Source organism: Triticum aestivum, chromosome 4A (assembly GCF_018294505.1).
Source record: "Triticum aestivum cultivar Chinese Spring chromosome 4A, IWGSC CS RefSeq v2.1, whole genome shotgun sequence".
In the NCBI taxonomy this organism is placed as follows: Eukaryota; Viridiplantae; Streptophyta; class Magnoliopsida; order Poales; family Poaceae; genus Triticum; species Triticum aestivum.
The window spans coordinates 190,487,985-190,560,073 of record NC_057803.1 but is presented as its reverse complement, the minus strand read 5'-3'; the positions used below and the strand labels follow the sequence as shown (position 1 = coordinate 190,560,073).

The following is a 72,089-nucleotide window of genomic DNA, read 5'->3' as shown; positions in this document are numbered from 1 at the left end:
GTTTTGTCAGAGCCAGATTATCCCAAAATTTTGTTTGGGTTTTCCAGGCGCTTTCCATCGCACAGTACTTCCGTACTATGGCCGCCAAGTCAGCGAAGTGTGCTATGTCACGGAGACTTATGGCGTTGAGGATTCCCTTGTCTGTGCAATTGTTGCAAAAGAATGAAATTGCGTCTTCCTCGCGACAGTCCTTGACCTTGTTCATTACAAGGAGGAATCTGGCCCAATAGTGATGTACTGTCTCTTGGGGCTCTTGCCTAATGTGGGAAAGATCGTTTGTATCTGGGTGGGTGGGTGGATTTAAGTCCGGACCTTGACCCAATCTGAGACCCCAGGGAGGGGGAGTTTCCGATCTTGGAAGTTCGGGCTCCGGGATGTTGCCCCGCAGGTTCGGTATGCAGCCTGATTCTAGGTTTAGGGTTAGGGCAATGTCCTCCCGTGAGCGGGTATCCGGCTTGGAGAGCTCGGGAATCCGGACATAGTTCGTCCTCAGGATAGAGGGAGAATCGCCGCATTGCTCCTCCACCACCACTATCTGATGGGTGACCGGTGGAGAGTTAATTTCCCTTTGGTCGGGTTTAAGCCCAATCCGATCGTAGTCCGTAGCGACTCCCAGAGCGGCGATGCGATCCAAGAGCTCGTTCAAAGAGGAGAGCTCCATTGGATCCATCTTCTCAGTGAATTTCGAGCCGATGTGGAGGCTATTTTCGATGACCCAAGAAGTCATCGTCGGCGCAGCCGCCGAGCGGGCGGTCATGATGAAGCCGCCTAGTCGGAGAGTTTGGCCTACAGCCAGGGCTCCCCCAGAGGTGATGTTGTCCTTGACAACAAGATGAGCCATCCTTCCCTATGATGACGACATAGTGGAACTCTCAATGAAAGCACCAATGTCGGTGTCAAAACCGGCGGATCTCGGGTAGGGGGTCCTGAACTGTGCGTCTAAGGCGGATGGTAACAGGAGGCAGGGGACACGATGTTTACCCAGGTTCGGGCCCTCTTGATGGAGGTAATACCCTACGTCCTACTTGATTGATATTGATGATATGAGTATTACAAGAGTTGATCTACCATGAGATCGTAGAGGCTAAACCCTAGAAGCTAGCCTATGCTATGATTGTATATTGTCCTAGGGACTAAACCCTCCGGTTTATATAGACACCGGAGGGGGCTAGGGTTACACAAAGTCGGTTACAAGGGAGGAGATCTACATATCCGTATTGCCAAGCTTGCCTTCCACGCTAAGGAGAGTCCCATCCAGACACGGGACGAAGTCTTCAATCTTGTATCTTCATAGTCCAACAGTCCGGCCAAAGGATATAGTCCGGCTGTCCGGAGACCCCCTAATCCAGGACTCCCTCACCGGGCCTTGGTGTTTTTGTTTGACTGGCGACGGGGTGCGGGCTGGACTTTGGGCTGATACGCCGCTTTGTCTCGGCCACGAGGTGGCCGGTCAGCCGCATCATACACTGGTAGTGTAGGCTTTAATGCTTCCTCCTCAAGTTGGCGTAGCAACCTGCGCTTTCGGTAACTTTTGGTTGGGCGCTCGAGTTCGTATTCCTCGGCTGCCAGTACTTCGGTCCATCTATCCGCTAGCAGATCTTGATCAGCTTGAAGCTGATGTTGCTTTTTCTTCAGGCTTTTTGCTGTGGCTATAAGCCGGCGCTTGAAGCGCTCCTGCTCGACGGGATCCTCAGGCATGATAAATTCTTCGTCGCCGAGGCTCACCTCGTTATCGGAGAGAGGCATGTAATTGTCATCCTCTGATTCTCCGTCTGCCGCCTGTTCCTTAGGGCTAGCTTGCCCATCCTCCCGCTCGAAGCTTGGCTGGAGGGGATTGTCTTCGGCACTGTCTGCAGCGTTATTGTCTCTTGTGCCGGTATCACTGCTTTTGCTATGGCGGGGCTTAGGGCGGCGCCGATGACGCCGATGCTTAGATTGCTTCTCGAGGGGATTATCCTTCGTTGCCTTATTGCCATCGCTTTCTTTGGGGGTGTCCACCATGTATATATCATATGATGAGGTGGTTGTCCAGCGCCCTGTGGGTGGTGGTTCCTGTTCTTCTCCTGCATTGTCGTCCATACCGTCGATGTCTTCGGAGCCGAAATCAAGCATGTCAGTTAAGTCGTCGACAGTGGCTATTAAGTGGGTGGTGGGTGGGGGACGAATTTCTTTGTCATCCGCTTCCCGCTCGAGCCGGACACAGTTCGGCCAAGGGACTCCTAACAAGGAGAGAGACCTTAATGAATTTAGCACATCGCCCAAGGTATCTGCGGAGGTGAACTCCATGATCGGTGCCCAATCTGATTCGATAGGCACGGACGCAGGCGGCTCGGAGCCTGTGGTCGGGGACGAATCCAAGGGTCTGAAAACACAGGTCTCATAGGAGGTGAAGTTAGTATTCGGCTCTATCGCCGCTGGGTGTGCGGCCTCCGTGGTGGGGTCCATCCACCCGTCCTCGGACGGCACGATCTGTTCCGGTTTGAGGGCCAGAGTAGCCACAGGTGTGATCTCCCGAACACCGTCCGGCGGCAGAGCTAAGTCATGCTCGTTGCGACTGTGCGGCGCACCTGACATGGGTTCGAATCCGTCGAAGATCAAGTCTCCGCGGATGTCGGCGGTATAGTTCAAGCTTCCAAACCTGGCCTGATGGCTAGGGGCGTAGGTATCGATCTGCTCTAGATGGCCAAGCGAGTTGGCCCGCAGTACGAAGCCACCGAATACGAAGATTTGTCCGGAGAGAAAAACCTCACCCTGGACCGCATCGTTGTCGATGATCGAAGGAGCCATCAAGCCTTATGGTAACGATGCAGTGGAACTCTCAATGAAAGCACCAATGTCGGTGTCAAAACCAGCAGATCTCGGGTAGGGGGTCCCGAACTGTGCGTCTAAGGCGGATGGTAACAGGAGGCAGGGGACACAATGTTTACCCAGGTTCGGGCCCTCTCGATGGAGGTAATACCCTACGTCCTGCTTGATTGATCTTGATGATATGAGTATTACAATAGTTGATCTACCACGAGATCATAGAGGCTAAATCCTAGAAGCTAGCCTATGATTATGATTGTTCTTGCCCTATGTACTAAACCCTCTGGTTTATATAGACACCGGAGGGGGCTAGGGTTACACCGAGTCGGTTACAAGGGAGGAGATCTACATATCCGAACTGCCAAGCTTGCCTTCCACGCAAAGGAGAGGCCCACCCGGACACGGGAAGAAGTCTTCAATCTTGTATCTTCATAGTCCAACAGTCCGGCCAAAGTATATAGTCCGGCTGCCCGAGGACCCCCTAATCCAGGACTCCCTCAGCGATTGCATTTCATACAATAAAGTGACAACCATATGGCTCCTGCCAGTTACCGATAACTTTGTTACAAAACATGATCATCTCATACAATAAAATTTAGAATCATGTTTTGACCATATCACATCACAACATGCCCTGGAAAAACAAGTTAGACGTCCTCTATTTTGTTGTTGCAAGTTTTACGTGGCTGCTATGGGTTGAGCAAGAACTGTTCTTACCTACGCATCAAAAACCACAACGTGGTATAGTGATTGCTTTTTGATCTTCAGAAAGAACCTTGTTCATTGAATCCGATTCAACTAAAGTTGGAGAAACTGACACCCACTAGCCACCTATGTGCGAAGCACGTTGGTAGAACCAGTCTCGCGTAAGCGTATGCGTAATGTCGGTCTGAGCCGCTTCATCCAACAATACAGCTGAATCAAGAATCAACTAGTGATGGCAAGCAATATGTATATACCCACGCCCAAAACTCCTTTGTGTTCTACTCGTGCATATAATATCTACGCATAGACCTGGCTCGGATGCCACTGTTGGGGAACGCAGTAATTTCAAAAAAATTCCTACGCACACGCAAGATCCATCTAGGAGATGCACAACAACGAGAGGGGAGAGTGTTATCTACATACCCTCGTAGACCGTAAGCGGAAGCGTTATGACAACGCGGTTGATGTAGTCGTACGTCTTCACGATCCAAACGATCCTAGCACCGAAGGTATGTCACCTCCACGATCTGCAGACGTTCAGCTCGGTGACGTCGCACGAACTCTAGATCCAGCTGAGTGTCGGGGAAGAGCTTCGTTAGCACGACGGTGTGATGACGGTGATGATGAAGTTACCGACGCAGGGCTTCGCCTAAGCACTACAACGATATGACCGAGGTAGAAATCTGTGGAGGGGGGCACCGCACACGGCTAAGAGATCAACTTGTGTGTCTATGGCGTGAGCCCCTCCCCCGTATATAAAGGAGTGGAGGAGGGGAGGGCTGACCCTCTCTATGGCGCGCCCTAGGGGGAGTCCTACTCCCACCGGGAGTAGGATTCCCCCCTTTCCCTAGTTGGAGTAGGAGAGAAGGAAGGGGGGAGAGAAGGAAGGAAGGGGGGGCGGCCCCCACCCAATTCAGATTGGGCTAGGGGGCGCCCTCCACCTTTCCCTTCCTCTCCTCTATTCCACTAAGGCCCAATAAGGCCCATATACTCCCCGAGGGGTTCCGGTAACCCCCTGGTACTCCGGTAAATGCCCGAACTCACTCGGAACCATTCTGATGTCCAAACATAGGCTTCTGATATATCGATCTTTATGTCTCGGCCATTTCGAGACTCCTCGTCATGCCCGTGATCACATGCGGGACTCCGAACAACCTTCGGTACATCAAAACACATAAACTTATAATACCGATCATCACCGAATGTTAAGCGTGCGGACCCTGCGGGTTCGAGAACTATGTAGACATGACTGAGACTCATCTCCGTTCAATAACCAATAGTGGAACCTAGATGCTCATATTGGTTCCTACATATTCTACGAAGATCTTTATCAGTCAAACCGCATAACAACATACGTTGTTCCCTTTGTCATTGGTATGTTACTTGCCCGAGATTTGATTGTCGGTATCTCAATACCTAGTTCAATCTCGTTATCGGCAAGTCTCTTTACTCGTTCCGTGATGCAACATCCCGTAACTAACTCATTAGTCACATTGCTTGCAAGGCTTATAGTGATGTGCATTACCGAGAGGACCCAGAGATACCTCTCCGATACACAGAGTGACAAATCCTAATCTCGATCAATGCCAACTCAACAAACACCATCGGAGACACCTGTAGAGCATGTTTATAGTCACCCAGTTACATTGTGATGTTTGATAGCACACTAAGTGTTCCTCCGGTATTCGGGAGTTGCATAATCTCATAGTCATAGGAACATGTATAAGTTATGGAGAAAGCAATAGTAGTAAACTAAACGATCATCGTGCTAAGCTAACGGATGGGTCAAGTTAATCACATCATTCTTTAATGTGTGATCTCGTTTATCAAATGACAACTCTTTGTCCATGGCTAGGAAACTTAACCATTTTAGATTAACAAGCTAGTCAAGTAGAGGCATACTAGTGACACTCTGTTTGTCTATGTATTCACACATGTACTAAGTTTCCGGTTAATACAATTCTAGCATGAATAATAAACATGTATCATGATATAAGGAAATATAAATAACAACTTTATTATTGCCTCTAGGGCATATTTCCTTCAGTTAGCATTATTGAGAGGTTGCACTAGCGAAAGTACGGACGCTAGGCCTTGTTTTCAAGCATTGCAATACCATTTTTGTGCCCGTTTACTATTTGCTACCTTGCTGTTTTTATTTATTCAGATTATAAAAATATATTTATATCATCCATATTACACTTTTATCACTATCTCTTCGCCGAACTAGTGCACCTATACAATTTGCCATTGTATTAGGTGTGTTGGGGACACAAGAGATTTCTTGTATTTGGCTGCTTGGTCGTTTGAGACAGACCATCTTCATCCTACACCTCTCTCGAATTGATAAACCTTAGGTCATCCACTTGAGGGAAAATTGCTACTTTCCTACAAAACTCTGCGCTTCAAGGCCCAACACGTGTCTACAAGAATAAAGTTGCGTAGTAGACATCAAGTGTTCTCCCTGAGTATGCACCGTTGCGACAGTTCGTCGTGCTGAGACACCACATGATGATCGGGTCTGATAGGTTCTACGTTCACATACAATGGGTGCAAAATAGTTTTGCAAATGCGGAATACTCGGGTTAAACTTGATGAGCCTGGCATGTACAGACATGGCCTCGAAACACTAGAGACCGAAAGGTCGAACGTGAATCATATAGTAGGTATGATCAACATAGAGATGTTCACCATTGATGACGACATGGTTTAGTTGATTTGGATCACGTATCACTTAGATGACTTGAGGGATGTCTATTTAAGTGGGAGTTCTTGAGTAATTTGATTAATTTATCTTTAATTTATCATGAACTTAGTCCTGATAGCATTTGCAAATTATGTTGTAGATCAATAGCTCGCGTTGTAGCTCCCCTATTTTTGATATATTGCTAGAGAAAATTAAGTTGAAAGATGACAGCAGCAATGATGCGGACTAGGTCCGTGATCTGAGGATTATCCTCATTGCTGCACAGAAGAATTATGTCCTTGATGCACCGCTATGTGACAGACCTATTGTAGGAGCATATGCATACGTTATGAACGTTTGGCTAGCTCGATATGATGACTACTTAATAGTTTAGTGTGTCATGCTTTACGACTTAGAACCGGGACTTCAAAAATGTTTTGAATGCCACAGAGCATATGAGATGTTCCAACAGCTGAAGATTGGTATTTCAGACTCATGCCCGTGTTGGGAGGTCTGAGACCTCTGACAAGTACTTTGCCTACAAGATGGAGGATAATAGCTCAGTAAGTGAGCATGTGCTCAGAATTCTTGGTACTACAATCACTTGAATCAAGTGGGAGTTAATTTTCCAGATAAGTTAGTGATTGACAGAGTTTTCTAGTCACTATCACCAAGCTATTAGAACTTCGTGATGAACTATAATATGCAAGGTATGACAAAAACGATTCCCAAGCTCTTCGCGATGCTGAAATCGGCGAAGGTAAAAATCAAGAAAGAGCATCAAGTGTTGATGGTTAACAAGACCACTAGTTTCAAGAAAAAGGCAAGGGAAAGAAAGAGAACTTCAAGAAGAATGGCAAGCAAGTTGCCACTCCCGTGAAGAAGCCCAAAACTGGACCCAAGCCTAAAACTAAGTGCTTCTACTGCAAAGGAAATGGTCACTGGAAGTGAAACTGTCCCAAATACTTGGCGGATAAGAAGGATGGCGAAGTGAACAAAGGTATATTTGATATACATGTCATTGATGTGTATTTTACTAGTGTTCATAGTAATCCCTAGGTATTTGATATATGTTCAATTGCTAAAATTAGTAACTCAAAATAGGAGTTGAAGAGGCTAGTTAAAAGCGAGGTGACTATGTGTGTTGAAAATGATTCCAAGGTTGATATGATCACCATCGCACACTCCCTATACTTTTGGGATTAGTGTTGAACCTAAATAAATGTTATTTGGTGTTTGTGTTGAGCATGAATATGATTAGATCATGTTTATTGCAATATGGTTATTCATTTAAGTTAGAGAATAATTGTTATTCTGTTTACATGAATAAAACCTTCTATGGTCATACACTCAATGTGAATGGTTTATTGAATCTCGGTCGTAGTGATACACATATTCATAATATTGATGCCAAAAGATGCAAAGTTGATAATGATAGTGCAACATACTTGTGGCACTGTCGTTTAGGTCATATTGGTGTAAAGAGCGTGAAGAAACTCCATGTAGATGGACTTTTGGAATCACTTGATTATGAATCATTTGATACTTGCGAACCATGACTCATGGGCAAGATGACTAAAACTCCGTTCTCCGAAACAATGGAGTGAGCTAATGACTTATCGGAAATAATACATACCGATGTATGTGGTCCGATGAGTATTGAGGCTCGCGGCGGATATCGTTATTTTCTGACCTTCACAGATGATTTGAGCATATATATGGGTATATCTACTTAATGAAACACAAGTCTGAAACATTTGAAAATTTCAAAGAATTTTGAAGTGAAGTGGAGAATCATCGTGACAAGAAAATAAAGTTTCTACGATCTGATCACTGAGGTGAATGTTTGAGTTACAAGTTTGGCCTTCATTTAAAAACAATGTGGAATAGTTTCACAACTCACGCCACCTGGAACACCACAGCGTATTGGTGTGTCCGAACACCATAACCATACTTTATTAGATATGGTGCGAGCTATGATGTCTCTTACCAATTTACCACTATCGTTTTGGGGTTATGCATTAGAGATAGCTGCATTCACTTTAAATAGGGCACCATCTAAATCTGTTGAGACGACACCGTATGAACTATGGTTTGGCAAGAAACCTAAGCTGTCGTTTCTTAAAGTTTGGGGTTGCGATGCTTATGTGAATTTTTTTTAGCTTGATAAGCTCAAACCCAAATCAGAGAAGTGTGTCTTCATAGGATACCCAAAAGAAACTATTGGGTACACCTTCTATCACAGATCCGGAGGCAAGATCGTTGTTGCTAAGAATGGATCTTTTCTAGAGAAGGAGTTTCTCTCAAAAGAAGTGAGTGGGGGAAAGTAGAACTTGATGAGGTAATTGTACCTTCTCTCAAATTTGGAAAGTAGCTCATCACAGAAAACCATTCCCATGATGCCTACACAAACTAGAGAGGAAGCTAATGATAATGATCATGAAACTTCAAATCAAGTTACTACTGAACCTCGTAGGTCAACCAGAGCACGCTCCGCATCAGAGTGGTACGGTAATCCTGTTCTAGAAGTCATGTTACTAGACCATGACGAACCTACGAACTATGAGGAAGCGATGATGAGCCCAGATTCCAATAAGTGGATTAAGGCCATGAAATCTGAGATAAGATCCATGTATGAGAACAAAGTGTGGACTTTGGTTGACTTGCCCGATGATCGGCAAGCCACAGAGAATAAGTGGATCTTCAAGAATAAGATTGACACTGATGGTAATGTTACTGTCTACAAAGCTTGACTTGTCGCAAAAGGTTTTCGACGAGTTCAAGGAGTTGACTACGATGAGACCTTCTCACCCGTAGCGATGCTCAAGTCTGTCTGAATCATGTTACCAATTGCTGCATTTTATGATTATGAAATCTGGCACATGGACATCAAAACTGCATTCCTTAATGGATTTCTCAAAGAAGAGTTGTATATGATGCAACCAGAAGGTTTTATCGATCCTAAAGGTGCTAACAAACTGTGCAAGCTCCAGTGATCCATTTATATACTGGTGCAAGCATCTCGGAGTTGGAATATAGGCTTTGATAATATGATCAAAGCATATGGTTTTATACATACTTTCGGAAAAGCCTGTATTTACAAGAAAGTGAGTGGGAGCTCTCTAGCATTTCTAATATTATATGTGGATGACATATTGTTGAGTGGAAATGATATAGAATTTCTAGATAGCATAAAAGGATACTTCAATAAGAGTTTTTCAATGAAAGACCTCGGTGAAGCTGCTTATATATTGGGCATCAAGATCTAGAGAGATAGATCAATACGCTTAATTGGACTTTCACAAAGCACATACCTTGATAAAGTTTTGAAGAAGTTCAAAATGGATCAGTCAAACAAAGGGTTCTTGCCTGTGTTGCAAGGTGTGAAGTTGAGTAAGACTCAAAGCCTGACCACGGCAGAAGATAGAGAGAGAATGAAAGTCATTCCCTATGCCCCATCCATAGGTTCTATAAAGTATGCCATGTTGTATACCAGACCTATTGTGTACCTTACCATGAGTTTGGCAAGGGGGTCAATAGTGATCCAGGAGTAGATCACTGGACAACGGTGAAAATTATCCTTAGTTACCTAAGAGGACTAAGGAAATGTTTCTCGATTATGGAGGTGATAAAGAGTTGCGTCAATGCAAGCTTTGACACTGATCTAGATGACTCTAAGTCTGAATCTTGATACGTATTGAACGTGGAAGCAATTAGCTAGAGTAGCTCCATGCAGAGCATTGTAGACATAATTTTTTTTGCAAAATACATACAGATCTGAATGTGGCAGACCCGTTGACTAAACTTCTCTCACAAGCAAAACATGATCTCACCTTAGTACTCTTTGGGTGTTAATCACATAGCAATGTGAACTAGATTATTGACTCTAGTAAACCCTTTGGGTGTTGGTCACATGGCGATGTGAACTAGGTTGTTAATCTCATAAAGATGTGAACTATTGGTGTTAAATCATGTGGCGATGTGAACTAGATTATTTACTCTAGTGCAAGTGGGAGACTGAAGGAAATATGCCCTAGAGGCAATAATAAAGTTGTTATTTTATATTTCCTTATATCATGATAAATGTTTATTATTCATTCTAGAATTGTATTAACCGGAAACTTCATACATGTGTGGATACATAGACAAAACACCATGTCCCTAGTGAGCCTCTACTTGACTAGCTCGTTGATCAAAGATGGTTAAGGTTTCATAACCATGGACATGAGTTGTCAGTTGATAAAGGGATCACATCATTAGGAGAATGATGTGATGGACATGACCCATCCATTAGCTTAGCATATTGACCGTTCATTTTTATTGCTATTGCTTTCTTCATGTCACATACATATTCCTATGACTATGAGATTATGCAACTTCCGGATACATGAGGAATACCTTGTGTGCTATCAAAAGTCACCACGTAACTGGGTGATTATAAAGATGCTCTACAGGTATCTCCGTAGGTGTTTGTTGGGTTGGCATAGATTGAGATTGGGATCTGTCACTCCAAGTATCGGAGAGGTATCTCTGGGCCCTCTCCGTAATGCACATCATAATAAGCCTTGCAAGCAATGTGACTAATGAGTTAGTTGTGGGATGATGTATTACAGAACGAGTAAATAGACTTGCCTGTAACGAGATTGAACTAGGTATATAGATATCGACGATCGAATCTCGGACAAGTAACATACCGATGACAAAGGAAATAATGTATGTTGTCATTACGGTATGACCGATAAAGATCTTCGTAGAATATGTAGGAACCAATATGAACATCTAGGTTCCTCTGTTGGTTATTTCCCGAAGAGGTGTCACGGTCATGTCTACATAGTTCTTGAACCCGTAGGGTCCGCACGCTTAAAGTTCGATGACGATTTTGTATTATATGAGTTATGTGATTTGGTGACCAAATGTTGTTCGGAGTCCCGGATGAGATCACGTACATGACGAGGAGTCTCGAAATGGTCGAGAGGTAAAGATTGATATATAGGACGATGTTATTCGGACACCGGAAGTGTTCTAGAGGGGCCGGGTACATATCGGGTCACCGGAAGGGGTTCCGGGCATCCCCCCGACAACTACATGGGCCTAATGGGCCAAGAGGGGGACAGACCAGCCCCTAAGGGGCTGGTGCGCCCCATGTAGGCCGAAATAGGAGGGGAAGGAAAGAGGAGAAGAGAGAAAGGAAGGGAAGGGATTCGGCCTCCCCCTTCCTTCCCTCCTCCCTCCTCTTTTCTTCCTCCTCCGGAAGTTATGGTAAGGGGGGATTGCACCAGGGCCCCAAGTAGGATTCCTCCTACTTGGGCGCCCCCTTGGCTGCTCCCTCTCCCTCCCACCTATATATATGAGGGGGAGGCGCCTAGAACACACAACAACATCTAATAGCCGTGTGCGGTGCATCCCTCCATAGTTTACGCCTCCGGTCATTTTCACGTAGTGCTTAGGCGAAGCCCTGCACGGATCACTTCACTGTCACCGTCATGCTGATAGAACTCTCCCTTGACACTTTGCTGGATCAAGAGTTCGAGGGACGTCATCGAGCTGAACGTGTGCAGAACTCGGAGGTGTCGTACGTTCGGTGCTTGATCGGTCGGAACAAGAAGAAGTTCGACTACATCAACCGCGTTATCAAACGCTTTCGCTTTCGGTCTACAAGGGTACATGGACACGCTCTCCCCTTCTTGTTGCTATGCATCTCCTAGATAGATCTTGCGTGAGCGTAGGAATTTTTTTGAGATTGCATGCTGCGTTTCCCAACAGTGTAGAGGTATAAAGGCAGTCTTTGTGGAAGTTAACTATGAGGCTCTGGCAAGCGCAAAGTCATCGAGAATGATCTTGAGTTGAATTTTCGCATGTAGGGATGCATGTGTGAGAATGATAGTGTCGTCGGCATATTGGAGAACCGAAGGGGGCGATCTTGAGTTGAATTTGTGTTTTCGCCCCCTTGATTTCCTTTACTTTGCGTCTTTATTTGCAATAAAAGACCTTTTCGGAGATCGTCCATTAAGGTTGGTGACGAAGGACCGATCTTAGTTGGGTCGGCTTTAGAGTTTTGGCCAAGCCTTAAGCCTATTCTCCTTGTTATTTTTTCAATATGGAGGAGGGCTGGGCTGCAGAATGCGGCCCGTAGGGATCGGTTGGGACACATAGTATTATAAAAACGTTGTGGAGGAATGAATGAATATAAGAGCCTATTTGGAATTGCTCTGCTCCATCAAAGTTAGCTTCACTCAATGAGATTCACTTTGGAGCTGTTTCAAGTAACCATCCATCCCTGAAGGCCATGGAGAAGTCAGTATACTCTATAATCCTTCATTACGGAAGCCGTAAGAAAGGACGAAATATAATTTATCCACAAACAACACTTCCTAGAGGAATGGCATTGCTTCGCGCAAAGATGCGCTAGTTCGTTTGCTTCTCTCGCCATAAACACTTGGAGGAATTCCTCAAATTTCCCGCAAAGCTCTTGAATTTCAATCAAGGTGGTAGCTCTCTCCGACGATTAAATCCATGAGAATTCCACTGGTTCACCACAACATATGCATCGGTTTCAATGATCACTTTCCTGAGTCCAAGTTAATAGGCAAATTGTACTCCATCCTTTAAAACTAGTGCCTCCATGATCAAAACGCTAGACCCCACTTCATACCACAGGCCTGAGCACGGATGAGAGCTTCCATAAAGTTAGTCGTGGAAGTATTAGTTCTGGCACAAAGAGAACTTGGATTGGTGAGCGCACTCCACATCATATCGAGAACACAATGTTAGAGTTGTGTCGAATATAGTGTACAAGGTAGGTTACAGTTGGACTAGGAGTTGTACTGTGTTTACATAGGATGTGAAGTCATGTCCTAATAGGACACTTGTATCCTATGCCTCTCATATATAGCGGGGGTAGACGCACGATGTAACCTATGCCAACATAATAGCACCGGGACGCAGGGGAAGCCGGCGGCATGTGCCGGTGTCCAGAACGAGCGGGTGTGGTATTATAACGGTGTCATGGGAAGGAGCGCCCATAGTCAGGCCCCGGGGATATAGTCATATCGGTGAACCTCGTTAACAAATCTCGGTGTCGTGCCTCGTGTGATTGCTTGATCCTCGAATGATCGACGGTGGCCTCGAAATTATTCTAACAAGTGGTACCATGAGCAAGGTTGAAAAGGTCTGTGAGGCGGTCGAGTTGATCGAAAAGAAGGCTTGATGTTAAGGTCGGTATCGTGTACACGGGAGCTTCCGCAATACGTGTTGCCACGGTTGAGATCGATCGGAAGAACTCAAGCGAACGGCAACGTCGGCGAGTTGTGGTCGTAATCGGATGATTGAGGCGTAGTTCTCGTCGAGATCGGACAAAGGCGGCGGCGATGTATAGCGCAAGCAGCAGGCTTATCAACTGACGCGGCGTCTGGAAGCGACTTGGTTAGGTGCGCGTTGGCGCAGTGATCGTAAAGCGTAGCTGAGCAGCGGCGCGACAGTTGGGGCGCACGGTGGCAAATTTTCGTGTTTTGACCTTTTTCTGAAACCTATTCGAGATTTGACCCTAGTTTGAAAAAATTTCGAGATCTGACCCTTTTGCTACCGCCAGAGTCCATGGTGGTAGGGTCTAACAGCCTACCGTCAGGGACTTTGGCGGTAGAAAACATCGCCACCGCCAATCAGGCTGGCGGTAGCCTGCAAAACCCTACCGCTAAGGTGCTTGGCGGTAGACACGAGTACGCACTGTGTTCAGTACTTAGGAGGTTTTTGGCGGTAGGGCATGCAACCCTACCGCCAGGGACCTTGGCGGTAGGCTGTTATACCCTACCGCCATGGTCCCTGATGGTAACAAAAGGGCCATATCTCGAAAAAAATTCAAACTAGGGTCAAATCTCGAATAGGTTTCAGAAAAGGATCAAAATACGAAATTTAGCCGTGCACGGCTGGACGATGTCCAAAGTCGTTGACAGCGACCTACACGCGCGTGATTTCTGCTTTCAGGAGCTTGGAGCTGTGCAGGCACGTGAGGTTTGTTTTGGACAAAAAAAGAGGACCGAGTCCTCATGTACGTCACAGCAACAGGTTGATTTGACCGGAAGGAAAATCCATCAGACGTGATACGGTGGTACATCGGAAAGCACACACAGGGCAAAGCAATAGCGGCATCCGGAGTTGAGCCAGGAGCCATCACGTGAAGACCAAAGCAATTTATTGGTTAAATTTGCTAGTACTAGTATACGTGCTTGAAGTACTTGGGCATTGCGTGTACAAGCTCGGTTATATTTCATGGTCAGCCATACGAAGAATCGTGACGCCATCAGGCATCGGGTTTGAGGTGGAGAATTTCAACGGAACTGGAACCTTGGGTTATGACAGATTCAGTTGAAAGATTGTGGGCACAACATAGATGCTTGAAGGCGTTGCGGGAAGTCATGTGAGCTAAGATGAAATTATCATGTGATGGATGGAAATTCATGGAAGATGATTTGGGAGCCTTGAAGTGTGTCGTTGTAGCCGGACAAGTTCGGCTGGGTCGGATTGGACAGTCTGACGGGATCGACACGAGTAGGTCGGTATAGAAGACGGTGGAGGGTTTGGCGACGACGACATAGCAGCGTGATGCTGATGATGACCGACTTCTGGGCATGGAAACACGTGGCGCGGGCCTCGAGGGCTTGTGCGGCTTCGACAAGGCTATGGCGTGGGATTGATTCAAGAGGGTGCACATAAGAGTTTGAAGTCGACGAGACGCGAGGGTGGACTGATCATCTACCATGAAGTCATGTTGAAGGTGGAGCTGGATTGAGGGGCTACGGCGTAAGAGCTTAGAAAGTCGAAGCCTATTTAGCGGGGAAAGCGAGGGACACGTAGTTCGGACTGGAGTCCAGTGGTCTGATGGAAGCGTGAAACTCGTCATCGGTCGGTGATGATCGGTGGTACTCTATTGTGGGGGTTGAGTGGTGTGGGTTCGCAGCCCTTAAGACTCGACCGGGACAGCAGAGGCTCGACGCGATAATAGCTGCGAGGCGTGCGGTATGCACGGGACATGGAGACGGGTCAGGGCTCTGGTGGTCATACATGTGATGAGACAACTGCGAATTTGACTCGGGATGGTTACAAGCAATGGTGAAATTTCTTCAAGTTTCAGACAAACGGTCAAGAAAGGAACGGTGATGTTGAGTTCAGATAACTCTTATGTGTGACACCCAATATGTGAGCTATTCATTTTCACGCAGGTCAGTGATCAGTGTGTGATTGCGTTGGACGAATACTCTGGAAGTTGGGAGCACAAACTAGAGTAATAAGGAACTTAATTTTGCTCGAGTGTTGACTGTGGTCAAGAAAAGAAGGGACTATAAGTTGCAGGTGGAGTCACATGGAGTCTTTGGAGTAGCAGCGGTACTCATGGGATAAATTCAAGTCCAGTGTACATGGAAGTTTGACACATCGACGAATTCAAGATGGTGGAGAATATTCACCAAGGTGGAGTTTGTTTTTTTAGAAAAGGAGGATGACCCCCGGCCTCTGCATCTGGGAGATGCATGCGGCCACTTTATTGATTATTCTCGGGGACCTGACAAAGTATTACAACAATATGCCTGAATCCGCCATCTTGGCAACATTTGCCGCTACTCCTATCCAAATGATGAAGGCTTGCTAGCTGGGCCACTACCCAGACCACTCATCTAAGCCTAACATCGAAATGATGAAGGGGTGCTAGCTGGGTCACTGCCCAGACCACTCACCTAAGCCTAACATCAAAAGCCGGAAACCCCAGCCGAGCCACATACCGGGTCTGGGGTACAAACCGGTCCGACGCACTCGTGTGTCGTCGCCGCCATCTTCCACAGGTCCGTCTTCAGAGCAAATATTGAGGCTTCTAACTTGTCTGGCCACTCAGCCATCGACGTCACCACGACACCAGACAGCTTCGTCGTCCTGCGCGAGTCCATCACCACACATCGGACGCCGAATCTCCACTGCGCCATGCCGCCGAGATATGTCGCCATCAATGAGTAGGATGAAGCACCGCTCCGTCGAGTCCGGCAGGGCTGCTGAAGACCAAGCACCATGGAAGAAGGACTCCGAGGCTGAGCACATAGGCGGCAGAGCGCCAACGCACCGCCACCAGACGAACTCCGACCATGCCACCAACCGCCGCCAAGCAACCAGAGCATCACATCCACCCCAAGCTCACCACGAACGACACCCCCAAGAGGGTGACGACGCCCAGAGTGCCGCTGTCGCTCGATCCCGCAAGGATTTGGGCTTTCGCCCGGCATACGAGCTGAGTGGAAGGAAGAGGGGAAGGAGGCAACCTGAACGGCGCCTACAAGAAGGGTACGGTGCCCTCGGGCGTCGCCGCCGTCGTGGCCAGCACCGCTGGCCTCGGATTTCTCCGGAGCGACCTCCCACCTCCAGCCGCCAAACTGGTACAACTCCGGCGACAAAGGTCGCCCAAAGCAGGACCATCAGAGGCAGCCCTGGTTGAAGTAGACGGAGGCCTTCAGATCTGGATCGGGCGCCGCCAAGACGCCCGTACCACAGTCGCCACCTGCCGCCGCCTCGCCGCCCCCGCGACCGAGGAAGAACGGCCAGCATCAACGAGCACCGGTCATCGCAGACCCGGCGTCGATCCATCAGTCGAGGCAGCTGCCACGGATCCAAAGCCCCCTGAGGAAGAACGGGGCGGCCAGATCCTCGCCGCCACCTTCACCGGCGGCCGAGCGGCGAGCCGGCGGCCACCTTCGGTGGCGACGAGGGAGAGGAGAGGTGGGGAAGAGGGCCGGCGGCGGGCTAGGGTTACGCCGCCCGAGTCGCCCCTGCGGGAGCGACCAAGGTGGAGTTTGTTAGAGTTGTGTCGAATATAGTGTACAAGATAGGTTACAGTTGAACTAGGAGTTGTATTGTGTTTACATAGAATATGAAGTCGTGTCCTAATAGGACACTTGTATCCTAGGCCTCTCATATATAGCGGGATAGACAACAATGTAACCTCAGCAGTGCTACACACACGACACACTGCGCACAATTCATGGACGATACTTAAATCCAGCCGCACATGCACATCATTGAGAAGGACACCAGCGGCTGGATTAGCACGTCGTGCATATATCGGGCAGCAGTGTCGTCTGGGTAGCAGTTTCGATGTAACCTACGCCAACATAATAGCACCAGAACGCAGGGGAAGCCGGCGGCATGTGCCGGTGTCCAGGGCGACCGGGTACGGTATTGTAACGGTGTCATTGGAAGGAGCGCCCATAGGCCCCAAAAATGTAGCCATATCGGTGAACCTGTTTAACAAATCTCGGTGTCGTGCCTCGTGTGATTGCTTGATTCTCGGATGATCGTCGGTGGCCTCGGATTTATTCTAACACACAATACAACATGGGTTTGTCTAATTCATATATAGATGTTTTTAAGGACATATAGATGTTTTTAAAAATGTCACATCTAAGCTCCCACAAATATATAATGCAGCAACAAGAAATAAAAAAAAATAGAACAAAAAATAGACCACAAACAGAGTGGACATCAGTTTAGATATGACATAATTATGTCACATCTAGATGTGTCTTAAACAGACACATGTCGTAGGGTCGTATGAACAGCAGGAGCAATAATCTGAAGTTGTAAACTATACAGCCGGATGCAAAATAATCCATGGGGCATTACAACATCACTGACAAGTTTAGTTACCTACAATACAGAGCAGCAAGCAGGTGGATGCATGGGCAGATTTATGAGATCATAAACACATGCAAAAACGAAGCGGTAGTGTTCATAGAACATAGACCATGCCGACCTCCAGGAGCGACGCCGGCGGCACCCGCAGCACCACGTCTGGGCCACGGCAGTTGCGCCGCAGGAAGTTGTAGCCGACCACCGTGAGCTTCTTCACCACCGACGAGCCAGGCTTGCACTGCACGTGCGAGTGCCCCAAGATGAAGGCAGTGCCGGCCTCCCTCGCCGCCGCCAGCGCCTCCAGCTCCTCCGCCACCTGCTTGTCCGCCTCGGGGCTCACCACCAGGCTATCTATGAAGAACCTCACCTGCTTGGACGAGTTGGACTCCAAGCCCGTGCCGCCGGGGCTGTCGGCGACCTCGACGGACGCGGCCGAGTGCTGGACACTGTCCTGCAAGTCGTAGCTCGCGTGATCCCGGAGCGTGTTGCTTCCGATGACGGTCAGCCCCGGCTCCCACTCCTCCAGCTGCTCGCTCTGGCTCACCTCGCTGCACCGGTAGGAGGCGTTGAGCTTGATGAACATGGCCAGGCTCTCGATGAGCTCCGTCTCGAACGAGTCCACGTCCTGGTGAACATCACGGTAGCCGTACCGCACGATGCACCGGTACGACCGGTGGCCCGGCGGACCCACTCTGCCGACGAGGTAGCGCTCGGCGGGGAACACGTACGGCACCGGCACCGACTTGACGCACACGAAGACCAGGACCTTATGGAACGCCGGGAGGTTGGTGACGAAGCGGGAGAAGTTGGCAGGGACGCCCGATGTGAGGTCGGTGTAGACGAGACCAATGCCCGGCACACGGACCATGCCCAGCTTGTCACCCAGGGCCAGAAGCCACTCCAGGGTCACCTTGTTCTGCAGGTCGAACTCGTACTTCTTGATGGTGGTGATGTGCCACACCAGCATGACGGCCATGAGGATGAGGGCCAGGAGTATCGGGAGCCATGCGCCCTCCAGGAACTTGATGAGCGACGCCGAGAAGTAGAGCGCCTACACGGAGCCGAAGAAGAGGAGGAAGCCCAGGGCCAGCAGGGGTGGCTTGTGCCAGCACACCATGATCACAAGGGATGTCAGGAATGTGGTAACCAGCATCACAGTGATCACTGCTAGTCCTGCACAACAACACCAAATTCACAAACCAACTCGACATTCCATTTTAAAGCAATCTGAGAAATACCTATCAGATTGCATTGGCGAGACTAGTTAGTTCATCTTACCGGATGCGTTTCCCATGTGCTTAGTGTCTCTGAATCCAACAGTCACGGCAATGCAGAGGATCATGAGTAGCCAGTTGATCTCAGGGATGTATATCTGCCCATGAATTTTCTCAGACGTGTGCACAACTTTTACCCGAGGGAAGCAGCTTAGGGACTGACTCTGATTGATTATTGAGAATGTTCCGCTGATGATTGCTTGGCTTCCAACAACTGAAGCCAGAATAGCCAGTACAAGAACAGGCCATCTCACCTTATCTGAAGTTTTAATTAAACAAAACTATAAGTTCATATACATCAGATGGTATATAATTTTTACTGCCTTTCTTGAACAAGTAAGATATGGATTTCAACAAAATAAGAAACTACTATGAGAGCACTAATCGGTTTTGTGGCATACATCTTCACCGAGATAGACAGGAAAGAGTACACATGCAAGTTGTAACACATTTTATTAGGAAATGATTGTGCATCATGAGCATCTCATAAGCATCATTTTTCATTCATTCTAATATGAAAATGAGGATTAATCCAACCATCATGTTTTTCTTAAAAGGATAAAACCCAAAAAAATCTGGCAATTGTTCAAAATGCCCTTCTCAACCCTAAGGCCTCCTTTGGTTTGGAGGAATTTCATAGGAATTCTAGAGGATAGGATTCTTATAGGATTTTTTCCTTTAGAGCCCTTTGGTTCATAGGAATGGATTCCTATTCCTACATGGGATTGGTTCCTATCCTCCACATTTTATAGGAAAATAAAAATCAGCCTAGACTCGATGGAAAAATTCCTTTGGTGTCAACCAAATGACATCTTGTTTCCTATTCCTACTCATAGGATTTGACATACATGTCATCTCATTTCCTACAAGATTTCTATTCCTACGATAATCCTATCCTATGAACCAAAAGAGGCCTAAGATTTTGGCATGGCCTTCATATCTATATTCATATGAACTCATCCCAAAAAAACTACAAGGGTTAGAACGGTTCAAACCATCAAATTCTAAATAAAATGCAGATTTAATAAATTATATAGATTTTTATCTATTTCAAATTGAGGGATTTCACATGGTTAAATATCTTGAAAACCTATATTTAGCCTTCCAATATTTTATCTTTTTCGCGAATACGCACATCTTGTGTACCTTTGCACTGATAGAAGGAAAGAAAATAAGTACAGGGGAGGACACACCACATGACACGAATGCAAGAAGGTGTGAACATGGTGCCCAGTGCAGAGAGATAGGGGATGGTCAGCCCAAACAGAGAAAATAACACATCTAAACCACCAAGCCCCAAACTAGAGAAGCAAGCCGAAACAAATAAGACGTTCATCCACGGGGACACCGCGAGCGATCAAGATGGCACCTTCATGAAGGAGAACGATGTGTTGACGCCGTCACCATCCGATCTGAAGATCCGGACCTAGGGTTTCCCCTAACTTCGAAGAGGGGCGCAAATAAGGGCCATGGCAGCGCCTCCAAGAAGGGAAACAACACCCGCGAGTGTCGTCGCTGCCAGCATTAGCAAGCCAAGCAGGGATTTCGTCATGGCCTGAGTTCGAGCAATCCCATAGCCATTGGAACAGGAACCGGAGTGAGGAAGTCACGTCATTGGTCGAAGCCTCCACCACAGAAGGGGGGTGGGGTTACACCTGCCGCTGGAGGGAGGCATCGGGCGTCTCCGGACGCGAGCTTTGGATGTAGCGCAAGGCGAGGCGTGGGGTCATCTACAGGAGTTGGACTCGAAGAAACTCAATGGTGGTCATCTTCAAGGTGGATTTCAAAAAAGCTTATGACAAGGTCAAATGGCCGCAACAAGTCATGTGGATGAAGGCCAAGAAAATGGTGCCAATGGATTGACTCTTTTGTCTAGGATGGTAGCGTTGGTGTTAAGGTGAATGATGACATGGGGCCCTGCTCCCGCTCCCGCCGCCGCCGCCCGCCCAGCGCGGGCTCCCCGCCCCCTGTTAGAATAAATCCGAGGCAATATCGTTGATCATCCGAAGACCAAGCAATCACACGAGCACGACACCGAGATTTGTTAACGAGGTTCACCGATATGGCTACATCCCCGGGGCCTGACTATGGGCGCTCCTCCCCGTGACACCGTCACAATACCGCACACCGGCCACCCGGGCGCCGGCTCCCCCTTGCGCGCCTGTGCTATTATGTTGGCATAGGTTACATCGTGTGTCTAGCCCCGCTATATATGAGAGGCCTAGGATACAAGTGTCCTACTTGGACACGACTACATATCCTATCTAAACACAATACAACTCAAAGTACAACTGTAACCTACCTTGTACACTATATTCGACACAACTCTAACAAACTCCACCTTGGCGAATATTCTCCACCACTTTGAATTTGTCCATGCGTCAAACTTCCATGTACATTGGACTTGAGTTTATCCCATGAGCACCGCTGCTACTCCAAAGACTCCATGTGACTCCACCTGCAACTTGTAGTCCCTTCTTTTCTTGACCACTGTCAACACTCGAGCAAAATTAAGTTCCTTGTTACTCTAGTTTGCGCTCCAACTTCCAGAGTATCCATCCACAACATCACACACTAACCACTGACCTGCGTGAAAATGAACAACTCACATATTGGGTGACATATATAAGAGTTACCTGAACTAAACATCTCCGCTCCTTTCTTGATCGCCTGTCTGAAACTTGAAGAAATTTCACTGTTGCTTTTAGTCATCCCGAGTCAGATTCGCAGTTGTCTCACCACATGTATGACCACCAGAGCCCTGGCCCGTCTCCATGTCCCGTGCGTACCGCACGCCTCGCCGCTATTACCGCGTCGAGCCTCCGCTGTCCCGGTCGAGTCTCAAGGGTCACAAACCCACACCACTCAACCCCCACTGCAGAGTACCACCAATCATCACCGATCGATGACGAGTTTCACGCTTTCATCAGACCACTGGGCTCCAGTCCGAACTACGTGTCCCTCACTTTTCCCCCAGCTGAAATAGGCTTCGATTCTCTGGATCCTTAGACCGTAGCCCCTCAATCCAGCTCCACCTTCAACATGACTCCATGGTAGATGATCAGTCCACCCTCGTGCCCCGTCAACTTCAAGCTCCGTGTGCACCGTCTTCAATCAACCCCGCGCTATAGTCTTGTCGAAGCCGCACAAGCCTCGGGCTTGTGCCACGTATTTCCACGCCCAGAAGTCGGTCATCATCAGCATCACGCCCCTATGTCGTCGTCGCCGATTCCACCACCGTCTTCAGTACCAACCGACTTGCGTCGATCCGTCAGACTGCCTAGTCCGACCCAGCGAACTCGTTCGACTGCATGACACACTCGAGACTCACAAATCGTCTTCCGCGAGTCTCCATCCATCACCTGATAATTCCATCTTAGCTGACATGACTTCCTGCAATGCCTTCAAGCATCACTGTTGTGCCAACAAATCTTTCACCTTTGTCTACCATAACCCAAGGTTTTTAGTTCCACGAACTTTTTCACCTCAAACCCGGAACCCGTTAACGTCCTGGTTCTTCGTACAGCTGACTCTGTGAAAAAACTATCCGAGCTTTCCACGCGACCCTACTAGCAAAACCAATCAACTTGGTCTTCACATGAGCAGCTCCTGTCTTGGCTTTCACTCCTGGCGCTAATTGCTTTTGCCTTGCCAATGCCTCTTTGCTAATTCCCGATGGATGTGAATCACGTGTCAATGGATTTTCCCTTCCGCCGAAACGATCTGTCTCTTGCCTCGCTGTGTCACACGAGGACTCGGTCCTCCTTTTGGTCTCTAAACAAATCTCGATCGATACCTAGCTGTACGCGACTCTGGTCTTGCGTGCCTCCGTATGCACGCGTACACACGCTCACCAGCTGCCGCATGGCCCGTGACTTGCCTGCCGGCCTGCAGTACGGCTTCTCCTCGGCCGCAGCCCACGCACGCGCCTCGCAGCCAGCGTCCCGACCTGCTGCCTGTCTGTCCGCGCGCGACACGCCGCCGCATCTCGCCGAGTCGCCGATCTCACGACCTGCTGCTGCAACTCACCACCGCCTAGGCATCCAACCACGCGATTGCTTCTTCATCCGTTAGATCAACATTCCACGACCTTTGAATAACCTAGCTCTGATACCACTTGTTAGAATAAATCCGAGGCAATATCGTTGATCATCCGAAGACCAAGCAATCACACGAGCACGACACCGAGATTTGTTAACGAGGTTCACCGATATGGCTACATTCCCGGGGCCTGACTATGGGCGCTCCTCCCCGTGACACCGTCACAATACCGCACACCGGCCACCCAGGCGCCGGCACACGCCGCCGGCTCCCCCTTGCGCGCCTGTGCTATTATGTTGGCGTAGGTTACATCGTGTGTCTAGCCCCAAGGATACAAGTGTACTACTTGGACACGACTACATATCCTATCTAAACACAATACAACTCAAAGTCCAACTGTAACCTACCTTGTACACTATATTCGACACAACTCTAACACACACCCCCCTCTCTTCCCTTCTCCCCGTCCCGCCGCCTCCCCAGGAGGCGGCCGGGGCGGCGCGCGACCCCCTTCCGCCTCGTCCGCCTCCCTCCGTCCCTTCCCCCCGCCGCCGCCAGCGGTCGCCCCCGGATCTGGCCGGGTGGTGTCGGCGGCGGCGGGTCGTCCCTTACCCCCGCGCGCTCCTCCTTCCCGGGGTGGGGGGAGGCGACGATGATGCTCAGCCGTGGCAGTCCAGCGTCCTGGTGCGGAGGCCGGCAGCGCTCGCCGTGGTGGTGCCGCTTCTTGGTGGCGGGGCGGTCCGGTGGTGCTGGTCAGCCGGTGGCGTGTCCCCGGCTCAGATCTGGGCCCGTAGGGTCCCTTATGGGTCCTTGCGGGTCGGCTCCGACGCACCACGACGCCCTCTGTATGGGAAGGCAGGGGAGCGGCTTGGACTGGGACAGTGACTCCGACGGCGTGCCAGCTGTTGCGCGGAGGCGGGAGTTGTCCGGGCCTGTGGGGCCACAGGCCCGGTAGGCTCCTGCTATGGCGTCCAGTCGGCTACCGTCATGGACGGTGGAGGTGGGGCCCTCCCGTATGCCGACGGTGCCGCTGCACTAGTCCCGGCTCCTCTTCTTCATTGTGCAGACCATCTTCGCGGTGCCGTGGTGAGACAGCATGGGAAGCTTCGTGTCCGTGTTGGCGCTGGGTGGTGGTCGGTTTGGTGGCGAGCTCCGAAGTGCCTAAGGTAGAGGCTGGGATCGGGAGAAATCCCTATTGGCTTGGCCGACACCGACGCGGTGGCGCCTGAGGGTGCCGCCGGACCTTCCTGGAGGGCGTCGGGGCTACCCTTCCTCTCTCCTCGCCGTACTGGGGGAAACCCTTGGCAGCAGCGTCGTCATCGTCGCGTTGCTTCTTGGAGGTGTTGATTGGTACCGGCGCTTCGGAGTCTCGGAGCTTGGTGGGCGATCTCCGGTGGACGCAACGGTCACGAGGCTTCGTCGTTTTTGTCGAGCCGCCGTTATCGGCATTTGTTTCTTTTCTTTTTCTCTTTCATTTCTTTTGGGCGTGATTGTGCTGCTTCCGCCCCAGCCCCTATCGTTGGTTGTATCGGATGGTTGCTTTGTAATACAAAGCGGGGGGAAACCCTTTTTCTTAATGATGACATGGGTCATTATTTCAAATCAAGAAAGGGATTGTGACAAGGGGACCCCTTGTCTCACATTCTCTTTAGCATTGTTGCGGATCTGTTGGCCGTTCTCACTGCACGGGCTAAAGAGGCTAATCCAGTGGGGGGGCTCATCCTGCACCTTGTTGATGGGGTATCCAAATTGCAGTGTGCGGATGACACTATCATCTTCGTGGAGCATGACATGGAGAAGGCTAAGAATATGAAGTTAATTCTGTGTTTGTTTGAGCAGCTTTCAGGTCTCAAGATAAACTTCCATAAGAGTGAACTCTTTAGCTTGGAGAAGCCAAAGAGGAGTATCAATATAAGCAGTTCTTTGGTTGTGATTTTGGCTCCTTCCGCTACGGTACCGTGGGATCCCCATGCACTATTGGAAGCTCCCGAATTAGAGCATCTCCGATAGATGATGTAGATGCAAATATAACTAACTTATACATCTCCAAGGCCCAAAAACCCACCTCCAACAGATGATGTAGATGCAAAAATACATTTGCATCTCCACCTCCAGAAGATGTAAAACTGGCAGCCGCGCGCCAACTGCGTAACTGCTTTCATTTTCCGCCCGCCGACCGCCGCCCAGGCCATGGCCGACTCTGACGACCCCGCCGCCTCCTCCGCCAAAGCCGCCCACCCCACCGCGACCACCATCCTCAATCCCGCCTCTGCCTCCATGCCGCCGCCCCGGTTTTGCCCTCCCCGGCCGGTTGCCGTCGCGGCTGCACTGCCGGCGAAGGAGCAGCAGGCCGCCAATCCCCGCGGTGGAGGTATGAAGCGGCCGGCAGGGAGCAACCAGGCGACGAACCATCTCAAGTGGCCAAAAAATCGAAGGCGGCCGCGGCTGCGTCAGCCGATTCGCTGCCGCCGCCGGCCGTGGCGTCCGCATCCGGTGAAGGAACCCCTACTCCACCTCCACCGCCGCCGCCGCCGGCGGCCATGCAGGAAGACATGGTCAAGCCCACGGACACCGCATCCAACGTGTTCGACGAAATGTCACAAAGGTAAACAAAAAATCCGATTTCCTCTTGTTTGTTCTTTCAATTTCCGATACGAATAGAATGTGAGGTTGATTACGTGTACGTCCATTTGTAGTCTTGATGATGAAGCTTTCATGCGCGCAACAAATGTGCCAAATGATGATTATTTCTCTCAAGATTATGCATCACAAGAATATGATACTCAAGATGATAATCTCAACATGGACGAAGAGGGCTTCATTATGAAGGAAAGAACCAGAAATTATACCAACGCCGAAGATGTGTTCATTTGCATCGCGTGGAAAAAAGTCTCTCTTGATGCATCCGTTGGGACCGAGCAAGTCGCGAACACGTATTGGCAACACATCAAGGAGTACTTCAATGAGCGCAACACTAGCGGCCACTATCAATCAAGGGACTCTATTCATCAACGTTGCGGCTGTACAGTGGCTGTACAGCAGCCGCGCGGCCGTCGGCCGGTTTTACATCTCCACTTTGCATCATCTATTGGAGTTGCACTTTTACATCTCCAATATACATCATCTGTTGGAGTTGCCTCTTTTTTGGAGATGTAAAATGCACTTTTTGGTGATGTAAATTGTACATCTCCTAGTTTTACATCTCCAAATTTGCATCATCTGACCTTCTCTAAATTTTTTTTTGCATCATCTGTTGGAGATGCTCTAAGGAGTGAAAGTATATCGAAGATCGCTTCGAGATGAAGCTCGGCTGTTAGATGGGTAAGTTAATTTCTTATGGGGCAAGGCTTGTTCTCATCAACATGTTTTACGAGCCTACTGATGTTCATATTGTCTTCTTCCGAAATACCCAAGGGGGTAAGGAAAAGATTGGACTAATACAGATCAAGATTTTCTTGATTGAACAAATGGTATTTGGAGAAGAAGATTACAGATCATTATAGAAAGTTATGGGAGTGAAATCAGCATTGGATATATAACAAGACTAAATTTCAATTTAATTAAAGCAAACTAAGAATTAGACAACTTTTTATATATTATATATGTAAGAGTAGTGATACGATATGATTTAATTTTGTTCACAAGAATAATAGTCTTTTTTTGCGGGAAAATAATAATATTGTCTGATGTTCAAGTTGTACGTATCAGGGTTTTTCCTAAAAATAGATGAGCTGCAACGTCAGTACATACCTGGAACCGCGATGTAAAATCCAACTTGAGAGTTTGAGTAAAAGTCATGATGTTTTGATAAGTAAGCTGCCTGACCCATGTATGCCAGAATCAACGCGGGGTAAACCAAAGAAGTGAAAGCAAGCTGTGATAAAACTAAATGATCAGTACATTAAAACTAATATATGAAATGTAATGTTCGAATTCACATGCAGCATCAACAGTTTACCTGGATTGCGCTGTATGAGAAGTGTCCAAGATCGGCGAACATTGCTTCAGATCCTGCACCGTCAGGCAAGCTAGGTAGTTAACTTCTGCTTATTGTATTCAATACGAACGCGAGAAAGGAACAACTGAATCATGTTAATATCCATAGCTCCATTGCACATAATATACCTGTCATGCAGAGCAAAATTCCACCGAGTGACATCCAGCCATATTTCCTAGTCTTCTTTAGGAACTTGAACATGTAATAGGGATTCAGAGCTTGATAGACATGAGGATTCCAATGTATGATATTGTAAAGGCCAAGAGCACTCATGCAGAGTAGCCAGGCTAGAACTATCGGGGCAAAGATAAATCCAACTCGATGTGTACCAAAATGCTGGAGGGCAAACAGAAATGCTAATATGACGCATGTTATTGGAATGACGGCATCTGCATGTAAAAGAGATCAATCATCAGAGCCAACAAAGAGGTTTGAAATGGCTATGTGCGTCCTTGAGTGCTGAGGCCGAGAGAGTTGTTCTTCCATTATCTAAAAAATACAGAGGTTTGAAAGGGAAAATATCATGGCAAGACCATTTACAAGTATATTGTAGCGCCGATAGGTTTTTTTTTTGTAATCACTCTCGTGTTCTGAACAAAATGGTGTACATGACGTTGTGTACATTCTCGAGTAAAGATCCAAAGCATATGACCATGAAGTGAAAATATACAGACTTTTCATTTGTTTTTTCTATAAAGGGTGGATTTTATTGACTCAAAATGAAGCATCAAGAGAATACAAACACAATGAGACACACCCGGCCTCTGCATAGCTAGGATGCACACAGCCAACACCAACACACACACACAGACTTTTCATTTTGTAGTATCGTAGAAATGTAATTATGCAAAGGAATAATAAAGCATGTGATTCAGTGATTGATTTTCCTCTGGTCTAGTTGCTAGTCATCATTATCAATGTTCCTGATGAGACATTTTCATTTTTTTTACCTAATATATGGTGACTGGTGAAACGTTAGCAGGATATGAATATCTTGCTATACTGATAGAACTAAGATCCTGAATGTCTCGCTGATACTTGTCAAACATCGATATCGGATGCCGAGGGCACCCATTATCCCCTTTTTGTTTCGTCTTTAAACAGCCCTGCATAAAAGGGGGGTATGCCAGGGATACTCTTGGAATATGTCCAACCCGAAAGACCACAAATCAAAGTCAACGAGCATAGTATTGAATGACTTTTCCATGCAAGTAGTAGTCATAACTGGTCCTGTTCCAAAAAAAAAAAGTAGTCTTGACTGGTTGACTGGAGTTTTGACCAGTATCTATCTTCTTTCCCGAACAAGTATGTAGGAGTATGTTCTTAATCTTAACTTTCTTTAAATCGCTTCCAAAGATTACTGAAAACAAAACGAATAATTTAAGAGGAAGGCTCACATTCATGGTGATCTTTGGACAAGGAGAACTCAAGGCCTGACACAGCTGAGAACACTGCCATGGATGACAGACAAAATCCAAAGTTAGCAACCAGTCATCATTAGTCTATTGATTGATTGAAAACAGGCAAAGAAAGGGCGGCTGGGGGTGGCAAGGCAAACTAACCAGATATAGCCGGCGTGAGGACACCGTCCCCAATGACCATGCAGGTGCCAATGAGAACCATGATGAGGAGGGCGGTGTGCAGGTTCTTGTGCTTCTCCAGCCACACCTTGACGCTGGTCTTGTCCACGGTCTCAGCGTTGCGCTCCAGCTTGTAGGTGGAGAGCTCCTCGTCCGCAATCTGCCTGTTGGGCAGGAGGCTCACATTGGCGTGCCGGCAAATCAGCGAGTAGAGGGCGAACGTCCCTCCTGCAGAACAAGAAACACTTGTTGGAACATGTGGAGGTCCTGAAGAAGAAGAGGAGCTGTCGGTGGGCGGAGCGTACCCTCGCCATTGTCGTGGGCTCGGAGGACAATGGAGACGTACTTGATGAGAGGGATGAGGGTGAGCGTCCAGAAGACGAAGGAGAGGACGCCGAAGATCTCCTCGTTGGTGTCCGAGTGCTGGATGTCCTCGGCGAAGGTGCTCTTGAAGACGTAGAGAGGGGAGATGCTGAGGTCCCCGTACACCACCCCGAGGCTCTGGTATGCCAGCAGCATGGTGGTCTTCCATGAGTCCCTCTGCAAGTGCAGGTGCATCAAGAAAAACAAGAGAAGAGGTTGCTCCCTAGATTACTCAGCGGTTTGGAGAGAGAGAGAGAGAGAGAGAGAGAGAGAGAGAGAGAGAGAGAGAGAGAGAGAGGAACCTGCGGGGATCTCATGCCCCTCCCGAACTCAAGATCCATTGCTCCAGAAATCAATCAATCACACATAACAATCGGCTTTTACTGATTTTGTGCTGCAAGAAACAGGCAAAAGCTAAATCTTACACACACTGGCGTTACCAAAATAAATCCAGACAAATCTGCTTGCCCAAAAATGCAAGATGCAAAGGAAGAAAAATACAATGGATACTAGTACCTGAAAACAAAACAAAGTAGAAGAGCAGAAGAGTGCAAGGATTGAGCGAGCCGAGCTGAAAACTGAACGGGAGGAATGATGGAAGGGAAGGGGGGATAGGGCTGGGCAGCTAGCCGAGCCGACCAGAAAAAGCGAAAGGCACATGCCTGCCACGGTGAAAAAGATGGTGGAGCCACCCTCCGGTCCGGGGAGGGGTTACCGTACCGAGATGGGAAAATAGGAGGGCCACGTCCGCCCTCGTGTTCTGGGAGACCCAACACCACTCCCATTCAATACTCTACACTCCCTACCAACAACACAACCAAGAGCCAAAGAAGGGCAACGAAACCGGAGGGAAATGAGGGAGGCCAAAAATAAAATACTACTACTCACTCTTAAGGTCACATCTACTACTCTACTCCCTCCGTTCCAAATTACTTGACTCATATTTAGAATGTATCTAGACACTAAATAAGTATAGATATATTTATATTTAGATAAATTCAAGTCAACTAATTTGAAACGAAGGGAATATCTATCTATCTACGCGAATCCAATCCATGGATGGAGATGCGCCAAGGAAGAAGGGTGTGCTGTGTGCGTGTGTGGCCACCAGCGAAGCAATCCAAAATCTCCGAGGAGCTACTAGATGAGAGAGAGCCCGCGAGGGAGGGACAAATGCATGCGGTCGGCCTCCCTTTCCCCTCCCCTCCCCACTTTACTATGAAGCAGGTGCAGCAGGGCCATGGATTGGAAAGCCAACCCCGGCCCCTGTCCCCGTGTAGATGTAGATGAGCACCGGTGTCATAATCGTGTAAATTTTCATGTTTTGACCCTTTTTTAAAACCTATTCAAAATTTGATCCTAATTTGAAAAAAAATTCAAGATCTGATCATTTTGCTACTGCCAGAGTCCATGGCGGTAAGGTCTAACAGCCTACCGCCAGGGGCTTTGGCGGTAGGAAACATCGCTATCGCCAACCGGGTTGGCGGTAGCCTGCACAATCCTACCGCCAAGGTGCTTGGCGGCAGACACGAGCACGCATTGTGGTCAATACTTATGAGGTTTTTGACAGTAGGGCATGCAACCCTACCGCCAGGCACCTTGGCGGTAGCAAAAAGGTCAGATCTTGAAAAAAACTAAACTAGAATCAAATCTTAAATAGGTTTCAAAAAAGATCAAAACATGAAATTTGTCCATAATCCTTCTTTGGAGAAACCAAAGCAAGTTGGAATTCTTCCGTGTGGTCTGTTGCTGAGAAGGAACGCCTTGTCACGGATTAATGTGAGAAGAAGGGAATTAGAATTAGCGGTGGTTATCGCTGTCCTAATCCGAGCTACTACTACTACATAGAGGAGTAGTTGTAGTTGTAGTTGTCGCTCCGGGTCCGGGATTCCTGTCCGCTTCTCGGGGAGGCATCCACAAGGAACCGATGCTGCTATTGCTAACCAACAAAACACGCTAGTGCAAAATGCAATCTTCCCTTTCTTGCTCATCAACCATGACCGACGATCTCAAATCTTTTTTGCTCAAAGAAACTAACTAGATACTGTACCACTAGCAAAAGGAACCACACTCAGGTCCACTTCCTTCCAAATGAACAAAATGCGTTTCCTTCTTTCCTTATTTATTTATTATTGCTACTGCTATGAAATACTTACCGGCGGAGTCAGTACGTATTTATAACGGGCGCAGAGAAGCGAAACGCGTTCAAGCCTGTGTGGATGAAGAAATAAAGCAGGAAATTAAGGAGCGGTTCAGGACAGGCAAAGACTTGCAAAGAAACCCAACCACCCAAGCATTTAAACCCCAAGTCACTGCCAGTGAATTATTTTAGATCTCGACCAAGACCAATAAATTCCGGGCAGATAAGAAGAGATGAACTACCTGTGACCAGGCTAGTATATCCTCTCGTGGGCGTCGCAATGCATACGCTCCAGTCTCCAGATTAACATCATCTGCGGCCGGCTGCTAGTAGCCATCCTATTCACAATGGGCATTGTGCTCCTGCTCCTACTCTAGTACTCCCTCTGTCCCATAATATAAGAATGTTTTTGACACTACATTAGTATCAAAAACACTCTTATATTATGAAACAGAGGGAGTGCTTACTACCAGCGACATGTCTGCAACAGTTGGCTGCGTGCCACAGGGCATTTGAAACATTAGCGGCAGAGGCAGCCGGTGATAATTCTTAAGGGAGTCGTCTGCTCTCTGTGTGGTCGTGACGCGGTGTGCGGGCCGGGAAAAAGTTGGGGCAGATACCAAGGGAGGTGCCATGTCTGGAGTGGAGCACGCCCACCTATATTGTTTACTTTTGATTTGGTTTCATCAGCCGACAGTGAGGAGTGACCAGGCTTCAACGCCGGAAAACACGAGTCCAACCCCTATCTTAGGCCAACTCCAGCGCGCGACCCCTCTCATCCAGTTTCGTCCGTTTGGGGCAACACAGACAAACCAGATGGTCCGGCGCGCGATGGTCTGGACCCATCTTGTTCGTTTTGTGTCCGGCCCCTATACCCAGCGCGCGACGGCGTACATGGTGGAGCTCCGCCACCTGTACCCAGAACGCGTCGAGGAGGAGCGCCGCATGGATGTTCGAGATCGGCTATGTCAGGAACTTGTGTCAAACACCATGTAAGAGGATTAGAGGAAAGAGAATTGATGAAATCACTTGTTATATGTTGTGCGGACGAGTATATATTGTGTATATATCTTGAAGGACAAGAAGCCCTCGTGAAATAAGAGGATTGGAGAGATATAAATCATCTATACGACCAAATGCACATATACGGAATATACTCTCTTTTTTTGCGGGATATGGATGATGAAAAATCAAGAGACTAAAAGCAGAAATAATCAATCGTGAAATGTGTTGGTACTAATTTTTTGATAAAGAGCGATTTTATTAACTCAAAAATAGCATTAAGAAGATACAAAAAAACTAAGCAACATCTGGCCTATGCATAGCTAAAATGCATATAAACACACTCCAGCAGTGTGATTAAAAAAATAAAAATGACATAACGGCATCAGTAAAGCCATAGAAGATCGACACTATGCCTATGTCAAAGTCATAGGAGGCGGTGAACCGATCCGAAGATTATGTTGTCATCTGCATTGGGTAAAAAATCTCTCTGGCCACCCACTTCAACCACATACACACCACCTTAAATAACGGCCGGTACTCCATACGGTGCAACATAGACCTAATATGAAGCCAGTGCCTAGAGCGTAAAATGACCCACAAAGGAGCAAAGTTTTTGCTATTAAAACACAACCACTTCTATATAGCCAATGTGACCATAATAAGGCAGACGCTTCTACCCTTATTAGGGTTCTAAACCCTATTTGAATTCCATCCAGCCAGGGACCATAGATGCTAGCAACACTTATGGGTGGATGTAAATTGGACGCTGTTTGAAAGAAGAGGTGTTTTTTATTGTCTCATGGTGAGTACAAAAACCACACTTCTTACTTTCTTGCCATTTCGACGAGCAAGGTTGTCTTTGGTGAGTACAATACCTCATCGAAGACATGACATCAAAATTTTACTTTTAGTGGAATTTTGGCCCTCCAAATTTGTGTGTTATTATCCACTGAGATTTCTGAGGGCAAAAGTCACTAAAAAAGACATACCGTGACATTTTGGGCTGAGCGAAAAAAATTCTGTCATGCTTATGACACTTCTATGACGATAATGATGATAAAACCCGGTATCATTATAGAGGTGGTGAGTTTCTATTTTTATGACAAAAAATCATGACAGAAAATGAGTTTTTCGTCCTGAGCGGGCCGGAGACGCACATGCATGACATTCTTTGGGCCGTCCATGAAGGATAAAATCGTGGTAGAAGCGAGGGCGAGAAAAATATCGGGGAGTTCCCGGTTACGGTGGGTGTTGGGGATACACATAACAGGTAGGCCCACGAAGGGTCGAAATATCATGAAGCATGAGGTCCACACAACATGTGGGTACAGGTAAATTTCATAGAGACATACTATCCACTCGGACAAGCAGCATACTATCCACTCGACCAAGCAACATACCATCCACTCGGATGACAGTTCACCACTCGACCGTGCGACTCACTCAGATATACGAAGACCAGCAGACAACAAAGTAGTCGACATCATTCTCATAGTGAAGGCTTGATAGTGGGCTGGCTTTATGGCATTCATGCCCCACTTTGTAACATAGGAGGTGTGGGGATGGCGCACTCTATATAAGCCACCCCCACCACTAGAGTAGGGGCACTTTTTTCCACCTCTCTCTCATCTCAGGACATAGCTCAGGCATGGAGATCCGCTCTCCCCTCTCTCTCTCAAACACACATTGTAATCTCCGGATACATACTCAGATATAACAAAGCCTCTCCGGAGCACGAGACGTAGGGTTGTTATCTCCACTATGAGAGGCCCGAACTCGCTAAACCACCGTGTCACCCATATGCATCTCGATAGATCATGCTTCGTTACCCTATACCTTATTATTGTCAGAATCATTCCCACGACAGTTGGCGCCCACCTTGGAGCATAGCGTCTATCGATCCATGATGCAAATGGATTTTACATTCATCTATCCTCAGAAAAATTTCACGAGGACCATCATCAATGGTGACCACAAAAATAGCAAACGGCGTGGTCCGCCTCGTCGTTGTCTCTGGCCTGGTCAACGAGCTGCTACGCTCAGCCACCGGCGCGATCCGCATCGTGACCGGCCTCGTCTACGACGCTGTTGGTGAGCTCCCGCGCTCGGCCACCAGCACCGTTCGTCCTGTCGCTTCCTTTCCTGATTACGGCGCGGGCGACAAGCTCGAAGCTCCTGCACTCGGCCACATGCGCGGCCTCGCCATTGCCTCAGGCCTCGTCTGCGACGCCGTCGGTGAGCTCCTACGCTCGGCCACCCGCGCGGTTCGTCTCGCCGCTTCCGGCCTCGGCTACCACGGCGTCGGCGGGCTCCTACAAATGGCCGCCGGCGCGGTCCGTTGTTTCGGGCTTCGACTGCGACGCCGTCAGCGAGCCCCAACATAAGGCTCCTCCCTCCGCCGTCTGCTACTATATGCAGCACAGGCACGCGGCGGTCCCTTCCCTCGGCGTCAACTGCATGAGCAAACGGCGTGACAGTAAACTGCATGCAGAAAATGATTCGGGGAAGAAGGAAACTTCCCTTACAACACTCGAACATCAGGTGGACAATGGTAATGATGGCGTTCTCTTCTCCTCTCGCTCTCCCCTCTCCTGGGGCGTCGCCGCCCCGCGGACCTCCCCCGTCGGCATCCCTGTCTCGTGCGGTTCCCCTCTCCCTCTCCCCCCGAGGTCTCCTCCGAGCTACTCGTCGGCGGCGAGTCCCACCCCCTCCCTCTCCTCGGCTCCCCCCAGTGCTACGGTCCTAGCTGCGCCCCGGGTCAACAGGTTTTGGGCGCTCGACTCGGATGCCTCCGGCTCGGATTCTGAGGTTCTTACCCTTCCTTCCCGTCCTGCTCTGGTGGGAGGGTCGTCGGCTACTCTGGCGGTGGGTCGCCGGCGTAAGTTTGCTCCGGGTGGTAGGGGGCGGTCGGTCGGGTTGGGTGTGGATGCGGATGGTTGGTGTCGCGTCGCATGTGGTCGCCGGCGCGCTGCCTCCTGGACTTTGGATGATCCCTTGGTGGGCCCTGGGGTGGCAGTGGTGGTGTCGCCGGCGTCTTCCCCTCCGGTGGCTGCCCTCCCTGGCTCGTCTTCGGCTGTGGCCCCCGCTCCCGCGGCGGTGGCGCCGCCCGTGCCAACCCTAGATATGGGGTCGGGGTTGGCACTGGTGCCCCGGGTTGGGTCGCGGGCTCCTTTGGGTGCTGTTGGGCCGGGTGGGCCTGTTTCGGTCCCCTCGTTGGCTTCTTCTGTTGATTCCCCCCTCCTGTCGTTGGCTCCTGGGCCGAGGTTGGCCCAGATTCAGCCCATTCCTCCCCCGGTCCCCCTTGGCGAGCTCGGCCTGGCTAGCTCTGGCTATATATGGGTTCGGAAGGGTGCGGTTCCTCCTTTTCTAGGGTTTCCTGCCTCCTCCTCTGACTTGTGCCGGCGTCGTCTCCCTATCCGTTGTTTCATCAGATCTACTCCTCCACCCCCTCCTCCTCCCCTTCGCGACAGTGGCTGCGATGGATCGCTCCCGCGGGTCCTCCAGTGAGGCAGTCTCCGGCCACAAGCGGGGGCGTGACGGCTCTGGCGACGCCGCCGCAGATCTGGAGTATGAGGCTTCGCTCCGTGCCAAGCTCCATGCCTCGCTCGCTCCGGGTGCGGGGGCTTCGGCGGAGGCGGCCGGCGCGTCCCCTCGTGCTTCTGGATCTGGGCCGGCGGTCCCTCCGCCTCCTGTGTCTGGTGCTCCGGTGGCTGCGGTCGATCCCTGGGAGTAGGCGGCGCTGGGGAGTCGGGCGGGCTCCTCGGGGCCTTCCTCGTCTCCCCCCTCGCTTGTCCCCCAGGGTGGCGGGCCGCCGCGGGCTCCGGCGGTGGCTGGTGGCGGACCGTCTCGCTTCATTCCCCGTGGTGCGTCGGGGGCCCCGGCCCGCCGCCCTTTCGGCGCTGCTGCGAGGCGTGGCGCCGGTGCTGGTGCTGGTATCCCTGGTGTTGGTATTCTCCCTCCTCCTCCCCCTCGAGGCCCTGGCCGCAATCCCCCTCATTCCCAGGTCTCCAACCCTATCCTCACTTGCTTTGCGTGTCATCGTCCTGGCCATTTCCAGTCTCGCTGTGAAAATCCCCCGTTTTGCCTCATCTGTAGGAAGGAGAGCCACCTCACGGTGGACTGTCAAAGCCGTGTCAAACCTCCTTCCTTCGTTCACTATGGGATCGGCCTCCCTGGCTGTTCTTTCTTTGCCCTTGATAAGGAGGTTCCTGTAGTTGCTCCCAACCCCTCGCTTTCCAATGTTGGTGTCATATCTGTTCAGGACAAGCGCATCTCCCCCCAGGCCCTTCTTGATGAACTTCGGCTGTGGGACGATGGCGGGTGGGATTGGCAGATCTGCCAGTTATCTGATTTTGAGTTTGCTGCTACATTTCCCTCTAAAGAGAGCCTCCGCATGATATCCTCCTGTACCAGTTTCACGCTCCCTCTGAATCAACTTGTGGTATCGGTCAAGGCCGCCTCCAATGGATCAAAGTCCATTGCTTCTCTTTCTGATGTTTGGGTGCTTGTGGATGACGTGCCTTCTAACATGCGCACTTTGACCTTCCTGATGGCTTTTGGAGTGCTCCTAGGGAAACCCATTGAGGTTGATCAAGACTCGCTGTCTGTTCTTGGACCAGTCCGTCTTCGGGTCTGGTGTGTTAACCCTATCTGCATTCGTGGCTATGTTGACGTTTTCCCGGTGGCGGGTGGATTTCGGCTTCGGGTCCGGGTGGAGGGTGTTCCTGGCTCTGCTTCTCCTCCTCCTCCCCCTCCCCCCGGCCTCCGACAATGATGACAAGAGTAAGGATGGTGATGGGTGCCATGATGACTCGATGCACGGCAAGGATCCTTGTTTTACCCAGTCCGAGTGGGATGGGATGTCCCCTGAAGAACAAGATCTGATGAAAGATTGTGCTCCGGCGGGCAGTGGGATACAGGGTTCCTTGCCAGGATTGGGTGGTGGGGCTGCGGCCTCTGGTGGGACGAAGGGCACCCCGCGTTCGGTGGCGTGTTCTAATCTTCCCACTCGCTCCACCTCCCCTTTGCTGTCAGGCATTGAAGATCTACCCCTGGCTGGCTTGTCGGCGCCCAAGAAGAGGAAGAAATCGTCGGTGAAGAAGTTCTCTGCGAAGAGCAGGGCGTCTGAGGATTCCAGGCAGTCCGAGGTTGGGCTTTGCCGCAGGCTGTAGGTGGACTTGGGTGCGGCCTCGGGCCCGTCCTCAGCGGCTGCCTCCCCTGGCCGGGCTCCCCCTGTACCTGGTCGTTCCCCTGCTTCTACTGCTCGCAAGAGTGGTCGGGTCTCCAACAACGGCGAGCGTGTGGCTGACCGGGCGGCTCGGCGTGCGGCGGCGCGGGATCTCCCTCCTCCAGGTTTGGGCCCTACTCCATCTCCTTCCCCTCCTTTGTTTACGTCTCCTGTTAGATTAGTTTTACCTTCTCGGTCTGATGAGCAGTTGTTTAAGATATTATATGATGTTGGGATTTGTTTAGACTCCAGTTTGGGTTCCCCTTCTTCCTTAATTGATGTGATTAGAGCTAATGAGCTAGCTCAGGCTGACATTGCGAAAGCCAAGGAGGCTGGGGTTGGTGTGTCTGCCCCTCTGGTTGTGGCCGGGGGGGGGTAGTGGGGGAGGCTGACAGGTGTCAGGTCTCCCTGGTTCAGAAACGTGGGGCTGGGAAACGTGCTAAACCCTGCAAGGCTCCGTGCAGGTCGAGTCTTAGAATCAAAAATCTTTCCTTCAGATGAAGGCCTTATTTTGGAACATCAGAGGTTTCTGCGCTAGGGGGCGTAGGGACCAACTCAAAGATTTGGTGCGGTCTGAAAAAGTTGATTTTATTGGCCTTATTGAGACCCTCAAACCCTCCTTCTCCTCGAGTGAACTTTCGGCTGTTGCTGGGATAGACAGATTCAGGTGGAATTTTGTGGCCTCTGTTGGTCAGTCGGGTGGCTTTCTTCTAGGCACCAATAATGATATATTTGATTTTGTAGCTTTTGATCAGGGTAGGTACTGGGCTAGTACGGTAGTTTCCCATCGTTCCCTCAATTCTCTTCTCGAGTTCATGGTGGTTTATGGCCCGACAGATCATTCCTTTTCTTACGACTTCTTGGACGAGATTTATAATAAAATTGACTCCTGCCAGCTCCCCCTCTTGATTGGGGGTGATTTTAACCTGTTGAGATACCCTTCTGATAAGAGCTCCACTAATTTCTCTTGGGCTCTGGCTGAGGCCTTCAATGCTTTCATCAGGGATTCGACCATTCGTGAAATCCCTAGGGTTGGGCCCACTTTACTTGGACTAACCGTCAAGCTTCCCCCATCCGCTCTGTTCTTGACAGAGTTTTTCTCTGCCCTGGCTGGGATGCCCTTTTCCCTCGGGTTTGTCTGCGTGCCCTGCCCATTGTGGGATCTGATCATGCTCCCCTAATCCTTGACGATGGGTCCGGTCCAATTGGCTGCCAAAGGTTTCAATTCGATGTGTCTTGGCTCTTAGTGGAGGGGTTCCCCACCATGTTGGCCCGGAAGATCTCGGCATGTCTTTCATCTCCTCGTCGCTCTTTTGGCCCAATGGATGATTGGCATCATGTTTCCTACTGCCTGCGCAAATTCCTCAAAGGTTGGTCTAAGAATCATTTTGCTGAGTTAAGGCATGACAAAACGAGGCTGGGTGCCCAAATTGGCGATCTTGATAGTCGTGCGGACAGTTCTGGTCTCTCTGAGGCCGAATGGCTGCTCCGCTATGGCCTAGAAAAGGCGCTCTTGGATATTCACCGCCAGGAGGAAGTTTATTGGAAACAAAGAGGCACGATTAACTGGACTCTTAAGGGTGATGCGCCCACAGCTTATTTCTTCGCCATTGCGAATGGTAGACGTCGTAGATGCCTAATCGACAGCCTTCTGATTGATGGTGTTAGGGTTTCGGACCCTTCGGTCATTCTTCGTCATGTGGTCCAATTCTTCTTTAACTTGTTAGCGGCTAAACTTGAGCTGGGTTTTTCGCTTGCTCCAGGCTTCTGGCCTCTCCTTGAGCAGTTGTCGAGCGTTGATAATGATCTCCTGCTTATTCCCCCCTCTAAAGAGGAAATCTTCGAAACTATTCGGACCGCCAATTCTAATGCGGCTTCAGGCCCTGACGGCTTCTCCATTCCTTTCTTTTGGCATTTCTGGCCTCAGTTAAAAGGCCTTATTAAAGCAATCATCCAAGGATTTTGGTTGGGCACCGTTAACATTTCGAGGCTCAATTACGCGGTTCTCAGCCTTATCCCTAAAATCAAAGGTGCTGACTTGATTTCGCAATTTCGGCCCATTGCTTTAATTAACAACTTTGCTAAGACGCCAGCTAAGGGCATGGCCACTAGGGTGTCCCCGATAGCTCATCGGGTCATTAGCCCTTTCCAATCTGCTTTCATTAAAGGGAGATTCATCTTGGATGGGGTGCTGTGCTTACATGAGATAATCCATGATCTGCGGATTAAGGGGACCAAGGCTGTGGTCCTTAAGCTTGATTTTGAGAAGGCTTACGACTCGGTGAGTTGGAATTTTCTTCGGCAAGTCCTACTGGCTAAGGGCTTTGAGGGTCCGGTGATGCACCGTTTGATGCAACTTGTTTCTGGTGGGCACACGACGGTGGTTGTGAATGGCCAAACTAATGATTTTTTTGCTAATGGTAGGGGCCTTAGACAAGGGGACCCGGTGTCCCCTCTGCTTTTCAATTTTGTTACTGATGCTTTATCTCGTATCCTCTCTCGGGCCGCATTGGCTGGGCATATTTCCCCGGTGAGCTCTCACCTTATCCCTCATGGCATTACTCATCTTCAGTATGCGGATGACACCATCATTATGTTGGAAATATGCCCTAGAGGCAATAATAAAAGTATTATTATTATATTTCCTTGTTCATGATAATTGTCTTTTATTCATGCTATAACTGTATTATCCGGAAATCGTAATACACGTGTGAATACATAGACCACAATATGTCCCTAGTGAGCCTCTAGTTGACTAGCTCGTTGTGATCAACAGATAGTCATGGTTTCCTGGATATGGACATTGGATGTCGTTGATAACGGGATCACATCATTAGGAGAATGATGTGATGGACAAGATCCAATCCTAAGCATAGCAGAAAGATCGTGTAGTTCGTTTGCTAGAGCTTTGCCAATGTCAAGTATCTCTTCCTTTGACCATGAGATCGTGTAACTCCTGGATACCGTAGGAGTGCTTTGGGTGTATCAAACGTCACAACGTAACTGGGTGACTATAAAGGTGCACTACAGGTATCTCCGAAAGTATCTATTGTTTTATGCGGATCGAGACTGGGATTTGTCACTCCGTGTAAACGGAGAGGTATCTCTGGGCCCACTCGGTAGGACATCATCATATGCGCAATGTGACCAAGGAGTTGATCATGGGATGATGTGTTACGGAACGAGTAAAGTGACTTGCCGGTAACGAGATTGAACAAGGTATCGGTATATCGACGATCGAATCTCGGACAAGTAAAATACTGCTAGACAAAGGGAATTGTATACGGGATCGATTGAGTCCTTGACATCGTGGTTCATCCGATGAGATCATCGTGGAACATGTGGGAGCCAACATGGGTATCCAGATCCCGCTGTTGGTTATTGACCGGAGAACGTCTCGGTCATGTCTGCATGTCTCCCGAACCCGTAGGGTCTACACACTTAAGGTTCGATGACGCTAGGGTTATAAAGGAAGCTTGTATGTGGTTACCGAATGTTGTTCGGAGTCCCGGATGAGATCCCGGATGTCACGAGGAGTTCCGGAATGGTCCGGAGGTAAAGATTTATATATAGGAAGTCCTGTTTCGGCCATCGGGACAAGTTTCGGGGTCATCGGTATTGTACCGGGACCACCGGAAGGGTCCCGGGGGCCCACCGGGTGGGGCCACCTGCCCCGGGGGGCCACATGGGCTGTAGGGGGTGAGCCTTGGCCTACATGGGCCAAGGGCACCAGCCCCAAGAGGCCCATGCGCCTGGGGAAACCCTAAAGGAAGAGTCCCAGCAGGGGAAGGCACCTCCTAGGTGCCTTGGGGGGGGAGGACTCCTCCCCTGGCCGTCGCCCCCTTGGAGATTGGATCTCCTAGGGGCTGGCGCACCCCCCCTTGGGATCCCTATATATAGTGGGGTAGGAGGGCCTCCCAAACACACCTTATGCCTTTGGTGCAGCCCGTCCCTCTCTCCCAAGTTCTTCTCCTCTCCCATGGTGCTTGGCGAAGCCCTGCGGGATTGCCACGCTCCTCCACCACCACCACGCCATTGTGCTGCTGTTGGATGGAGTCTTCCTCAACCTCTCCCTCTCTCCTTGCTGGATCAAGGCGTGGGAGACGTCACCGGGCTGTACGTGTGTTGAACGCGGAGGTGCCGTCCGTTCGGCACTTGATCATCGGTGATCTGAATCACGACGAGTACGACTCCATCAACCCCGTTCACTTGAACGCTTCCGCTTAGCGATCTACAAGGGTATGTGGATGCACTCTCCTTTCTACTCGTTGCTGGTCTCTCCATAGATAGATCTTGGTGATACGTAGGAAAATTTTTGAATTTCTGCTACGTTCCCCAACAGTGTCATCATGAGCTAGGTCTATTGCGTAGATTCTTTGCACGAGTAGAACACAAAGTAGTTGTGGGCGTTGATGTTGTTCAATATGCTTACCGTTACTAGTCCAATCTTGTTTCGACGGTATTGTGGGATGAAGCGGCCCGGACCGACCTTACACGTACTCTTACGTGAGACAGGTTCCACCGATTGACATGCACTTGGTGCATAAGGTGGCTAGCGGGTGCCAGTCTCTCCCACTTTAGTCGGAACGGATTCGATGAAAAGGGTCCTTATGAAGGGTAAATAGCAATTGGCATATCACGTTGTGGTTTTGCGTAGGTAAGAAACGTTCTTGCTAGAAACCCATAGCAGCCACGTAAAACATGCAACAACAATTAGAGGACGTCTAACTTGTTTTTGCAGGGTATGCTATGTGATGTGATATGGCCAAAGGATGTGATGAATGAATATATGTGATGTATGAGATTGATCATGTTCTTGTAATAGGATTCACGACTTGCATGTCGATGAGTATGACAACCGGCAGGAGCCATAGGAGTTGTCTTTATTTTTTGTATGACCTGTGTGTCATTGAAGAACGCCATGTAACTTACTTTACTTTATTGCTAAACGCGTTAGCCATAGAAGTAGAAGTAGTCATTGGCGTGACAACTTCATGAAGACACGATGATGGAGATCATGATGATGGAGATCATGGTGTCATGCCGGTGACGATGATGATCATGGAGCCCCGAAGATGAAGATCAAAAGGAGCAAAATGATATTGGCCATATCATGTCACAACTATATAATTGCATGTGATGTTTATTATGTTTATGCATCTTGTTTACTTAGGACGACGGTAGTAAATAAGATGATCCCTTACAAAATTTCAAGAAGTGTTCTCCCCTAACTGTGCACCGTTGCTACAGTTCGTCGCTTCTAAGCACCACGTGATGATCGGGTGTGATGGATTCTTACGTTCACATACAACGGGTGTAAGATAGTTTTACACAGCGAAAACACTTAGGGTTAACTTGACGAGCCTAGCATGTGCAGACATGGCCTCGGAACACAGAGACCGAAAGGTCGAGCATGAGTCGTATAGTAGATCAACATGAAGATGTTCACCGATGATGACTAGTCCGTCTCACGTGATGATCGGACACGGCCTAGTTGACTCGGATCATGTGATCACTTAGATGACCAGAGGGATGTCTATCTGAGTGGGAGTTCATAAGATGAACTTAATTATCCTAAACATAGTCAAAAGACCTTTTGCAAATTATGTCGTAGCTCACGCTATAGTTCTACTGTTTTAGATATGTTCCTAGAGAAAATATAGTTGAAAGATGAAAGTAGCAATTATGCGGACAGTAGAAAGCTTATGTCCTTAATGCACCGCTTAGTGTGCTGAACCCCAAACGTCGTTTGTGGATGTTGCGAACATCGGACATACACGTTTTGATAACTACGTGATAGTTCAATTAAATGGTTTAAGTAGAGGCACCAAAGATGTTTTCGAAACGTCGCGGAACATATGAGATGTTTCAAGGGCTGAAATTAGGATTTCAGGCTCGTGCCCACGTCAAGAGGTATAAGACCTCCGACGATTTTCTTAGCCTGCAAACTAAGGAGAGAAGCTCAATTGTTGAGCTTGTGCTCAGATTGTCTGAGTGCAACAATCACTTGAATCAAGTGGGAGTTGATCTTCCAGATGAAATAGTGATAGTTCCTTCGAAGTCATTACCACCAAGCTGCTAGAGCTTCGTGATGAACTATAATATATCAAGGACATATATGATGATCCTTGAGATATTCGTGTTGTTTGACATCGCGAAAGTAGAAACCAAGAAGGAGCATCAATTGTTGATGGTTGATGAAACCACTAGTTTCAAGAAGGGCAAGGGAAAGAAGGGATACTTCATGAAACGGCAAATCAGCTGCTGCACCAGTGAAGAAACCCAAGGTTGAACCCAAACCCGAGACTAAGTGCTTCTGTAATAAGGAGAACAATCACTAAAGCAGAATTACCCTAGATACTTGGTAGATGAGAAGGCTGGCAAGGTCGATAGAAGTATATTGGATATACATTATGTTAATGTGTACTTTACTAGTACTCCTAGTAGCACCAGGGTATAAGATACCGGTTCGGTTGCTAAGTGTTAGTAACTCGAAATAAAAGCTACGAAATAAAAGGAGACTAGCTAAAGGTAAGATGACGATATGCGTTGGAAGTGTTTCCAAGTTTGATATGATCAAACATCGCACGCTCCCTCTACCATCAAGATTAGTATTAAACCTGAATGGTTTATTGAATCTCGATCGGAGTGATACACATTTTCATGCCAAAAGATATAAGATAGTAATGATAGTACCACTTACTTGTGGCACTGCCATGTAAGTCATAATGGTATAAAACGCATGAAGAAGCTCCATGTTGATGGATCTTTGGACTCACTCGTTTTTGAAAAGTTTGAGACATGCGAACCATGTCTATTGGTGAATATGCATGAAGAAACTCCATGCAAATGGACCGTTCGGACTCACTTGATTTTGAATCACTTGAGATATGCAAATCATACCACATAGGCAAGATGACTGAAAAGCCTCGGTTTCAATAAGATGGAACAAGATAGCAACTTGTTGGAAGTAACACATTTTGATGTGTGCAGTCCAATAAGTGCTGAGGCATGCAGTGAATATCGTTATGTTCTTACTTCACAGATGATTCGAGTAGATGTTGAGAATATTTACTTGATGAAACACAAGTCTGAATTATTGAATGGTTCAAGTAATTTCAGAGTGAAGTAGCAGATCATTGTGACAAGAGGATAAAATGTCTATGATATGATCATAGAGATGAATATCTGAGTTACGAGTTTTGGCACACAATTAAGACATTGTGGAAATTGTTTCGCAATTAATACCGCCTGGAACACCATAATGTGATGGTGTGTCCGAACATCATAGTTGCACCCTATTGGATATGGTGCGTACCATGATGTCTCTTATCGAATTACCACTATCGTTCATGGGTTAGGCATTAGAGACAACCACATTCACTTTAAATAGGGCACCACGTAATTCCGTTGAGATGACACCGTATGAATTATGGTTTAGAGAAACCTAAGTTGTCGTTTCTTAAAAGTTTGGGGCTGCGACGCTTATATGAAAAAGTTTCAGGTTGATAAGCTCGAACCCAATGCGGATAAAATGCATCTTCATAGGAAACCCAAAACAGTTGGGTATACCTCCTAATTCAGAACCGAAAGCAATATGGATTGTTTCTTGAATCGGGTCCTTTCTCGAGGAAAGGTTTCTCTCGAAAGAGTTGAGTGGGAGGATGGTGGAGACTTGATGAGGTTATTGAACCGTCTCTTCAACTAGTGTGTGGCAGGGCACAGGAAGTTGTTCCTGTGGCACCTACACCAATTGAAGTGGAAGCTTATGATATTGATCATGAAACTTCGGATCAAGTCACTACCAAACCTCGTAGGACGACAAGGACACGTACTACTTCGGAGTGGTAAGGTGATCCTGTCTTGAAGGTCATGTTGCTAGACAACAATGAACCTACGAGCTATGGAGAAGCAATGGTGGGCCCGGATTCCGATAAATGGCTCGAGGCCATAAAATCCGAGAACGGATCCATGGACTTTGGTGGACTTGCCCGATGATCGGCAAGCCATTAAGATAAATGGATCTTTAAGAAGAAGACGGACGTGGATGGTAATGTCACCGTCCATGAAGCTCGACTTGTGGCGAAAAGTTTTTCACAAGTTCAAGGAGTTGACTACGATGAGATTCTCTCATCCGTAGCGATGCTTAAAGTCCGTCGGATTCATGTTAGCATTAGCTGTATTTATGAAATCTGGCAGATGGATGTCAAAACGAGTTTCCTTACCAGTTTTCGTGAGGAAAGGTTGTATGTAATACAATCAGAAAAGTTTTGTCGATCCTAAGGATGCTAAAAGGTATGCTAGCTCCAGCGATCCTTCTAAGGACTGGAGTAAGCATCTCGGAGTTGGAATGTATGCTTTGATGAGATGATCAAAGATTTTGGATTTATACAAAGTTTGTGAGAAACTTGTATTTCCAAAGAAGTGAGTGGGAGCACTATAGAATTTTTGATGAGTATATGTTGTTGACATATTGATGATCAGAAATGACGTAGAATTTCTGGAAAGCATATAGGGTCATTTTGAAAGTGTTTTTCAATGGAAAGCCTGGATTAAGCTGCTTGAGCATTGAGCATCAAGATCTATAAGGATAGATCAAAACGCTTAATGGTACTTTCAAATGAGCACATACCTTGACATGATCTTGAAGGTGTTCAAGATGGACCAGTCAAAGAAGGAGTTCTTGCCTGAGTTGTAAGGTACGAAGTTAAGACTTAAAGCTCGACCACGGCAGAATAGAGAGAAAGGACGAAGGTCGTCCCCTATGCTTAAGACGTAGGCTCTTCAGTATGCTATGCTGTGTACCGCACCTGAAGTGTGCCTTGCCATGAGTCAGTCAAGGGATACAAGAGTGATCCAAGAATGGCTCACAGGAAAGCGGTCAAAGTTATCCTTAGTAACCAGTGGACTAAGAAATTTTCTCGATTATGGAGGTGGTAAAAGAGTTCGTCGTAAAGGTTACGTCGATGCAAGCTTAACACCTATCCGGATAGCTCTGAGTAGAGAGACCGGATACATATAATGGAGCAATAATTTAGAATAGCTCAAAGAAGAACAGTTATTTGGAATAGCTCCAAATAGAGCGTGGTAGCTGCATCTAGGAGATGACATAGAGATTTGTAAAGCACACACGGATCTGAAAGGTTCAGACCCGTTGACTAAAACCTCTCTCACAAGCAACATGATCAAACATAAAACTCATTGAGTGTTAATCACATAGTGATGTGAACTAGACTACTGATTCTAGTAAACTCTTGGGTGTTAGTCACATGGCGATGTGACCTGTGAGTGTTAATCACATGGCGATGTGAACTAGATTATTGACTCTAGTGCAAGTGGGAGACTGTTGGAAATATGCCCTAGAGGCAATAATAAAAGTATTATTATTATATTTCCTTGTTCATGATAATTGTCTTTTATTCATGCTATAACTGTATTATCCGGAAATCGTAATACACGTGTGAATACATAGACCACAATATGTCCCTAGTGAGCCTCTAGTTGACTAGCTCGTTGTGATCAACAGATAGTCATGGTTTCCTGGCTATGGACATTGGATGTCGTTGATAACGGGATCACATCATTAGGAGAATGATGTGATGGACAAGACCCAATCCTAAGCATAGCACAAAGATCGTGTAGTTCGTTTGCTAGAGCTTTGCCAATGTCAAGTATCTCTTCCTTTGACCATGAGATCGTGTAACTCCTGGATACCGTAGGAGTGCTTTGGGTGTATCAAACGTCACAACGTAACTGGGTGACTATAAAGGTGCACTACAGGTATCTCCGAAAGTATCTATTGTTTTATGCGGATCGAGACTGGGATTTGTCACTCCGTGTAAACGGAGAGGTATCTCTGGGCCCACTCGGTAGGACATCATCATATGCGCAATGTGACCAAGGAGTTGATCACGGGATGATGTGTTACGGAACGAGTAAAGTGACTTGCCGGTAACGAGATTGAACAAGGTATCGGTATACCGACGATCGAATCTCGGGCAAGTAAAATACCGCTAGACAAAGGGAATTGTATACGGGATCGATTGAGTCCTTGACATCGTGGTTCATCCGATGAGATCATCGTGGAACATGTGGGAGCCAACATGGGTATCCAGATCCCGCTGTTGGTTATTGACCGGAGAACGTCTCGGTCATGTCTGCATGTCTCCCGAACCCGTAGGGTCTACACACTTAAGGTTCGATGACGCTAGGGTTATAAAGGAAGCTTGTATGTGGTTACCGAATGTTGTTCGGAGTCCCGGATGAGATCCCGGACGTCACGAGGAGTTCCGGAATGGTCCGGAGGTAAAGATTTATATATAGGAAGTCCTGTTTCGGCCATCGGGACAAGTTTCGGGGTCATCGGTATTGTACCGGGACCACCGGAAGGGTCCCGGGGGCCCACCGGGTGGGGCCACCTGCCCCGGGGGGCCACATGGGCTGTAGGGGGTGCGCCTTGGCCTACATGGGCCAAGGGCACCAGCCCCAAGAGGCCCATGCGCCTGGGGAAACCCTAAAGGAAGAGTCCCAGCAGGGGAAGGCACCTCCTAGGTGCCTTGGGGGGGGGGGAGGACTCCTCCCCTGGCCGCCGCCCCCTTGGAGATTGGATCTCCTAGGGGCTGGCGCACCCCCCCTTGGGATCCCTATATATAGTGGGGTAGGAGGGCCTCCCAAACACACCTTATGCCTTTGGTGCAGCCCCTCCCTCTCTCCCAAGTTCTTCTCCTCTCCCATGGTGCTTGGCGAAGCCCTGCGGGATTGCCACGCTCCTCCACCACCACCACGCCGTTGTGCTGCTGTTGGATGGAGTCTTCCTCAACCTCTCCCTCTCTCCTTGCTGGATCAAGGCGTGGGAGACGTCACCGGGCTGTACGTGTGTTGAACGCGGAGGTGCCGTCCGTTCGGCACTTGATCATCGGTGATCTGAATCACGACGAGTACGACTCCATCAACCCCGTTCACTTGAACGCTTCCGCTTAGCGATCTACAAGGGTATGTAGATGCACTCTCCTTTCTACTCGTTGCTGGTCTCTCCATAGATAGATCTTGGTGATACGTAGGAAATTTTTTGAATTTCTGCTACGTTCCCCAACACATTATGGTAGAGCTCAATGAGACCAGTCTCATCAATCTGAAATTCCTTCTGCTTTGCTTCGAAGCTCTTTCGGGTCTTAAAATTAACTTTTCCAAGAGCGAGGTCATTGTGATTGGGGTTTCGGATTTGGAAGCGCAACGGGTGGCTCACCTTCTGAACTGTTCCCTTGGGTCTTATCCTCTCAAATATTTAGGAATTCCTATTTCCCCGTTTAAGATCTTGGCAAAAGATTTTGCCCCAGTGGTCGCTAAAGTTGGCAATAGAGTCCTCCCTTGGAGAGGACGATATAACACGCAGGCGGGCAAGGTTGCCCTTACCAACTCATGCCTCTCATCCCTCCCGATGTACCTGATGGGTTTCTACCTTCTGTCCAACGGGATTCACTCTGGTTTCGACAAGCATAGGGGTGCATTTTACTGGAACTCCGCGGACAATAAACGCAAATATAGATTGGTCAGATGGAACATCATTTGCCGTCCTAAGGACAAGGGGGGTCTTGGCATTATTAATACGAGAGTCATGAACAATTGTCTTTTGATTAAATGGTGGTGGAAGATAATTACACTTGAGGAGCGCCCATTCTGACTCTCGGTTCTTAAAGCTAAATATTTCCCTTCCTCGAGCCCTATGTTCGCCTCTGCTTCTGGGGGGTCTCAATTTTGGCGTCAACTGGTTAAAGTTCGGCCGATTTTTCGGTCCCTTGTCAAATTTGTTGTCAGGAATGGTAAGTCCACTCGTTTTTTGTTAGACTGGTGGGTCAGGGACACCACGCTTGCGGCTGCCTTCCCGGCCTTGTTTTCTTATTGTGCTGATCCTGAGATCTCTATCTTTGAGCTCTCGGTTCAGGCTTGGGTTTTAGATTTCCGGCGATCCCTTTCCCCTGTAGAGTTGGAAGACTGGCAGCGCCTTACTGCTTGCTTCCCCCTGCTCTCGGAGGAAGAGGATTCCGTGGTTTGGCCCCTCTCATCTTCGGGGCGCTTCTCTGTTAAATCGGCTTATTCTAAGCTTATCTCTGGTGGCCGCTTGTTGAAGTTTAAGGATATTTGGTCTGCCCGCATCCCCCCTAAGATTAAAATCTTTCTCTGGCAAGCTGTTCGCCGTAAGCTGCCGGCGGCCGATCAAATTAAGAAGAGGAACGGGCCGGGCACTGATAGGTGCGTGCTATGTGGGGCACTTGAGAACACTGATCATATTTTCTTCCACTGCTCCTTAGCTAAATTCATGTGGTGTTGCATCAGACTTTGGCTTCATGTTAACTGGACTCCCTCCTCCTTTGAGGACCTGAGGCAATATACTAACTCCTTATCAGGGCAGTCCAAGAGGGTCTTCTTAGTGGGATGGGCTGCGATTGGGTGGTCGTTGTGGACTATTAGGAACAAGTTCACGATTGAACGCATTTTTCCGGCTAACCCTGTCAGCTGCTTATTTAAAGCCAATGTCTTTTTGCAGCAGTGGAGATTATTGACTAAGGAAGGGGACCTTCAGGCTTTCGACGACATGTCATCCAAAATGAAATCTACGGCGTCTTCCCTTCTTCGGCGTACTTCGAGGGCGGCTTCCTAATTTCACTGCCGGTGTTTTTGGTGATCTGCTGGCCTGCGTGCCATGTTAGGCTGGAGGCCTTGTAATGCTACTTATGTTCCCTGGCCGTTAAACTTGTTCTGGGTGTTGGTTCTGCTAGTGTAACTCTGCCTGGTGGCTTTATTTATAATGTCGGGCTCTTGCCTTTTCTCTAAAAAAACTTCCCTTACATGTAAAACAGGTTTTAATTTTCTGCTTAATTAGCACTGACGTCTCCTGCATGCAGATTCTGGGGCTCATAGCTCTTCGGAGGAATTAATTGACCATCTCATTAAGGCGCAAATAAGTGGGGATTTCCAGCATCGGTTACCTAATTACAGCGGCCAAAGCGAGCCGTTTCCACTACTTCCGCTGATTCTGCACCAGTTAATTAGTGCATGTGTGTATTTGTAACCACTCAGCATATAACCGTGTCTTTATTTGCAAAACTCGCAGGGTCATCCGATAGGTCTTTTGAATGGAAGCAAGTAAGGCACAGACGGAGGCTAGTAAGGCACAGACGGAGGCTAGATGGTCTCTCCCTCTGGTGCCGAGCAGCTCCTTGTCACCTCCTCCCTCGAGTACCGAGTGAGCCGCTTCAGGCACTCGCCGCTCGGTAGTCCCTTCCTCCAGCATCGACTGCACGGGCACACAACATCGATTCCTTCTGATTTCAGTTGCTCGGCACTAGCCCGGACGCTGGCAATGCCCAACACACGCCAGTTTCGGTACAAGACCATTGACTCGGACGGGACTAAAGCTCACTAGAACAATCGTTCACTCGGACAATCCGCACGCATGCTCGAACGGATTCCTCGTTCAGTACCTAAGCATAAGTTAGAGGGGGAGACACGTCGTCACTCTGCGAGACGCGTCTATTTCACTCGGACGTCCCTGCGTCGCCACCTCGCCGGACGCCCTGTGCATTGTCACTTCCCTGCACGCACCTTCATCACTTGGCCGCCCCGTGTGTTGCCACGCCGCTGGATGCGTCAACATCATTCACACGCCCCGCGCATCGTCACTCCGTCATGGGCGTGTCTTCATCAACTTGCCCACTCGGCCGCCCCGTGCATCGCTGCTTAGTTAGGCATATCTTCATCAACTTGCCAGACTCGAACGCTCCGCGCACCATCACTTCGCGGGACGCGTCTACTTTATTCGGACGCCCCGCGCATCGTCACTCCGCGGGACGCGTCTACTTTAGTCAGACGCCCCGCCCATCGGCACTCCACGAGACGCGTCTACATCACTCGGACGCACTGCGCGCATAGTCGCTGCACGACACGCGCCTCTACATCACTCGGACACCCCGCGCATCTTCCCTCCGCAGCACGCGTCTACATCGCCCGGACGCCCCATGCGCCGCCACATCGTTGGACGCATCTTCGTCACTCGGCCGCCCCGTGCACCGCCGCTTGGCCGCCCTGCACACGGTCACGAAGCTGCTCGCGTCATCATCAGCTTCCCTGACACGGACGCCTCGCGCATCGTCACTCCGCGGGATGCGTCTACTTCACCCGGACGCCCCGCGCGTCACCACTCCGCGGAACGCGTCTACTTCACTCGGACGCCCCGCACGTCGCCATCGGTTGGTCACCACATCACCACGCGACCGCCCCGCGCGTCACCATTCGGTTGGTCACCTCATAACCACTCGGCCGCCCCGCGCGTCGCCATCGGTTGGTCACCTCATCACCACTCGGCCGCCCCGCGCGTCCTTATAGGTTGGTCACCTCATAACCACTCGGCCGCCCCGCGCGTCGCCACTCGATTGGTCGCCTCATCACTCGGCCGCCCCGCGCGTCGTCATTTGGTTGGTTGCCTCATAACCACTCGGCCGCCCCGCACGTCGCAACTCGGTTGGTCACCTCATCACCACTAGGCCGTCCCGCGCGCCATCATCGGTTGGTCACGTCATCACCACTCGGCCGCCCCGTGCGTCGCCAGTCGGTTGGTCACCTCATAACCACTCGGCCGCCCCGCGCGTTGCCATTCGGTTGGTCACCTCATCACCACTCGGCTGCCCCGCGCGTCGCCATCGGTTGGTCACCTCATCATCACTCGGCCTCCCCGCGCGTTGCCACTCGGTTGATCACCTCATAACCACTCGGCCGCCCCGCGCGTCATCACTCGGTTGGTCACCTCATAACCACTCGGCCGCCCCGCGTGTCGCCATCGGTTGGTCACCTCATCACCACTCGGCCGCCCCCGCGTCGCCATCGGTTGGTCACCTCATCACCACTCGGCCGTCCCGCGCGTCGCCATCGGTTGGGCATCTCATCACCACTCGGCCGCCCCGTGCGTCGCCACTCGGTTGGTCACCTCATAACCACTAGGCCGCCCCGCGCATCGCCACTCGGTTGGTCACCTCATAACCACTCGGCCGCCCCGTGCGTCGCCATCGGTTGGTCACCTCGTCACCACTCGGCCGTCCCGCGCGTCGCCATCGGTTGGTCACCCCCTCACCACTCGGCCGCCCCGCGCGCCGCCACTGGGTTGGTCACCTCATCACCACTCGGCCGCCCCGCGCGTCGCCACTCGGTTGGTCACCTCATCACCACTCGGCCGCCCCGCGCGTCGCCACTCGGTTGGTCACCTCATCACCACTCGGCCGCCCCGCGCGTCGCCACTCGGTTGGTCACCTCATAACCACTCGGCCGCCCCATGCGTCGCCATCGGTTGGTCACCTCATCACCACTCGGCCGCCCCGCACGTCGCCACTTGGTTGGTCACATCATAACCACTCGGCCGCCCCGCGTGTCGCCATAGGTTGGTCACCTCATAACCACTCGGCCGCCCCGCGCGTCGCCACTCCGTTGGTCACCTCATAACCACTCGGCCGCCCCGCGCGTCGCTATCGGTTGGTCACCTCATCACCACTCGTCCGCCCCGCGCGTCGCCATCGGTTGGTCACCTCATCACGACTCGGCCGCCCCGCGCGTCGCCATCGGTTGGTCACCTCATCACGACTCGGCTGCCCCGCGCGTCGCCACTCGGTTGGTCACCTCATAACCACTCGGCCGCCTCGCGTGCCGCCATAGATTGATCACCTCATAACCACTCGGCCGCCCCACGCGTCGCCATCGGTTGGTCACCTCATAACCACTCGGCCGCCCCGCACGCCGCCATCGGTTGGTCACCTCATCACCACTCGGCCGCCCCGCGCGTCGCCATCGGTTGGTCACCTCATCACCACTCGGCCGCCCCGCATGTCGCCATCGGTTGGTCACTTCATCACCACTTGGCGGCCCCGTGCGTCGCCACTCGATTGGTCACCTCATAACCACTCGGCCGCCCCGCGCGTCGCCATAGGTTGGTCACCTCATGACCACTCGGCCGCCCTGCGCGTCGCCATCGGTTGGTCACCTCATCACCACTCGGCCGTCCCGCGCGTCGCCTTCGGTTGGTCACCTCATCACCACTCGGCCGCCCCGCGCGTCACCATCGGTCGGTCACCTCATCACCACTCGGCCGCCCCGCGCATCGCCACTCAGCTGGTCGCCTCATCACCACTCGACCACTAGCGCACCTTCAGACAGCTAAGTCATTTTACATTATGTTATTTCCGTCTCCCCGAGTATCCCATAATTCACACATCACGTTCACTCGGAGGCCACGCCACCGAGTGTACCTCTATGCTCGGCTGCTTATTTTCACATACTTGCTTAGTACTGGTTATGTGACTCTCGAGTCCAACTTCCATTTTTTCAAATACATCATTCATGAACACCATGTGTCGTTCTTCATTTTGAGTTTGCATCGCTCCTCCGGGGCTGCAACTCAGTCGAAACACTACACTTCCATTTTATTTCAGCCATTCAGTCGGATCCTTCACTTCGACAAGTTCGAATGGATCCTTCGCTCTTCCGACTCTTGCTAGTTAACTAGCAAGCCCCTTGCACACCCAACGGGTGTCTATGGGTGTTATTCACACAAATCATTTCAGCACACATCAAATTTCCTCAAGAAATTATTTCGTTGGCTTGTGCCATTTTTTACACAAGTTATGCGATCACTCGACAGCCTTATGCGCCAACTTCATCGCTGCTCGGACTCGGTCACCGTACCGGTCCTAGCGCACCACAACACCGACCTTGTCGCTCTGTTGACTTCAAACACATCCAGCCAAACCCTCTATGGAATCCTCTTCATCGTATCAATGATATAGACCTCGCCAGGCGTGAGACAGATAAGTCCCTTTTGTAATTAAATTTCACACTTCACTCTTTTGTGAATTTGCCTCTTTCGAGCATCACTCAGAAGCTTCTCCTCATCTTTACCCGAGACCGACTCGATGAATTGCAAATCATCCATTCAAAACTATATTTCTCGTATTTCAACATGTCCGTTGTCGAAGCCTGTAGTACGCTCGGGGGCTACGCCGCACTCGGGGGCTGCATCTCGTTTGGAATGACACTCTCCTGGGTAGTCGAGTACTTCATCACCTATCAGATCCTTCACTTCAACAAGTGCATTCGATCCGCCACTTTGACAAGTTTAATAATCACTCAGACGCTCTGTGCGTCATCTTCATTTCTACCCAGACTCAGTTGTCACGCCGGTCTTGTTGTGTCACAACCACACTACACCGACCTCGTCACTACATTAGCTTCGAAAGCATCCGGCTAACTACTTCGAAGACAATTTCAGCCACTTGGCTGACTTGCAATCTTTCACTCGGCTGCCTCCCGCATCGTCACTTGGCCATGCCACGCGTCGTCATTCAGCCATCCCGCACATCACCACTTGGCCGGACACGTAGTCCTTCACTCGGCCACCTCACGCATCCTTACTCGGCCGTCCCGCATGTCGCCACTCGGTTGTGCACGTCTTCACCGCTTGGCCGCTCCGCGTGTCGCCTCTCGGTTGTGCATGCCTTCACCACATGGCCGCCCCGCGCGTCTTCCCATGGCTGGACACGTAGTCCTTCACTCGGTCACCTCGTGCATCCTCACTCGGCCGCCCCGCACGTCGCCACTCGGCCGTGCACGTCTTCACCACTTGGCCACTCCGTGCGTCGCCTCTCGGTTGTGCATGCCTTCACCATACTGCCGCTCCACGCGTCACCACTTGGCTGAACACGTAGTTCTTCACCACTCGGCCCCCCGCGCATTGCCACACAATTGTGCACATCTTCATCATTCGACCACCTTGCACAGCATGACTCGGCCGCTCCATGCATTGCCACTCGGTCATGCATGTCTTCACCACTCGACCGCCCCGCGTCATCACTCGGTTGTACACATCATCGCCCCTCGGCCACCTCGCGCATCACCATCAGTTGGACATGTCTTTACCTCTACACCCCCAGCACGGGAACGACTAAGTTACTCATATGATCAAACCTCATATCACACTCTGTAGCAAGCTTACCTCTTTCAAACATCACTCGGGGGCTACGCACAGCCGTTGGCCATGCTGTCCTCCGGGGTTACGCCCATTCAATCGACCCATTGATCACAGCAGGAATATCTTTCTGACCATACATACAAGTGCCACCAAATTTTCCTTGTAGTCAACATACCCCGATCAGTCGGGAAGCACGTCCACTCGGACAAATACCCATTTCACGCAAAATCTAACGGTCAATATAAGAAGTACTACTGGAACGATTACTCCCTGGAGTGGCCAGCTTTTTTCTACAGTCGACAGTTTCAAGGACGAATTCATTCATCGGGCCGAGTGCACAAAGATTACTTGATTGATTCAATTCCAGACAAAGATATTTACTGTGCCAACTGCATGGAGGTTTACCGGGAGACTTAAACCCTTTGCCAGACTCATCTAGTCCGACAGAGGCTCGGGGACTACACCCAGTGGGTGCACTCAGCGTGCCCCCACTGGAAGAGAACTCGGAAAGAAACATTTTGCTCGATGCAAACCCACCTCCAGATCACTCGACCTCTGAGTCGGAGAAGAACAAGTCCAATCAGTACCGGTTAAGAAGATTTTCTCTCTCAGACCCCCGCCGACTGCCCGCAGTCGACGGCGGTCTCGGGGACTACACCAAGTGGGTGCACTCAGCGTGCCCCCACTGGAGTAATCTCCACTCGGTATGGCCTGACCAGTCCGAGTGACGAACAACAAACAAACAACTTTTAAAGAATCCCATCGACTACCAAAAAAACCCTATAAGGTGAGTTTTAACGCTGCTCCATGGACCTGTTTTGAGCCTTCTTCTAGGACTCAAAGCGTGAAACTCACAAGTGTGGATCTAAAAACGACTCATATTGACGTTCCTCCGGGATAAGAATGGCATCGCTCTGAGAGAGCAGCCCATGTGTCAATCTTGTTGCACAGATTTAATGACACATCCATACTCTGATCACAAGTTAACCTCTTCCGAGAGATGATCGAATGTCACCAAGTTGCTCCTCATGGGCACTTACCCAAATCGGTTGGGAAGCACAGTACCAGAATCCATTGAGACTTTGTTTAAACCTTGGTTGTCTGAAAGCACGATGACAGGTACCGAGTATTTCCATAATCACTCGGGCCAAATTGTGTCTTTCACAAACTCGTTCTGCAAAATCGCAATCGATTCGGGGGCTAATGTTGGGGATACACATAACAGGTAGGCCCACGAAGGGTCGAAATATCATGAAGCATGGGTTCCACACAACATGTGGGTCTAGGTAAATTTCATAGAGACATACTATCCACTCGGAAAAGCAGCATACTATCCACTCGACCAAGCAGCATACCATCCACTCGGATGACAGTTCACCACTCGACCGTACGACTCACTCAGATATACGAAGACCAGCAGGCAGCAAAGCAGTCGACATCATTCTCATAGTGAAGGCTTGATAGTGGGCTGGCTTTATGGCATTCATGCCCCACTTTGTAACATAGGAGGTGTGGGGGTGGCACACTCTGTATAAGCCACCCCACCACTAGACTAGGGGCTCTTTTTTTTCCACCTCTCTCTCTCTAGTCTCAGGACATAGCTCAGGCATGGAGATCCGCTCTCCCCTCTCTCTCTCAAACACACATTGTAATCTCCATATACATACTCAGATATAACAAAGCCTCTCCGGAGCACGAGACGTATGGTTGTTATCTCCACCGTGAGAGGCCCGAACTTGCTAAAACCATCGTGTCACCCATATGCATCCCGATAGATCATGCTCCGTTACCCTATACCTTATTATTGTCGGAATCATTCCCACGACAGTGGGCGATCGAGGCCGAGCGATGCCGTGTGGTTTGCATGTTTTTCTCGTACGCGCGCGTGGTGCGAGCCGTGTCGCTATAACTGAACCCGAGTGATCTCCTGCTGCTACGTATTGAAGCCGATCGATAGATCCCTTCGCTCCTAACTGAACCCGACCGAGACTCCTATGCTGCTAACTGAACCCGATCGATCGCTGTGTTGGGGGACGTAGTAATTTCAAAAAAATTCCTACGCACACGCAAGATCATGGTGATGCATAGCAACGAGAGGAGAGAGTGTTGTCTACGTACCCTCGTAGACTGAAGCGGAAGCGTTGATGCAACATAGAGGAAGTAGTCGTACGTCTTCCCGGTCCAACCGATCCAAGCACCGTTACTCCGGCACCTCCGAGTTCTTGGCACACGTTCAGCTCGATGACGCTCCCCGGGCTCCGATCCAGCAAAGCTTCGGGGAGGAGTTCCGTCAGCACGACGGCGTGGTGACGATCTTGATGTTCAACCGTCGCAGGGCTTCGCCTAAGCACCGCTACAATATGACCAAGGTGGAATATGGTGGAGGGGGGGCACCGCACACGGCTAAGGAACGATCACGAAGATCAACTTGTGTGTCCTAGGGTGCCCTCTTGCCCCCGTATATAAAGGAGCCAAGGGGAGGGGGCGGCCGGCCAAGAAGGGCGCGCCAAGGGGGAGTACTACTCCCACCGGGAGTAGGACTCCCTTCTTTCCTAGTTGGAGAAGGAGAAGTGGGAAAGAGGAGGAAGAGGGAAAGGAAAGAGGGGGGGCGCCCCCCTCTCCTTGTCCTAGTCGGACTAGGGAGGGGAGGGGCGCGCGGCCACCTCTTGCCTCCTTTCCTCTTCTCCCTTAGGGCCCATGTAGGCCCAATAACTCCCGGGGGGGTTCCGGTAACCCCCCGGTACTCCGGTAAAATCCCGATTTCACCCGGAACGATTCCGATATCCAAATATAGGCTTCCAATATATCGATCTTTATGTCTCGACCATTTCGATACTCCTCGTCATGTCCATGATCACATCCGGGACTCCGAACAACCTTCGGTACATCAAAATACATAAACTCATAATGAAACTGTCATCGTAACGTTAAGCGTGCGGACCCTACGGTTCGAGAACAATGTAGACATGACCGAGACACGTCTCCGGTCAATAACCAATAGCGGAACCTGGATGCTCATATTGGTTCCTACATATTCTACGAAGATCTTTATCGGTCATACCGCATAACAACATACGTTGTTCCCTTTGTCATCGGTATGTTACTTGCCCGAGATTCGATCGTCGGTATCTCAATACCTAGTTCAATCTCGTTACCGGCAAGTCTCTTTACTCGTTCTGTAATACATCATCTCACAACTAACTCATTAGTTGCAATGCTTGCAAGGCTTATGTGATGTGCATTACCGAGAGGGCCCAGAGATACCTCTCCGACAATCGGAGTGACAAATCCTAATCTCGAAATACGCCAACCCAACATGTACCTTTGGAGACACCTGTAGAGCACCTTTATAATCACCCAGTTACGTTGTGATGTTTGGTAGCACACAAAGTGTTCCTCCGGCAAACGGGAGTTGCATAATCTCATAGTCATAGGAACATGTATAAGTCATGAAGAAAGCAATAGCAACATACTAAACGATCGGGTGCTAAGCTAATGGAATGGGTCATGTCAATCAGATCATTCACCTAATGATGTGATCCCGTTAATCAAATAACAACTCTTTGTCCATGGTTAGGAAACATAACCATCTTTGATTAACGAGCTAGTCAAGTAGAGGCATACTAGTGACACTCTGTTTGTCTATGTATTCACACATGTATTATGTTTCCGGTTAATACAATTCTAGCATGAATAATAAACATTTATCATGATATAAGGAATAAATAATAACTTTATTATTGCCTCTAGGGCATATTTCCTTCAGTCTCCCACTTGCACTAGAGTCAATAATCTAGATTACACAGTAATGATTCTAACACCCATGGAGCCTTGGTGCTGATCATGTTTTGTTCGTGGAAGAGGCTTAGTCAACGGGTCTGCTACATTCAGATCCGTATGTATCTTGCAAATCTCTATGTCTCCCACCTGGACTAGATCCCGGATGGAATTGAAGCATCTCTTGATGTGCTTGGTTCTCTTGTGAAATCTGGATTCCTTTGCCAAGGAAATTGCACCAGTATTGTCACAAAAGATTTTCATTGGACCCGATGCACTAGGTATGACACCTAGATCGGATATGAACTCCTTCATCCAGACTCCTTCATTTGCTGCTTCCGAAGCAGCTATGTATTCCGCTTCACATGTAGATCCCGCCACGACGCTTTGTTTAGAACTGCACCAACTGACAGCTCCACCGTTTAATGTAAACACATATCCGGTTTGCGATTTAGAATCATCCGTATCAGTGTCAAAGCTTGCATCAACGTAACCATTTACGATGAGCTGTTTGTCACCTCCATAAACGAGAAACATATCCTTAGTCCTTTTCAGGTATTTTAGGATGTTCTTGACCGCTGTCCAGTGATCCACTCCTGGATTACTTTGATACCTCCCTGCTAGACTTATAGCAAGGCACACATCAGGTCTGGTACACAGCATTGCATACATGATAGAGCCTATGGCTGAAGCATAGGGAACATCTTTCATTTTCTCTCTATCTTCTGCAGTGGTCGGGCATTGAGTCTTACTCAACTTCACACCTTGTAACACAGGCAAGAACCCTTTCTTTGCTTGATCCATTTTGAACTTCTTCAAAACTTTGTCAAGGTATGTGCTTTGTGAAAGTCCAATTAAGCGTCTTGATCTATCTCTATAGATCTTAATGCCTAATATGTAAGCAGCTTCACCGAGGTCTTTCATTGAAAAACTCTTATTAAAGTATCCCTTTATGCTATCCAGAAATTCTATATCATTTCCAATTAGCAATATGTCACCCACATATAATATCAGAAATGCTACAGAGCTCCCACTCACTTTCTTGTAAATACAGGCTTCTCCAAAAGTCTGTATAAAACCAAATGCTTTGATCACACTATCAAAGCGTTTATTCCAACTCCGAGAGGCTTGCACCAGTCCATAAATGGATCGCTGGAGCTTGCACACTTTGTTAGCTCCCTTTGGATCGACAAAACCTTCTGGTTGCATCATATACAACTCTTCTTCCAGAAATCCATTCAGGAATGCAGTTTTGACATCCATTTGCCAAATTTCATAATCATAAAATGCGGCAATTGCTAACATGATTCGGACAGACTTAAGCATCGCTACGGGTGAGAAGGTCTCATCGTAGTCAATCCCTTGAACTTTTCGAAAACCTTTTGCAACAAGTCAAGCTTTGTAGACAGTAACATTACCGTCAGGGTCAGTCTTCTTCTTGAAGATCCATTTATTCTCAATTGCTTGCCGATCATCGGGCAAGTCAACCAAAGTCCACACTTTGTTCTCATACATGGATCCCATCTCAGATTTCATGGCTTCAAGCCATTTCGCGGAATCTGGGCTCACCATCGCTTCTTCATAGTTCGTAGGTTCATCATGATCTAGTAGCATGACTTCCAGAACAGGATTACCGTACCACTCTGGTGCGGGTCTCACTCTGTTTGATCTATGAGGTTCAGTAGCAACTTGATCTGAAGTTCTATGATCATCATCATTAACTTCCTCACTAATTGGTTTAGGTGTCACAGAAACCGGTTTCTGTGATGTACTACTTTCCAATAAGGGAACAGGTACAGTTACCTCATCAAGTTCTACTTTCCTCCCACTCACTTCTTTCGAGAGAAACTCCTTCTCTAGAAAGGATCCATTTTTAGCAACGAATGTCTTGCCTTCGGATCTGTGATAGAAGGTGTACCTAATAGTCTCCTTTGGGTATCCTATGAAGACACATTTCTCCGATTTGGGTTCGAGCTTATCAGGTTGAAGCTTTTTCACATAAGCATCACAGCCCCAAACTTTAAGAAATGACAACTTTGGTTTCTTGCCAAACCATAGTTCATAAGGCGTCGTCTCAACGGATTTTGATGGTGCCCTATTTAACGTGAATGCGGCCGTCTCTAAAGCATAACCCCAAAAAGATAGCGGTAAATCTGTAAGAGACATCATAGATCGCACCATATCAAGTAAAGTACGATTACGATGTTCAGACACACCATTATGTTGTGGTGTTCCGGGTGGCGTGAACTGCGAAACTATTCCGCATTGTTTCAAATGTAGACCAAACTCGTAACTCAAATATTCTTGTCCATGATCAGATCGTAGAAACTTTATTTTCCTGTTACGATGATTTTCAACTTCACTCTGAAATTCTTTGAACTTTTCAAATGTTTCAGACTTATGCTTCATTAAGTAGATATACCCATATCTGCTTAAATCATCTGTGAAGGTGAGAAAATAACGATATCCGCCACGAGCCTCAACATTCATCGGACCACATACATCTGTATGTATGATTTCCAGCAAATCTGTTGCTCTCTCCATAGTACCGGAGAACGGTGTTTTAGTCATCTTGCCCATGAGGCACGGTTCGCAAGTACCAAGTTATTCATAATCAAGTGGTTCCAAAAGTCCATCAGTATGGAGTTTCTTCATGCGCTTTACACCGATATGACCTAAACGACAGTGCCACAAATAAGTTGCACTATCATTATCAACTCTGCATCTTTTGACTTCAACATTATGAATATGTGTATCACTACTATCGAGATTCATCAAAAATAGACCACTCTTCAAGGGTGCATGACCATAAAAGATATTACTCATATAAATAGAACAACCATTATTCTCTGATTTAAATGAATAACCGTCTCACATCAAACAAGATCCAGATATAATGTTCATGCTCAATGCTGGCACCAAATAACAATTATTTAGGTCTAATACTAATCCCGAAGGTAGATGTAGAGGTAGCGTGCCGACCGCGATCACATCGACTTTGGAACCATTTCCCACGCGCATCGTCACCTCGTCCTTTGCCAGTGTTCGCTTAATCCATAGTCCCTGTTTTGAGTTGCAAATATTAGCAACATAACCAGTATCAAATACCCAGGTGCTACTGCGAGCTCTAGTAAGGTACACATCAATAACATGTATATCACATATACCTTTGTTCACCTTGCCATCCTTCTTATCCGCCAAATACTTGGGGCAGTTCTGCTTCCAGTGACCAGTCTGCTTGCAGTAGAAGCACTCAGTTTCAGGCTTAGGGCCAGACTTGGGTTTCTTCTCCTGAGCAGCAACTTGCTTGCTGTTCTTCTTGAAGTTCCCCTTCTTCTTCCCTTTGTCCTTTTTCTTGAAACTAGTGGTCTTGTTGACCATCAACACTTGATGCTCCTTCTTGATTTCTACCTCCGCAGCCTTTAGCATTGCGAAGAGCTCGGGAATTGTCTTATCCATCCCTTGCATATTATAGTTCATCACGAAGCTCTTGTAGCTTGGTGGAAGTGATTGGAGAATTCTGTCAATGATGCTATCATCCGGAAGATTAACTCTCAGTTGAATCAAGTGATTACAATACCCAGACATCTTGAGTATATGCTCACTGACAGAACTATTCTCCTCCATCTTGCAGCTATAGAATTTATTGGAGACTTCATATCTCTCAATCCGGGCATTCTGCTGGAATATTAACTTCAACTCCTGGAACATCTCATATGCCCCATGACGTTCAAAACGTCGTTGAAGTCCCGGTTCTAAGCCGTAAAGCATGGCACATTGAACTATCGAGTAGTCATCAGCTTTGCTCTGCCAGACGTTCTTAACGTCGTCAGTTGCATCAGCAGCAGGCCTGGCACCCAGTAGTGCTTCCAGGACGTAACTCTTTTGTGCAGCAATGAGGATAATCCTCAAGTTACGGACCCAGTCCGTGTAATTGCTACCATCATCTTTCAACTTTGCTTTCTCAAGGAACGCATTAAAATTCAACGGAACAACAGCACGGGCCATCTATCTACAATCAACATAAACAAGCAAGATACTAGCAGGGACTAAGTTCATGATAAATTTAAGTTCAATTAATCATATTACTTAAGAACTCCCACTTAGATAGACATCCCTTTAATCATCTAAGTGATCACGTGATCCAAATCAACTAAACCATAACCGATCATCACGTGAAATGGAGTAGTTTTCAATGGTGAACATCGCTATGTTGATCATATCTACTATATGATTCACGCTCGACCTTTCGGTCTCAGTGTTCCGAGGCCATATCTGCATATGCTAGGCTCGTCAAGTTTAACCTGAGTATTCTACGTGTGCAAAACTGGCTTGCACCCGTTGTAGATGGACGTAGAGCTTATCACACCCGATCATCATGTGGTGTCTGGGCACGACGAACTTTGGCAACGGTGCATACTCAGGGAGAACACTTTTTATCTTGAAATTTAGTGAGAGATCATCTTATAATGCTACCGTCAATCAAAGCAAGATAAGATGCATAAAAGATAAACATCACATGCAATCAATATAAGTGATATGATATGGCCATCATCATCTTGTGCTTGTGATCTCCATCTCCGAAGCACCGTCATGATCACCATCGTCACCGGCGCGACACCTTGATCTCTATCGTAGCATCGTTGTTGTGTCGCCAATCTTATGCTTCTGTGACTATCGCTACCGCTTAGTGATAAAGTAAAGCATTACAGGGCGACTGCATTGCATACAATAAAGCGACAACCATATGGCTCCTGCCAGTTGCCGATAACTTGGTTACAAAACATGATCATCTCATACAATAAAATTCAGCATCATGTCTTGACCATATCACATCACAACATGCCCTGCAAAAACAAGTTAGACGTCCTCTACTTTGTTGTTGCAAGTTTTACGTGGCTGCTACGGGCTTAAGCAAGAACCAATCTTACCTACGCATCAAAACCACAACGATAGTTTGTCAAGTTGGTGCTGTTTTAACCTTCGCAAGGACCGGGCGTAGCCATACTCGGTTCAACTAAAGTTGGAGAAACTGACACCCGCCAGCCACCTGTGTGCAAAGCACGGCGGTAGAACCAGTCTCGCGTAAGCGTACGCGTAATGTCGGTCCGGGCCGCTTCATCCAACAATACCGCCGAACCAAAGTATGACATGCTGGTAAGCAGTATGACTTATATCGCCCACAACTCACTTGTGTTCTACTTGTGCATATAACATCAAACCATAAAACCTGGCTCTGATACCACTGTTGGGGAACGTAGTAATTTCAAAAAATTTCCTACGCACATGCAAGATCATGGTGATGCATAGCAACGAGAGGGGAGAGTGTTGTCTACGTACCCTCGTAGACCGAAGCAGAAGCGTTGACACAACGTAGAGGAAGTAATCGTACGTCTTCCCGGTCCAACCGATCCAAGCACCGTTACTCCGGCACCTCCGAGTTCTTGGCACACGTTCAGCTCGATGACGCTCCCCGGGCTCCGATCCAGCAAAGCTTCGGGGAGGAGTTCTGTCAGCACGACGGCATGGTGATGATCTTGATGTTCAACCGTCACAGGGCTTCACCTAAGCACCGCTACAATATGACCGAGGTGGAATATGGTGGAGGGGGGCACCGCACACGGCTAAGGAACGATCACGAAGGTCAACTTGTGTGTCCTAGGGTGCCCCCTTGCCCCCGTATATAAAGGAGCCAAGGGGAGGGGGCGGCCAGCCAAGGAGGGTGCGCCAAGGGGGAGTCCTACTCCCACCGGGAGTAGGACTCCCTTCTTTCCTAGTTGGAGAAGGAGAAGTGGGAAAGAGGAGGAAGAGGGAAAGGAAAGGGGGGGGCCTCCCTCTCCTTGTCCTATTCAGACTAGGGAGGGGAGGGGCGCGCGGCCACCTCTTGCCTCCTTTCCTATTCTCCCTTAGGGCCCATGTAGGCCCAATAACCCCCCCCCCCGGGGGGGGGGGGGGGTTCCGGTAACCCCCCGGTACTCCGGTAAAATCCCGATTTCACCCGGAACGATTCCGATATCCAAATATGGGCTTCCAATATATCGATCTTTATGTCTCGACCATTTCGAGACTCCTCGTCATGTCCATGATCACATCCGGGACTCCGAACAACCTTCGGTACATCAAAATACATAAACTCATAATGAAACTGTCATCATAACGTTAAGCGTGCGGACCCTACGGTTCGAGAACAATGTAGACATGACCGAGACACGTCTCCGGTCAATAACCAATAGCGGAACCTGGATGCTCATATTGGTTCCTACATATTCTACGAAGATCTTTATCGGTCATACCGCATAACAACATACGTTGTTCCCTTTGTCATCGGTATGTTACTTGCCCGAGATTCGATCGTCGGTATCTCAATACCTAGTTCAATCTCGTTACCGGCAAGTCTCTTTACTCGTTCCGTAATACATCATCTCACAACTAACTCATTAGTTGCAATGCTTGCAAGGCTTATGTGATGTGCATTACCGAGAGGGCCCAGAGATACCTCTCCGACAATCGGAGTGACAAATCCTAATCTCGAAATATGCCAACCCAACATGTATCTTTGGAGACACCTGTAGAGCACCTTTATAATCACCCAGTTACGTTGTGACGTTTGGTTGCACACAAAGTGTTCCTCCAGCAAATGGGAGTTGCATAATCTCATAGTCATAGGAACATGTATAAGTCATGAAGAAAGCAATATCAACATACTAAACGATCGGGTGCTAAGCTAATGGAATGGGTCATGTCAATCAGATCATTCACCTAATGATATGATCCCGTTAATCAAATAACAACTCTTTGTCCATGGTTAGGAAACATAACCATCTTTGATTAACGAGCTAGTCAAGTAGAGGCATACTAGTGACACTCTGTTTGTCTATGTATTCACACATGTATTATGTTTCCGGTTAATACAATTCTAGCATGAATAATAAACATTTATCATGATATAAGGAGATAAATAATAACTTATTATTGCCTCTAGGGCATATTTCCTTCACGCTACTGTTGCATGCTTACTGAAGCCGATCAAACCCCCGTGCGAGACGTAGCTAGCCGGTTGGGTTGCCTCTGGATGAACAGTGCCCGTTGTTGCCGCGCGCGCGATACGTAGAATGAGTCGAGACGTGGTATGAGTCGAGACGGTTGGGTTGGCTGTGGACTAACAGTTACCGGTGAGGGGTTGGATGAACAGGACCCCGGCCGTGTGTATAGGCGGTTGCCACTGGATGAACAGGACCCAGTGGTATATAGTACGCGATTGCCGCTGGATGAACAGGAGCCCAAGGAGGCCGCCACACACCCAGTCGGTTGGGGGTGGATGAACAAGACCCCGTGAAGGCTAGTTGAACTGAAGCCGGTGGAGGCTAGATGAATAGTAGCCCTTGGATGAAAAATGTCTGGTGGAGGCTGGAGACGATGGATGAACAATAACATGTGGAGGTTGGAGGAAGTCAACGGTGGATGAACAGTAGCCCGTGGAGTCCCGTTTTGCGGTACGCCAGACCCCTACCAATGAACAGGACCCCCGTTTCGACCGTCGGAGGTCAAAAAGAAGTCTGTTTCCTTTGTTTTGTGGTACACCACACCCCTCCCGATCAATAGGACCCCGTTTCGACCGTAGGAGGTCGAAGAGAAGTCTGTTTCCTCTCCAGACCCCTCCCAGTGAACATGAACCCGTTTCGACCGTAGGCGATCAAACACAAGGCCGTTTCCTACGTTCTGCAGTACGCCAGGCCTCGTTTAGGCTGTTTTGTCCAAGCCGGTTGGCTCCTAATAAACAGGACGCGTTCTGACCTAGTGGCTTCGCTCCCAATGAACAGGACGCATTCTGACCCAGTCACTTGGCTCTCGATGAAGGCGACGTTGTTTCCTCCATTTCGACCCAGCCAGTTAGTTGCCGATGAACAGGGCGACGTCATTGCCATCTGTTGCCTCTCCATGTACACGAGCCCTAGCCGTACGTATGCGTGAGTACGCATTTAAGACCCCGCCCTTATGTACGTACCTAGCTGTATTTAATTTCTTGCAGCATGGCTATACGTACGTGTACACGATATATATAGAAGGGACTGTGTGACATGCTACATTCGCGCCTCTACTATGACACATGCATCTCCTTACTCAGACATGGTTCATCGCTACAGAGAGACCGATCGACCAATATGTACGTACACAATCGCGATCACACAGATAACCCAACGTACGGTTTGACCCGGTGGGTCCTAGCTATCAATGAGGATAAGAAGACACTTTCTTTCGTGCGAAGATATAGCTGGTGGGTCCCAACTATCAGGGGGAAGAATCATTTTTTTGCGTGTAATACGGACACACTTCCTTGTGTACGAAGATGTAGCTGGTGGGTCCCAGCTGTCAGGGGGAGACGTTTTTTTCGAGGCCCTTCCGGTGCACGCTGACAGGTGGAGGAATCATTATTTTGCGCATAATAAGGAGGCACTTCCTTGTTGCAGCCATGGACCCAACTGTTAGCCTCTTCACGTATAGTTTTCTTCCGATGGAAGGTGTTCCTTGACCATGTTGACCACGCCGTGCTGAGAGCCCCAAGGCGGTGGACGGCGGCGAGGCCTAAGATGGGAATGATCTGGAGTCATGGAACAAGGGGCACTAGAGTCCCTGGCGGAGGGGAGTACGAGGGACTGGTTTGGCTGTCGGGTGAGGCTGCCTTCTCTGGAGAATAACAAAATGTGTGAGTGAGTACATGTATGACCTGGCCACCGTTGGGAGTTGAGTGGGGCAGCGAGGCATGCGCGGCCGCATAGCCGACCACGAGAGGCAGATGCAGGCGCTCCAGCCGGCGATGGTTTTGGTGGCTGGAGCAAGAGCAACTAGATCAGAGATTGAAGAAGCAGGATCGCCATTGGATGGCAATCCAACGACTACAGATGTCAGAATAATTTGTTGACTCTTTGATTTAGACCATTATAAATCGTTTTGTTCACTAAATGGACAACACCTTGCGCAGGCTTCGTCTAGTGGGCCAGCAAAGTCAGCTTCGAAAGCTGTGGCGGAATGCATCCCATTTATTTAGGTTTTACAGCCCGTTTCATTTTGTTTGCCAATACATTTAGTTCCTTGGCTTTGACTCAAAAAATAATCTATTTCCTGGGCTTGTTAAAAATAATAATAATAGTCGATTTACTATTTATGATAATTGTTTCTCAAAAAATACTATTTATGATAATTTACAGCGCATTTGATTATTTATTTGAATGCACCTATTTACTGAGCTGGGTCAAAAATAATATTATGTACATGTAGTGCATTTATCATTTTTGATCATTTACAAGCCATTTGATTTTAGTAGAAATGGACCCATTTTCTGGGATGGGTGAAAAACAATGATGGTCTGGATTGAGCGTTTCGTATAAAAATAATATTGAGATACAAATATTATTAAAAAATTAAGCTGGGCTTGGCAATCTTATTATATAAAAAATGAACTGGGTTGTGCATTTTATTTTATTAAAAGAAAGATAGGCTAGGCTGCACTTATTTTAGGATATTGTGTACAACTGTCGGCCCAGTTGCATTGCTGATGTTCAAAAAAGGCCCACGTAGTACAATACAACTTTACATGGCTACTCAGCCCACATTCAACGACGCCGTAAAGGCCCAAACAAAGCTTCTGTACAACTTTTCGAAGTCACTGAGCTCAACTAACAACTTAAGAAAAAGTTAGAGTACAGTGGAACCTAATTAAAAGCTGTCACGAGCGAACAAATAATTCAACGGGTCCCACTTGTGTGTGTGTGAGAGAGAGACATTGGTCGATGCTCGTAAATACATCTTTCAGCCATATGCATTGCTGATGCTCAGTAAAAACTTATATAGTTGACAGAATCATATAGAACATCATAGCACACTGAACTTGCATACAAAATTTTCACGCAGGCGACACAATCAGGGTGGAAGCAGTGGATCGCTACGGGTAGGGCTATGTTGAAACCAACGGACTCGTACATAACGGTTCATCGTCTTTATCGATGATGGGGAAATGTCTTGAATGCTGTGCAAAGAAAACAAACAGACAACACAATAAGTTCTGCTAGCACATTAAGTTGATGTACAACCCTTTGTAAAAAACGTTCAGGTACAAAAATAGAACAGGTCACAATCAAATGTACTGCCACATCAGTGCTTCACACCGATAGCTCGGATTTAACTAGTATCTGACAAGATTCAGTTGTTACCTCAAATTAGAGCACAACCAGGAAACCACCCCTGCCTATTCTCCCAAAGAAGCAGTGGCCTCCATCGCGCGATGGAGTATGCCCTGTGCCATCCATCGTTCTGAGCAACACGGGGAAAGTTTGACATTGACTCCTGTAATGGACGTCGTCGACGGACCCTAGCACCAGCGGTGGCGGCAGGACTTCGATTGATGGATTGACCACTTCTTCGACATGCACGAACACTCGATACTGGTACATCCTTAACGTAGTTCACGGCGGCCTTGGTGGCGACGAATAGTACAACCCCGGTTCCTGCACCGGTATCTTAACACCAATCACCTTTGGTATGGTGGACGGCTTCTTCATCCATGCCATAACCGTCAGAGCCTATCTGTCTGGAGGAACAAAGATACTTACGAGCTCACCTCCAAGGTCGTTGATAAACTCATTCATGGACTCATTATTCCAAGCACGTCGAGGCATGCCGTGGAAGGTAAGCTTTGTTAAAAACTCAAGCTCAAAGTGCACCGAGCCCCATCCTGGGTGCCACCGATCAAAGCTCACCAGCGCGCCATCGTAGAACAAACGCCAGGAAGATTCGAACACATGACTGCAGTCGAAAGTTGTCCGGAACCTGAAGAAGAAGTCAGCCGGTGGTGGACAGACTTTGATGAGCAAATCACTTATTTGGATGCCGTGCGCAATGCCAAGAGCTTTGACAAGGTCGTCCGGCAAGGCGGGAGGCCGGTCGCCATTGATGGTTACCATCAGCACTTTGCCGGCAAACTGGTCGTCAAGCGCCACCATGCCACTGTTTAGCGACAACACGCAGCGCCCGAAGGCAGGACAGACCTCAGGATCTCCGGCTTGGAGATCCGCGTTGACCGGCGACATGATAGTGCGCTTGAGTACATGGAGTACATGAGGAGGATTTGGGGGAATTGGAGTAGGAATAGAGATTCCAGAGGTGGGGGAGGGGCGGGAGATTGGGGATGAAAAGGAAGCATGAATTTCGAACACGCGCCATTATGCTCTCGGCGTGCAAGCGCACGAAAACACCGGTGGCACCCACATGTCAGCCAAAGAGTCCTTATTCTTTCTTTTTTTGAGAGCCCAGCCTTTTTTAGGATCTTTTGAGAGCCCGGCCTGAGAGTTATAATTGACCCGTTTGGCATTGTGTTATTGTTGGGGAACGCGGTAATTTAAAAAAAATCTTACGCACACGCAATATCCATCTAGGAGATGCATAGCAACGAGAGGGGAGAGTGTTGTGCACATACCCTTGTAGACCATAAAAGGAAGCGTTATGACAACGCGGTTGATGTAGTCGTACGTCTTCACGATCCGACCGATCCAAGCACCGAAGGTACGACACCTCCGCGATCTGCACATGTTCAACTCGGTGACGTCCCATGAACTCTAGAGCCAGCTGAGTGTCGGGGGAGAGCTTCGTCAGCACGACGGCGTGATGATGGTGATGATGAAGTTACCGACGCAGGGCTTTGCCTAAGCACTACAATGATATGACTGAGGTGGAAATATGTGGAGGAAGGCACCGCACATGGCTAAGAGATCAACTTGTGTGTCTGTGAGGTGCCCCCCTCCCCCGTACATAAAGGAGTGGAGGAGTGTTGGGGAACACAGTAATTTCAAAATTTTCCTACACACACGCAAGATTTATCATGGTGATTCATAGCAACAAGAGGGGAGAGTGTAGTCCACGTACCCTCGTAGACCGTAAGCGGAAGCGTTATGACAACGCGGTTGATGTAGTCGTACGTCTTCACGATCTGACCGATCCTAGTACCGAAAGTACGACACCTCCATGATCTGCACACGTTCGGCTTGGTGACGTCCCACGAACTCTTGATCCAACTGAGTGTCGAGGAAGAGCTTCGTCAGCATGACGGCGTGATGATGGTGATGATGAAGTTACTGGCGCAGGGCTACGCGTAAGCACTACGACGATATGACCGAGGTGGATTATGGTGGAGGGGGGCACCGCACACGGCTAAGAGAGTTGTCTGTTGTGTGTTCTAGGGTGCCCCCTGCCTCTGTATATAAAGGAGCAAGGGGGAGGCCGGCCAGCCCTAGGGCGTGCCAAGGAGGGGAGGAATCCTCCTAGTAGGAGTAGGATTCCTCCTTTCGTAGTCCTACTAGGAGGGGGAAGGAAGGAGTGGGAGAGAGGAAGGAAGGGGGGCGCCACTCCCCTCCTAGTCCAATTCGGACTCAAGGGGGAAGGGGCGCGCGGCCTGCCCTGGCAGCCCCTCTCTCTCCACTGAGGCCCATCTAGGCCCACTAGTTCCCCCCCCCCCCGGGGGGGGGGGGGTTCCGGTAACCCTCCGACACTCAAGTTTTCTCCGAAATCACCCGGAACACTTCCGGTGTCCGAATATAGCCGTCCAATATATCAATCTTTATGTATCGACCATTTTGAGACTCCTCGTCATGTTCGTGATCATATCCGGGACTCCGAACAACCTTCGGTACATCAAAACACATAAACTCATAATACCGATCATCACCGAACGTTAAGCATGCGGACCCTACGGGTTTGAGAACTATGTAGACATGACGGAGACTCATCTCCGGTCAATAACCATTAGTGGAACCTAGATTCTCATTTTG

General features: G+C 48.9%; 1 pseudogene; it reads right to left on the bottom strand.

The window, feature by feature from the left end:
- Window positions 1–17,780: 17,780 nt before the first annotated feature.
- Window positions 17,781–29,935, bottom strand: LOC123085805 (putative potassium transporter 8; annotated as a pseudogene).
- Between the last annotated feature and the right edge of the window lie 42,154 nt (window positions 29,936–72,089).